This window comes from Pelobates fuscus, chromosome 3 (genome assembly GCF_036172605.1).
Source record: "Pelobates fuscus isolate aPelFus1 chromosome 3, aPelFus1.pri, whole genome shotgun sequence".
Lineage (NCBI taxonomy): Eukaryota > Metazoa > Chordata > Amphibia > Anura > Pelobatidae > Pelobates > Pelobates fuscus.
In genome coordinates this window covers 156714242-156786330 of record NC_086319.1, presented here as the reverse complement: position 1 = coordinate 156786330, position 72089 = coordinate 156714242, and the positions used below count along the sequence as shown (strand labels likewise).

The 72089-nt window shown below is 42.7% G+C and overlaps 1 protein-coding gene across 1 annotated transcript; it reads left to right on the top strand.

The window, feature by feature from the left end:
- The first annotated feature begins 18323 nt into the window (after positions 1-18323).
- Positions 18324-62316, top strand: MTPN (myotrophin). Its single transcript, XM_063445300.1, has 4 exons — positions 18324-18533; positions 38379-38492; positions 39669-39752; positions 61918-62316. The coding sequence occupies exons 1-4, from the start codon at positions 18462-18464 to the stop codon at positions 62002-62004; spliced, it is 357 nt and encodes a 118-aa protein (XP_063301370.1). The 5' UTR covers positions 18324-18461; the 3' UTR covers positions 62005-62316.
- Positions 62317-72089: the final 9773 nt, after the last annotated feature.

The window sequence follows — 72089 nt, the reverse complement described above, 5'->3', positions numbered from 1 at the left end:
TTAACATACAGGCAATGGAATTTACGTTCAGGATTTTGTGGGTTCTGGCAAAATGTGGGAAGAACAATTTCAGAACTACTTTATCCAAAAAAAAAACAGGAACGGTGGAGAAAAAGCCAAAGCCTGAAGTTCTCCCAGACGTTTTACAGACGTCACTGCAACTAAAAACACTGTTTTTAAAGTAATAACCTTCGGACTGACAGAATCCAAACAATATTTAAATCCCAAAATTGGAGGAACTAATTCCCGGATGCAGTCTAGAAACTGCTTTTAAAAACCTGGAGATAAGAGCATCTGAAGCCAAGTCTCAAATACTAGAAAAAACTAATAGCTGAGATATGGACTTTAACCTCCCTGGCGGTATGATTATGTCAGGAATTTTGTACCAAAAGCGGTACCATTTTTTTGCATGGAAATTTGGTGTTATGTATTGTAGGCCAGTAATTACTTTCTTAAACCTGACCAAAAGTACTCTCAGATGTGATAAAGTTCGAAACATAAAATCATGAATTATAATCTAATAAATAATATAATTTTATTCAATAATGTAATAAATAATGAAATTTGTAAAACAAAGAAAATTCAGTAAACATCCTGGGTGTGGTAAATTTTGAAACATGGGACTGCACATAGACCGACATCACAATCAGGGCAATGGAATCTGGTTTCCTTTCGGATTTTTTTTCCATTACTATCTCGCTTTGAGCAGCAAACTACGCACATCCTTGTAGGTGCTGCCTTTTTTGCGGTTGGCGGGATGTAATCCATAAAGTGAGGACCAGTCAGGCGTTCTGGGTTGACAACGTCAACAGCACGACGTCCAGATCTGTTCACGGCCACTGATGCCGTTTGGTAGTTCACAAAAATCCGCTCCGCCACCTTCCAGATAAAGTCAGAATGAACAAGAGGCTTGTCACTCTTTCCTCTGTGCAGTATATAGGCATTCCAGAGGCATTGTTCCAGTAGATGCCTGAAGATTTTTTTGTAATATTTTTTTTGTTGTTTCCGCATAGCCGGATAAAATGTCATCGCCTGATCAGCTCTATCGACTCCTCCCATGGTGTTGTTGTAGTCAATCACAAGTTTTGGCTTCATGACATCTTTCCCACCTCTTGTGTGGACCATGGCAGTGGAGGTGTTATGCACTGTACTCATTAGGCATACGTCTTTTTTGTCACGCCAACGCATTGCCATCATCTTTCCTTTCTGCCAGGCAACCATTTCTCCTGTTTTCAGTTTTTTCTTGGCAAACATAGATGGCAGGTCACGTCGGTTGGCCCTAACGGTTCGATATCCATCAGTCTTGTGTTTTATCAGAAACTCGTACAGCTCAGGCGATGTGTAAAAGTTGTCCGTTGTCACACAATACCCCTGATTCAGCAATGGCTCAAGCAGTGTAAGGACTGATGACGTTGCCATCCCATAGCCGCTGTACCTGGGGTTGAATTGTGTTCCTTTACTGGTGTATATGACGGAATTCCATATATAGCCAGTGGCAGACTCGCAGAGCATATAGGATTTTATTCCAAACCGTGCTCTCTTGGATGCGATGTATTGAATCCAGCTGAGGCGTCCCTTGTAAGCCATCAGACTTTCATCAATGCTGATGTCTCTATCTGGCACATAGGCCTGCTGGAAATTTTTTAGGATCATTTGGTATACTTCCCAGATCTTCTTGAGTTTTGCCGCTGGATGTGTGGCTTCGTCAAATTCCTCGTTGTTGGTGAAGTGCAAATTCTTCATTATGAGGGAAAATCGGTACTCGGACATGATGGTGCCAAAAAATGGGGTTGCCAGCCATTTATTGGTAGTCCAGTACCATTTCTGCTGGGGTTTCCCCACCACCCCCTGAAGAAGTATTAGCCCCAGAAACTTCCAGATGTTCTCTTTAGTCACCGGTTCCCATTTTCTGTTCCTGGAAAACTTGCTATGCAGAGTAGCTGATTGCGATTTGTCTCCGTGACAATCTTTTCAATGACGTCATCTGTGAGAAATAATTTTAGGTATGCCAAAGGATCATTGTGCTCAACGTCTACCTTCATCCCAGGTGATCCAGTAAACGGAAATCTTGGCGGCGGTACCTCATCCATACCGCAATCAATAAGGCACCAAGTGCGCACATCACTGAGCTCGGGTGCAGAATCGTCGCTGTCGCCACTTCTCTGGTCACTGTCAGAGTCGGATGACGAATGTCGCTGCCGCTGTCACTCATCTGATCCAAACCCGCTTTGGAGATGCTAAAGTGACGCTTTGATGCCATGGTAAAAAATTTATTTTATGGGCAGAAATTACAGCAAAAAGGACAGGCAGGGCAGTGTAGGATGATCAAATTTCAAATCTGAGGTGATACTGTGTCGAATCTGAGGTGATACAATGTAATCTGACAGGATTTCACTGTATCACCTAACTTTATGTGTGTGTGTCACTTTTATGGTTGAAACATTTGAATTACCCGCCCAGTTCCGCCCCCATGAGCCTCTGCGGCTCACAGAGACGGAACCAGGAAGTCAGATGGAGGCATCCGCCGGGGCTCTCACCGGCAATCACAGCGCGGGGACATCGCTGGATCGCAAGGAGAAGGTAAGGAGACTCTGCTGCCAGCTCTGTTATCTACCCCAAGCGTGACTCGGGGTTATCGCCTCTGGCAGCGAAAATTAACCCCGAGATCGCTTTTAAATTTTCTTACCGTTTGGGACCAGGGCTGTTTTTAAATTTCTGCGGTGTTTGTGTTTAGCTGTAATTTTCTTCTTACTCATTTACTGTACCCACACATATTATATACCGTTTTTCTAACCATTAAATGGTCTTTCTAAAGATATCATTATTCTCATCATATCATATAATTTACTATAAAAAAATATAAAATATGATGAAAAAATGTAAAAACACATTTTTTCTAACTTTGACGCCCAAAATCTGTTACCCATCTACAACCGCCATAAAACACCCATGATAAATAGATTCTAAATGTTGTGCTGAGTTTAGAAATACCCAATGTTAACATGTTCTTAGTTTTTTTTTTTGCAAGTTATAGGACAATAAGTACAAGTAACACTTTGCTATTTCCAAACCATTTTTTTCAAAATATTTTTTTTTAATATTTCTTTATTGAGAAAAATAAGTTATTAGCATACATATACAATAAGATAAGATATCAATAACATAAAGAAGTCAAACAACCTTTGACAGTATAATCATGTATACGTAAGTATAAATGGAAAAACATGCAAAAACAAACAGTTGAAAGAGACCCAGTTTACCCTACCCCTGGCCCCGCATCTCCAAGCCTCACAATCAAAATCCATAAGACACAACATTATTGTGTAAGGATTGCTACCCTGAATTGTTTATCTTGTCCACTGGTAGGAAGATCTTCATTCGAGCGGAGTGTAAAATGAGTCCCAAAAATTGGATAAACGTGATGGAGTTAGTTCCGATTTCTCTTTGTTTAGGATCCTACCATGCTCCCAGAGGGTAATAGAAGCACTTCTGACGTCTTTTAGAAGTTGTGTTTCAGAGGAAGCTATAAGTAGCCAGTCGTCTAAATTTAGGACTATGTAGAAACCCCTTTTTCGCAATTCTCCCGTGATGACCACTAACATCTTGGTAAAGTCGGAGACGAAGAAAGGCCAAAGCCCTGAATTGGAAATGCAGTAGATGTTCTGATCTTTTGTGGCAAATCTTAAAAACCTTCTGCTTTCTTCTGTCATAGGCATGTGTAGATAAGCGTCATGCAAATCGATTGAACATAGCCATGTTGAATTATGTGGGCAGCGTAAAAGATATTTTCCATGTGAAACTTTTTCTGAACCACGAACACGTTTACTAATTTTAAATCCAGAATCGAACGGAAAGAACCACCTGTTTTTTTTTTACCAAAAAGATTCTCGACTAAGAATCCTTGAATTCTTCTTCTTTTGGAAGAATTTCTACCACATTTTTCTGCAACAAGGCCAAAACCTATTGGAAAAGCACTGCAGCAACCTCTTTTGAGTGAACAAAGGAACTTGCTTGGAGGAGTTTCGAGAAATTCTATCTTGTAACCGCTTTGAATTACTGACAGGACCCATTTGTCTGTAGTAGTCTTCTGCCATACCAAAAGGAAATGCATAAGTCTGCCACCCACTGGAATTGTGTCAAGATCTACGCTCTCTCCTCTCAAGAAAATGTATTTTCCTTTTTTCTCCAATGGAAAATGGTCTTCTTTGATTTATACGAGAACCTACGAAAGGAATCTCTGTAAGAATGTTTGTTTCTGTAGAAAAAAAAGGTATGTTTCCTGAATATCTCTTCTTTTCTTGAGGCAAGGCTTTTTTACCTTCCGCCATATGCTTTAGTAGGTCGTCTAGTTGTGACCCAAACAGTCTACCCTGTTCAAAGGGTACAAAGAATTTTTTGAAGCAGCGTCAGCGGACCAGCTTCTTAACCACACTGCGCATCTGGTTACATTAGTAAGCCCCATCATTTTAGCCAAAAACTTTAGTGCCTCTGATGAAGAGTTGGACAGAATATCCACAGCCATCCTGATATTCCTCAAAAGTTTAACAGGATCTTTCTTAGATTCACACAGATAAACTTTCTATAAGGTGTCCAGCCAGCATCTTTGGGCTCTAGTACCTGAAATAAGCACCTTACTCTGATCCGCTGCAGAGAAAAAAAAAGCTTTTGTAAAGAAGACTCTGCTCTGTTATCCATTACATTCTGAAGACCACTAGAATCTTCAATAGGAAGTGTTTTATTTTCCCTAGTTGGGCAATAAGAACATCCACCTTAAAATCTCTAGCCATGTCCCTGGTTCTTCTTTAACCGAAAAAATGGTCTTGAAATGCTTGGATATGAAAGCTTTTCTTGCAGGAAATATCCATTCCGTTAGCATTAGCTGCTGAATAGATGGGTGAATGGGAAAGTATTTAAGTATCCTTTTTTCCTGATCTCCTGAAGATCCTTCCAGATCCAGGAGGTTCTTTAATGAGTTTAGGCAGATACTGCTCCTGAAAGCATTTTTCCTCGTCAGGAATCACTAGATTCTTCAGAAGAATAGGCCTCATAAGAGGATTCAGAGCTCATCTCTAGAACCTCAAAACATGTCCTCTTTTTAGAGGGGGAAGAAAAATCTGTTTCAGATCTTTGTTTAGTGTTTGGTTGAACAGAAAACTGAGCAGATAGCAGAGCAGGTGAGAAAAATAGAGGTAAGGGCTGTGCCAATTTCTATAACAAAATATAATGAGCAATGAAAATCACAACATAAAATACGTAAAAATCACAACACATAAAATAAGTAAAAAATCCAAATATCAGTAAAAGAAAAGTCCAACAAAAGGGATCTTATTCAGACCAAATATAGAATAAGGTGCTTAAACAGGAGTAATATCCTCAGTGTCTTTTTCCAGATGAATCCATTCATATGAAAGACAAAAACCAGATAAAAAAAAACCAATAGTGCAATATGAACGGTCCAACATGTATATAAATGAAATAAATGGGAATAAACTCACATTTTGTAGAGCTATAGCTAGCTCTAGTGTGAAGGGCGTATAGCGGTATAATCCTCGCTTATGGGATATGTTGTGGGTTTCTTTTTGATAAAGCCCTGAGGCGAAATGCGTTTGTGGATTTTTAATTATGAATTGTAATAAAGATTTTTTGGTCACTTCCCTGGTGCCAACTATCTTTTTTATACACTTGATTTTTACCTGCCATTTCTTAGTATCCTGCACTCCAAAAAATCTGAGGTGGGGATCATACCACCAGCGCTGTTACCAAGGAGCAGTTAGCCTGCTCTTTCCTTGTGAGTACTATTTTAGTTATTATATATACTGTTGTTTTTATTCACTGAACACTATTAGTTGTCTCTTTTTACCCTCTGTGGACCATACCCCAGAAGGAAGAAACACACAACATATCCCATAGCGGGGATTATACCGCTGTACGCCCTTCACACTAGAGCTAGCTATAGCTCTAATAAATGTGAGTTTATTCCCATTTATTTTATTTATATACATATTGGGCAGTTCATATTGCACTATTGCTTCTTTTTGTCTTTTATATGAGTGGATTCATCCGGAAAAAGACACTGAGGATATTACTCCTGTTTAAGTACCTTATTCTATATTTGGTCTGAGTAAGATCCTTTTTATTGGCTTTTTTTTTTTTTTTTTTTACGGATTTTTGGATTTCTACTTATTTTATGTGTTGTGATTTTTACTTATTTTATGTTGTGATTTTCACTGCTCATTATAATTTGTTATATAAATTGGTGCAGCCCCTACCTCTGTTTTTCTCACTATGTTTGTTTCCAAAGAGTTTGGAGGGATCTCTAGGGTTGCGGCCATCTGTTAATTAGCGCTTACTCTTTTTTTTCTGTTGTACATAGCAGAGCAGCCTCCTTTAAAGGACCACTCTAGGCACCCAGACGACTTCAGCTTAATGAAGTGGTCTGGGTGCCAGGTACCTCTAGGATTAACCCTTTTTTTTATAAACATAGCAGTTTCAGAGAAACTGCTATGTTTATAATGAGGGTTAATCCAGCCTCCAAATTCTCTAGTGGCTGTCTCATTGACAGCCGCTAGAGGCGCTTGCGTGCTTCTCACTGTGAAAATCACAGTGAGAGCACGCAAGCGTCCATAGGAAAGCATTGTAAATGCTTTCCTATGCGACCGGCTGAATGCGAGCGCGGCTCCTGCCGCGCATGCGCATTCAGCCGATGACGTCGCAAGGAAGAAGGAGAGGAGGAGGAAAGCTCCCCGCCCGGCGCTGGAAAAAGAGGTAAGTTTAACCCCTTCCTCTCTCCAGAGCCCGGCGGGAGGGGGTCCCTGAGGGTGGGGGCACCCTCAGGGTACTCTAGTGCCAGGAAAACGAGTATGTTTTCCTGGCACTAGAGTGGTCCTTTAAGTCAATAAAGGTTTGCTGTAAGCTATTTTAGAACCAAATCATAAAATATGAGACTTGCCTTTTTGCCTTTTTTTTTTTTTCCTTTTTGTGCCTTTTTTGCTTCCTCTGAAGCCTCTTTAGAACAAATGCCACAGTTTTCTGCTTATACACATCTGGTAAGGGTTGGGAAACAGAGGAATACATCAAATGCCTTGTTTTAGCCATGCATTTCCCTTTTTCTCCAGGCTTATCTGTCTGCACTAGGTTAGACACACTTGGGAAAAAAAGAAGAAAAAAAAATATATATATACATATTTGTTGGATAAGTAAAACTGAATCAGGTAAGAGAACATTAAGGAGTAAAACTTTAAAGTCTTACCTTAATGGCCTCTGAGTGCGCCTGAGGGCAGGTGGGAGCACACTGCAACAGAAACGGCAAGCTCCGGGCAAGCAGGAATTTGCTGCTGGGTTTCATAGTGTTCCCAGGTCCTAGTTTGCAAGTTTGTAAAAAAAAAAAAAAATTGCGCCTGATTCTAGGACATCGTTTTGTGCATGCGCAGAGTGTTCCGCGATCTACCGATGGAACACAACGCAACCTGTGCGATGCGTTTCATCCACAACGCAACCTGGGCAATGCGCACCCTCGCCATTTCCAGCATGTGGCTTGGATGTTAGACAGAAGAAAGCACAGTGGAAAGTAGGCGCCAGGCTTGCTTTCCATCTGAAAATTAAGAGCGAAGTCCTGTCTGAAGCAAGGACTCACCTTGTCCCGACGTAAAAGCGCCAACCTACGCTGCAGGGTAGGCAGAAAACTAAGGTTTCAGTGCAGTCTTATACCTATAGGAGGAGGAGTCGGGGGGGGGGGGAGTCTAAGGAGTGTTTAAGGTTTTTATTACAACGCCTGCCTACCTTTCAGATCCAGATTAGAGGAAATCCCAGTTGTTGTGCACTGTTTCTAATCTGGAGGGAAAATAGTCTATTTGTACTTCATACGGGTGATTTAACTATTGATGACCATTGGACTGGGCCCGTTAAAAGGAATGGAAGGTTTTTAATATTGGGGCCAGAGCAATTGGGCAAGAGCACTGGGTATGCCCTGGCCCTAATTGTATTGTTCCACCTGACTTGGCAGATGGTGGAGGAAGAGGAGGAAACTCATTGGGTCTGTTTCAATACAATATTTTTGGATGATCGTTTTAAATGACTTAATATTTTATTTAAAATGTTTTTTTTTTTTTTTTTTTTAAATTCTTTATTTTTGTTGTGCATATATATATCACAGGCAAGTCGGAGGTGCCCCAAGAGCAGTCCTCCAGCTGTTCCCACGCTCAACATGCGGGGCACAAGATGAATAAGCACATTTTATAATAACAGTAATAACTCGTAAAAACAGTCGCTTGTATAGATAGCTATATGTTAAATTTAGGCTAGTTCTATGCGTAGCTATGCTTCTAACTACTTAACAGTGTTGGCTTACAGTATATATTGTGAAAATAATCTAAAGCAGTGTGATTAGGCATTAACGATTCTGGTATACAACGTTAGGAGTAGGCAGTAATCATGCTTTGATTAGCAGTAGGTCAGAGTTAGTTACATCGCTTTAGTGCTGGTAATGCGTCGGCTATACACCATATGTCTAAACAGTTGACTCTTTAACTAATTCTTTGGTTCGTGGGTATGACTCCTCGCTATTCTTTGGGTGTGTGTTAGGTTAATAGTTGGCATAAGTTATGGTTACAAGTAACTTCAGAGTGGTGAGAGAGAAGTGAAAACATAACTGGTATAATTACTTTAGCAAGATTGTATAATAAGTACATGTTGAACTGAGTAGTGATGTGGCTATGGATACTTCTTGTCTGGCGAGGCATGCCTTTTGCAGTAGCATGAGTGTGTTAAGTGTCAAGGCTGGTGTCAGGGAGGCAAAGCTTGAAAACGCAACAGGACTTCGTGAGCGTTGTAGCAGTCCAGGCCGCTGCGCGAGTCAATGAGAGTCAGCCGACTCCTATGGTCGGAACCGGCCGGTCACGTACCGGAAAGTCCCGTGTCCCCACGAGTTGTGAAACTGAAGTCCCGGGGTACCTTTTCCGGCGGGTTGTGAGTGGAGTCCTTGTCGGCTTATTCCACCAGTTGGCCGCCTTGCTGCGTCCTGTGTGCTGTCACTGGAGGTTTGGAGTGTTCCCCTGTTCAAGCTCATGCCCTGACGGTTAGCTGCTGTTTGGGCCGTTGTGTTGTCGGCTGATCGGGTCTTGCTTGGCGTGCTTCGCGGCCTGGGAGCATGAATGACGCCTTTTGGAGGGCGCGGTGCTGTTTCCCGCTCTGCTGGTTCGCGGCTCCGGCGAGGGGCTGCTCTGCGTCCGCATGAGAAAGTGCCCCGCAGGTATCGCCGGGTGGTCGGACGGATCCACGCCTCCACTTCCCTCATGGCTTGCCTGAAGAGCTGCTTCTGGGCATTCAGCTTCTTCCAGAGATGAGCGCTGAGCCGTCTGTAGAACTCCTGGATGTGTTTTGGTGGTCTGTACGCATATCGGGTCTTAATCCGATGCTGGGCCGCCATCTTAGCTGAGCGTCCAGTGTGGACCGGGATATCCCCCGCCGGTCCAAAGGGGGGGGGGGTAGGTTGAAGAGAAGTCGCTTAGTGTTTGTGGCTTTTGTGCCGAGGAGAGCGGCCGCCTCTCCCCGGCTTCGGCCTCAGTAGGCCGCGGCCGTGTCTCCGTGTTTCCGGCCTCCACGGGCCCCGGGGTGGCATCGTTGGGTTCAGGAGGGCACCCGCAACGTGGGTGGTGCACCCCCGAGTGGCTTTGGGTGAAGTGGTCACTGTTTTTGCCCCGGGTCGTGCCCGCTCGGCAGGAGCCCATGTCAGATGCGTCTGCACGGCTCGGTGGTCAGCATTTAAAATGTTTTTAAATCATTTGAAAAGCTTATACTTGTGGTTTGGAAGAAAAAAATGTTAACCTTTAAATTGCAGCAAACAGCAATTAAGTTTCTCTCTTTGTGGCTTAAATTAACTTTGTCTGCCATGTTTTCAAGCACTGTAAATTACACTTGGAATTTAGCCCACAAGCAGCCCTCGTAGATATATAGAATGTTTTGTTCCAAGTAAACTTTTGTTCATAGTAACAAGTAAATTGGCATAATAACTAATAGTAATTTTGACCATCAGGCTCACAATTCCTGTTGCTGCTGTTGATCCAAAAAAAAAAACCCCTTCCCAACTGTGGATGGTTCAGGACCATCATTGGAAAAATGCCCTTGAGGACTGGTGACGGTCCTGAACCGTCATAACGGTAATTTGCACTTACCCGATCGGCGTTGCTCCCGGTGTGGGGTGACTGCCTGACAGCCTAGGCAGTCTCCCCGCAGTGGATTAGGACCCCGTGGCCATGTGATCGCTCAACAGAGCGGTCACATGGTCACAACAGGCAGTCTCCCTGCATGTGTAAAATAAAAAAAATAAAAAATGTTAATGTTAATAAAAATATATTTAGATTTGTGTGTATATATATGATCTATAGACATATATTATACTTATATAATATATGTCTATAGATCATATATATATATATATATATATATATATATATATATAATGTCATACTAAGTGTATTTTTATATTAATATATACATATTAATATAAAAATATGCTTATAATTAAATTACACACGTATATATAATATATATATTATATATATAATAAATAAATAAGTACATTAAAATAAATTAACCCCTTAAGGACACGACATGTGTGACATGTCATGATTCCCCTTTATTCCAGAAGCTTGGTCCTTAAGGACGTAAAAATACTAAAAATTTAAAAAAAAATTATATCTATATGAAATTTTATTCTAACTGTAGTTTGATATTTATATATATATCAAAATACACTTAGAATGAAATTATATATACATCTATGTATACATAAATAAATCAAACTAATATGAAATATATCTATCTATATATATATATATATATATATATATATATCCATCCATATACAAAATTAAATAAATAATTTCATAAATATACACCTAGACTTCAAATATATAAATATGCATATATATTTAAATTCTACGTGCGTATTTATGTAATATTTTTACATAATTAAGTAATTTTATTAATTGCAATTTGAGGGACCTGCCTGACAACGCAGGCCGAAAGTCCAGAGAATTTAATTTGCTAGCACTGTATTTAACCCTGTAACTTCCTATGACACCCTAAAACCTGTACATGGGGGGCGGGAGGGGGTACTGTTTTACTCGGGAGACTTCGCTGAACACAAATATTAGTATTTCAAAACAGTAAAACATATCACAGCGATGATATCGTCAGTGAAATTGACTTTTTTTGCCTTTTTCACACCCAAACCGCACTTTCACTGATGATATAATTGTTGTGATATGTTTTACTGTTTTGAAACACTAATATTTGAGTTCAGCAAAGTCTCCCGAGTATAATAGTACCCCCCCATGTACAGATTTTATAGCGTTTTTGAAAGCTACAGGGTCAAATATAAGGATCAAATATTTTTACATTGAAAATTGCCAGGTTGGTTATGTTGCATTTGAGAGCATATGGTAGCCCAGGAATGAGAATTACCCCCATGATTGCAAGAGAAAACAACCCAAGGTATTGCAAATGGGGTATGTCCAGTCTGTTTTTAGTAGCCACTTTTAGCGTTCCATTTGGTTTTTTACTTTTTTTCACACACAAACAAATATGAACGCTAACTTTGGCCAATGTTTGTGACTAAGTGGCTACTAAAAACGACTGGACATTCCCCATATTGAATACCCTGGGTTGTCTACTTTAAAAATAAAAAAATATGTACATGTGGGGTGTGATTCAAAGATTTATGACAGAGAACAGTGTTACAATGTCACTATTTTAAAAATAGATATTTTGAAACAGCAATTTCCTATTTGTACTTATAGCCCTTATAGTACTTATAAGTAAAAACACATTTCAATTTTTCACCATATTTTATTTTATTTTTTAAAGTAAATTATATGACATGATACAAATAATGGTATGTAAAGAAAGCCCCTTTTGTGCTGAAAAAAACCCAACATATAACTTGTATGGGAACAGTAAATGAGAGAGAAGAAAATTACAGCTAAACACAAACACCACAAAAGTGTTAAAAGAGCCCTGGGGTCCATAACATACAACATGGCCAAAACAGGCCAGTCCTAAAGGGAATATAAAAAAAAAAAAAATTAAAAGAAAAATATTTCTGCACTCCAAAATGACAATATGATGATCAATTTTTGGCAAATCTAGTCATTGATTTATAATGAAAGGGACACTATAGTCACCCAGACCACTTCAGCTCAACGAAGTGGTCTGGGTGCCAGGTCCCTCAGGTTTTAACCTTTCAGATGCAAACATAGCAGTTTCAGAGAAACTGTTATGTATACATTTGGGGATAATCCAGCCTCTAGTGGCTGTTTTCCAGACAGCCACTAGAGGCGCATCTGCGACTCTGGAGGCATATTATTATTGAGAAATGCTTTCCTATGGACACTTTGAATGCGCGTGCGTTTTTACCTTTTTTTTTTTTACATCGGCGGGGGAGGAGAGGTCCCCAGTGCCAAGGGAGTCCGGCGCTGCAATAATGTAAATGGCTGAATGGGGCTTTAACCCCTTCAGTGCCACGGGAGGGGGACCCTGAGGGTGGGGGCACCCTCAGGGCACTATAGTGTCAGGAAAACGGGTTTGTTTTCCTGACACTATAGTGATCCTTGAAATTAAAATGGATTTTAAAGAACCACTATAGGCACCCAGACCACTTCAGCTCAATTAAGTGGTCTGGGTGCCTGGTCCCCCTAGATGTAACCCTGCAGCTGAAAACATAGCAGTTTCAGAGAAACTGCTATGTTTACACTGCAGGGCTAATTCAGTCTCTAGTGGAGGTCTAACGCTACAGTGTTCCTTTAAACTTTTTATAGATGCAAAACTTAAAACATTCTGACTAAAGTGTCAGTATGTCATGGAGTATTAACCCTAATACGCAGAGTTTAGGATAGCAAGGAATGGACTAATGAAATATAAACGTCTTACCGGGCCTTAGAGTGGCCGGACTTGACGCAGACAGAATAAAGCGTAGTCGAAATATGAGCCGAGGTCAGAATAACGGAGAGGCAGCGAAAACGAGAACTAGCCAGTCAGGTACACGGTAAATATCACAAGGGTAAAAAAGACAGGCAAAGGTTAAAGAGAAACTCAGAGTCAGGAAACAAAGCCAAGGTCAATACCAGAATACAATACAAAACACTAGGAACGCACTAAAGGGTATAGAAACCACAATAGGGCACAGAATCAAGGGCCAGGTAAGTTTAAATACTTTTAGTTTGATTGATCCACGTCATGCTGGCGCCCCAAAATGTGCGTGGATGGGGGCGCCGGAACGATGTGGGCCAATGGGAGCCGACCGCAAGGCTAGGCTTCATTTCCCCTTTAAGAACATGCTCGCAATGCGAACAGTGTTCCCAATACTGTACGGGCTGCGTTCCAGATCAGACTGTCTGGCGCGCGTGGCCCACCAGGAGCAAGGAGTTTTCGAGCCGCACGCAGCTTGCCTGAAGACAGGAGTGATCGAGCCGCGTGCGGCTTGATCAGAGGACCCTGCTGGCACGCGGATCGGGTAAGTACTGTTACACAGTAGTAGTGATGTCAGTACAAGTAGCATTTTGATTATGTGACTTTGAGATTCCCTTACAGGGCGTATACCTCCCAACATTTAAAGTGGACAAAAATTTTAAGGGGTTGGGTGTGGCTGATTTAATAATTTGATATCACTTACTAATAACAACTAAAGGAACACTCCAGGCCCCAAAACAACTTTAACCCCTTAAGGACACATGACATGTGTGACATGTCATGATTCCCTTTTATTCCAGAAGTTTGGTCCTTAAAGGGACTCTATAGTCACCATATAAAAGCAAGAAAGACAGGTCCCCCAGCCTTCCTTCTTGCTTTTATATGAACTTTCATTAATTAAAAAAAAAAAATCGGTGTTTTTATATTAAAAACTTACCTCCGTTCCAGCGCCGAGCTCCCCGCTAGGCCGCGCCCCCTTTTTCGTCAAAATGACGAAATCGCGGGGCCCAATGGGACGGCTTCGCGCTGGACCAATCGCGTTCTTCATAGAGCGGCATTGAATGCCGCCCTATGAAGAACCTGAGCGCTTTACCGCGCATGTGCGCGGAATGCGCGTTCGCGAGCTGAGCTGTCTGACTGACAGCTCAGCTCGCTTTCTAAAATTATCAATAAGGGGGGGGACCTACTGTCCCCCCCCGGCCCCCACCCCTGAGCGGCGGGTGGGGGCCCTAAAATTATCAATAAGGGGGGGGACCTACTGTCCCCCCCCGGCCCCCACCCCTGAGCGGCGGGTGGGGGCCCTAAAATTATCAATAAGGGGGGGGACCTACTGTCCCCCCCCGGCCCCCACCCCTGAGCGGCGGGTGGGGGCCCTAAAATTATCAATGGGGGGGGGACCTACTGTCCCCCCCCGGCCCCCACCCCTGTGCGGCGGGTGGGGGCCCTAAAATGATCAATGAGGGGGGGGACCTACTGCCCCCCCCGGCCCCCACCCCTGAGCGGCGGGTGGGGGCCCTAAAATTATCAAAAAGGGGGGGGACCTACTGTCCCCCCCCGGCCCCCACCCCTGTGCGGCGGGTGGGGGCCCTAAAATTATCAATGAGGGGGGGGACCTACTGTCCCCCCCCCCGGCCCCCACCCCTGAGCGGCGGGTGGGGGCCCTAAAATTATCAATGAGGGGGGGGACCTACTGTCCCCCCCCGGCCCCCACCCCTGAGCGGCGGGTGGGGGCCCTAAAATGATCAATGAGGGGGGGGACCTACTGCCCCCCCCGGCCCCCACCCCTGAGCGGCGGGTGGGGGCCCTAAAATTATCAAAAAGGGGGGGGACCTACTGTCCCCCCCCGGCCCCCACCCCTGTGCGGCGGGTGGGGGCCCTAAAATTATCAATGAGGGGGGGGACCTACTGTCCCCCCCCCGGCCCCCACCCCTGAGCGGCGGGTGGGGGCCCTACAATTATCAATAAGGGGGGGACGTACTGTCCCCCCCCGGCCCCCACCCCTGTGCGGCGGGTGGGGGCCCTAAAATTATCAATAAGGGGGGGACCTACTGTCCCCCCCCGGCCCCCACCCCTGTGCGGCGGGTGGGGGCCCTAAAATTATCAATAAGGGGGGGACCTATTGTCCCCCCCCGGCCCCCACCCCTGAGCGGTGGGTGGGGGCCCTAAAATGATCAATAAGGGGGGGACCTACTGTCCCCCCCGGCCCCCACCCCTGAGCGGTGGGTGGGGGCCCTAAATACAAAGGGGGGGGGGACCCTAGTTAACCCTCCCCCCCCCCAAAAAAAAAAATATCTCCCTACCTACCCCCCTCACCCTAAAAATAATGAGGGGGGACCATTAACTAAAAACCTGTAAAAAAGAAAAAATGAGATAAAATCAACTTACCATTCGATGTTTTCTTTCTTCTAAAATCTTCTTTCTTCAGCCCCAAAAAAGGCCAAATAAAAATCCATAATAACCGACGCAATTAAAAAAAAAAAAAAAAAACCGAGCGCAAAAAAAAATAATCCATCTTCACCCATGGAGGGCTCCGCGCAGACTGAGCTCCGCAGGGTGGGGAAGGCTTATAAAGCCTTGCCCCGCCCTGCAATTAGGCTAAGAACACTCTGATTGGTGGGTTTGAGCCAATCAGAGTGCTCTTTGTCATTTTACAAGCGTGGGAAAGTTTTTTGGAATTTTCCCACGCTTGTAAAATGACACAGAGCACTGTGATTGGATGGATTTCAAGCCATCCAATCACAGTGCTCTGTGTCATTTTACAAGCGTGGGAAAGTTCTTTGGAATTTTCCCACGCTTGTAAAATGACACAGAGCACTGTGATTGGATGGATTTCAAGCCATCCAATCACAGTGCTCTTTGTCATTTTACAAGCGTGGGAAAGTTCTTTGGAATTTCCCCACGCTTGTAAAATGACACAGAGCACTGTGATTGGATGGGTTTCAAGCCATCCAATCACAGTGCTCTGTGTCATTTTACAAGCGTGGGAAAATTCCAAAGAACTTTCCCACGCTTGTAAAATGACACAGAGCACTGTGATTGGATGGCTTGAAATCCATCCAATCACAGTGCTCTGTGTCATTTTACAAGCGTGGGAAAATTCCAAAGAACTTTCCCACGCTTGTAAAATGACAAAGAGCACTCTGATTGGTTTAAACCCACCAATCAGAGTGTTCTTAGCCTAATTGCAGGGCGGGGCAAGGCTTTATAAGCCTTGCCCACCCTGCGGAGCTCAGTCTGCGCGGAGCCCTCCATGGGTGAAGATGGATTATTTTTTTTGCGCTCGGTTTTTTTTTTTTTTTTTTTTTAATTGCGTCGGTTATTATGGATTTTTATTTGGCCTTTTTTGGGCTGAAGAAAGAAGATTTTAGAAGAAAGAAAACATCGAATGGTAAGTTTTTTTTATCTCTTTTTATTTTTTTACAGGTTTTTAGTTAATGTTCCCCCCCTCATTATTTTTAGGGTGAGGGGGGTAGGTAGGGAGATAATTTTTTTTTGGGGGGGGGGGGGGGGAGGGTTAACTAGGGTCCCCCCCCCTTTGTATTTAGGGCCCCCACCCACCGCTCAGGGGTGGGGGCCGGGGGGGACAGTAGGTCCCCCCCTTATTGATAATTTTAGGGCCCCCACCCGCCGCACAGGGGTGGGGGCCGGGGGGGGACAGTAGGTCCCCCCCTTATTGATAATTTTAGGGCCCCCACCCGCCGCACAGGGGTGGGGGCCGGGGGGGGACAGTAGGCCCCCCCCCTTATCGATAATTTTAGGGCCCCCACCCACCGCTCAGGGGTGGGGGCCGGGGGGGGACAATAGGTCCCCCCCTTATTGATAATTTTAATTTTAGGGCCCCCACCCGCCGCACAGGGGTGGGGGCCGGGGGGGGGGGACAGTAGGTCCCCCTTATTGATAATTTTAGGGCCCCCACCCGCCGCACAGGGGTGGGGGCCGGGGGGGGACAGTAGGTCCCCCCCTTATTGGACCTACTGTCCGGGGGGGGACAGTAGGTCCCCCCCTTATTGATAATTTTAGGGCCCCCACCCGCCGCACAGGGGTGGGGGCCGGGGGGGGGACAGTAGGTCCCCCCCCTTATTGATAATTTTAGGGCCCCCACCCGCCGCACAGCGGTGGGGGCCGGGGGGGGGGGGAAGGAGAGTAGGTCTCCCCCCCCCCCCCCCCCCCCCCTTCAACCACTATTGTGGACAGTCAGCTCCCTGTGGGTTCGGGCTTCAGCTGTCAGCTGAAGCTGAAGCTGTCAGCTGAAGCCACGCCCGCAGCAGTGCTGACAGGCTATCAGCACACAAAGCGCGTTCACAGTGCTTTGTGTGCTGATAGCCCGTCTGATGCATTCACCCAGAATGCATCGGACGAGAGGCCTTTTTAGGGCCTCTGAACTCGGAAGTCCCTCTGGTGGCCGTCTGATTGACTGCAACAAGAGGTGTTCCAAGCTTCCAATGTAAACACTGCATTTTCTCAGAAAATACAGTGCTTACAAGAAAAAGGCTCCGGGTAGCTGTAGCACTCACCTGAACAACCTCATTAAGCTGAAGTTGTTCAGGTGACTATAGTGTCCCTTTAAGGGGTTAAAGTTGACTCCTGCGGCATCTGCTCTCAGCCAGTCAGTGGTGCCCCTCTGAAAATTCAGAAGCCGGATGCCGCCAGGTGGGGAGTGTACATCACCCTCTGGAGGCATCTTTGGGGTTAAACCACCCCTTGACTTAAGAGTGCCTCCTGGCACCATAACAACATCAGTTAAATCCCTTTAAGGCAACTAAAATCTAATTTAGAACAATGTATCTTTTACACACAGAATGATTTCTAAACAGCTATTGTAGTTTAACATATTACATTTGGTTTTATTGCTGTGGAGCGGTTATACACACAGACAAAACCAACCATCTAGAGCTCCTAGAAATTATGGACATTAGGGTAGAAAAGACATACAGAACGAATTAAGACCTAAATAGGGCACTTGGGCGGTATGCAGGAGCTGTCCGTGTCTTTGTATACAACTACTGTCCTTATAGTTATAGTAAGCTCCCATCACACAGCCTTAACCGGCTGACTCCCACTCCGTGTTATCATATCTAAACACGTTTTCTGGCCTCCATTTGTACTCCAGTTATTTTGGTCATAGTTTCGATTAGACTCAGCTCCTGCAGAGCCCAGCCATGGCAGTCTCTGTAAGCCATAGCTGGACTGCCAGTTTTTATGTTTGTTTCGGCCCAGGTAATAAACCTCTGCCATTTTGTCCCTGCATTCCACTGCTGAACCTTCCCAGCAGGCACTGCGCCCGCTCCGTGACTTACGTTGCCTCTTCGCGTGCTGACGTCACGTGCCGGTGTGTTTTGCGCGTTGATTGGTTGATTGCGGAAGAGTGGGCGGGGCCTGTTGGCTGCTGTGTGGGAAGTAGCTAGGTATAGTCTCCTGTCAGAGTCCCGGGCCCAGCAGCACCGAACCGGTTCCCCCCCAGTAACTCCAACTCGCCAGCCGGACCGCCTTTCAGCATGGGGGACAAAGAGTTCATGTGGGCTCTGAAAAACGGAGACATGGACGCCGTGAAGGAGCTAATCACAGCGGTGAGGGCCTGTGTAGGCGTGGGGGGTGGATAGCATAATGTGTGTTGTATGTATCTGTAATATGACATGCTGCATATAGGGAGCTACCTGGGGGCTGCTGGTACTCAGTGCTCGTAACATATTGATTTACCCCCCACCCTGCTATTTATGGGGTCAGTAGGAATACACCCAGCATTAGTTTGTACAGGTACGAGTGAGGATTCTTAATCATTCTAATTGAATTTCAGGACAAAATACCAGAACTGTAAATATTCTACAACCACGAACTCTGCAATTTCGTCCTTAAAGGGACAGTTTAGGCACCTTCATGCACCATAACAACCTAATCTAAATAAAGCTGTTATGGTACCAATGGGCCCACAGGCGCACCCTTGCCTTAACTAATGCTCAAGGCCAATCAGTGACTCCCCATTCACAATGCTGGCTTGAAAAAAAAGCGTAACTTTTCCAAGCCAGTTTTGTGAATGGAGAGTCACTTATTCGCAGAGAACATCAGCTGACCACTCTAAGCCAATAAGCAGCGTCCCTGCCTGACGTAACTCACCGTTTCCTGAAACTGAAATCTCCGAAACCAGATGCCACTTGAGGGCAGTGGAGATAAGTGCTGGAGGCAACTCTGGTGCACTCTTGCCTCGAGGTTAAACCGTTCTTGAGTGCCCGGAGTCCATGAAGTTGTTATGGTTCCATGAGTGTTCCTTTAAAGGGAAACTATAGTGCTAGAAAACCAAAGTTGTGTTCCTGGAACTATACCTTCCCTCACCCCTTCTGTCACTTACCTCCTGTCCAGAGCCGATGTCCCTTGGCAATGGCTCGGGTCCGGCTTCACTTCTTCTATGTTGACAGCAATGGCCGTATTTGAATTAGGATTTCCTGACAGGAAAGTATTGTACAATGCTTTTCTATGGGTTTTTGGGTGAAACTGGACATCCCTGCTCATAGCTTGAGGAAGTCCAGCATTAGAGTTCCAAAAGTCACCTAACAACCCGAATGTCCCTCTAGTACAGAGGTGTCCAACCCGCAGTCTGGGTGGAGTTAGACACGACTGGCTGACCCAGGCAGACCGTTATAAAAATTAAAAAACAGCCATTTAAATAATTTCCCCCTCAGATTGTGACAACCTGTCAGTCTGAGGGGATTAATAAATGGGGTGCTGGCGGCTGGAAGGAGCACTTTTGGGCTCCCTTAACAATTTTCGGCAATTCCTTGTCCACCCTTGCATGCAAGCTCCACCTGCTGCCCATACATCACACCCCCATATGCAAGCTCCGCCCGCACTCCAGCAGGAAGAGATCAAGAAATTGCTCCCACAGTCAGTAACTTTGTGTGTATGTGCTTGTATGTTTGTGTGTCAGCTTGTCTGTAGTGAGCATGTGTGTCAGTGAGCTGGTCTATTCTGAGCTTGTATGTAGTGTGTATGTATATTTTTATATACGGTATATATATATACACACTACATGACACAGTAATGCATGTCATTGTTGTGTATGATTTGTCTGTGATTGTGTGTGTGTGTGGTGGAAGGTCTGTGTGTATCTGTGATTGTGTTTGTGTATATCTCTGATTGTGTGTATGTCTTATGTGATTGTGCGGATAGGTCTGTGACTGTGTGGGTCTGATTGTGTGTGAATGCCTGTGATTGTGTGTGTGTGGATCTTTGTGTGTGTGTGTGTGTATATTTGTTATTGTGCGCATGGGTCTGTGAGTGTGTGTGTGTATAGCTTTGTGAGTGTGTGTACATCTGTGGTCATGTGTCCATATACATGTGTATGTATTTAATAGATTGTTCCCTAATTTGGCATCCTTAAATATGGCAATCCCACATAAGGATAACAAATAAGGGAATTATCTACTAAACAAAATTAATAAAATGGGTTTTTAAGTTTTAATATAAAAATTAATTATATTATAGATTTTATGTGTGGCCCAAGACAATTCCTCTGTGTTCAATGCGGCACAGGGAAGCCAAAAGGTTGGACACCCATGCTCTAGGGGCTGTCTGGTAGACACTAAAGGTGGCATTAACCAACCAAGGTAATTATTGCAGTTTCTTAAAAACTGCACTAATTAGCTTTGCAAGGTTAAGGGTGCTGGGACAGAGCACCCAGTCCACTTCAATGAGCTTAAGTGGTCTGGATGCCTATAGTGTCCCTTTAAAATTCACATGTAATTCTTCAAAATTCTTACTGTTGAATAACCCTGTAAGTGTTATTCAACTGGGACTTAAGCAACACTGTAATACATTTGAGGTCTCTGTGTTAATAAACCAGCTTGTAAATACTGAACTTGATATACACAACTAGACTGTGGAAATAAAACTACAAAAACTTTAAATTCTTTTTTTTTATTTCCCTTGATAGAAAGCCAATTAACAAGTGTAACACTTGACCAAAAGGTGGTGACTAACTGCTGTCATGTTATTACAGGTTTATTAAAATATGTGGGGTTAGTGTTTAAGCAAGTGCACTAGCTTGCTTCTAATATCTCATGGTATGAACGATCTAATAAGCATTGGGTTATGATCTCTGTAAAACACATACGGTATATTGCGTTTTACCAATAAAAATGTATCAGTCACCTGTTTTTGAACTGAATTTCTAGCCATAGTGCAAGTTATTAAGGTGTTCTCTATTTGTATGTTTTTGTAAGGTTACGGCTTTTACAAAATTACATTTTGTTGAAAATTATTGTTCCTTATAAATACAGTGACCAGTTGGCATTTGTATTACTCTAACATATCGAAATGCCAACGTTGATGAAGGGTATGTACATAAGCATAGTACAGTGTGTATAGATTTGCGTTGTTTTTTTTTTTAATCCAAACATATTTGCCCACTTGCGAATTCCAGTGCCAAAGAAAATCTAGAAATCTAAACATAAGTGCATTCTAAGTCTTTGTATAATCAGTAATTTGCACAAAGGTGTTTTAATGGTCTTTTTAAAGTCATATTACACTAGTTTTTAAATCACACATCTGCATTATATGGATTTTTTTTTTTTTTTCACCTTCATCAAATAAGTCTAGTCCATAAATTAAGCAAATAAGTTTAGTCCATGGTTTCAGTCAGTCGTTTAGCATTATGTCTTCCTGTGCTTTCTTTTCCTGCTTTATTGGCAGTTTGTAGACACCCTTATTGTCTGCATTTCACAAACACTGTTTAAAAACGAAGACATTGCTTCCTTAGTACTCCTGCTCATTTTGTACTTATGGCAGTAGGGTAGCTCTGACACTTACACAAACTGCATGGAACAAATAAGAATAGTGCAATCACTAATACCCCCTTTGAGGCGGGTCTGCCTCTACACAGAGGGTTTCTATTGACTGTTCTAAAGTAAACCTGGTGGGTGAATCAAAGCAAACTCTAGGCAGCACACAATGTGTATGTATTTTATACTTTTTGAAAGCAAGGGGAGGGGGGAAAGAACACTATGGGAGGAACACTATGGGAGGAACACTATGGGGAGGGGGGGAGGAACACTATGGGGAGGGGGGGAGGAACACTATGGGGAGGGGGGGAGGAACACTATGGGGAGGGGGGGGAGGAACACTATGGGGAGGGGGGGGACACTATGGGGAGGGGGGGGACACTATGGGGAGGGGGGGGACACTATGGGGAAGGGGGGGGAGGAACACTATGGGGAGGGGGTGAGGAACACTATGGGGAGGGGGTGAGGAACACTATGGGGAGGGGGTGAGGAACACTATGGGGAGGGGGTGAGGAACACTATGGGGAGGGGGTGAGGAACACTATGGGGAGGGGGGGAGGAACACTATGGGGAGGGGGGGAGGAACACTATGGGGAGGGGGGGGAGGAACACTATGGGGAGGGGGGGGAGGAACACTATGGGGAGGGGGGGAGGAACACTATGGGGAGGGGGGGAGGAACACTATGGGGAGGGGGGGAGGAACACTATGGGGAGGGGGGGGAGGAACACTATGGGGAGGGGGGGGAGGAACACTATGGGGAGGGGGGGGAGGAACACTATGGGGAGGGGGGGGAGGAACACTATGGGGAGGGGGGGGAGGAACACTATGGGGAGGGGGGGGAGGAACACTATGGGGAGGGGGGGGGAGGAACACTATGGGGAGGGGGGGGAGGAACACTATGGGGAGGGGGGGGGAGGAACACTATGGGGAGGGGGGGGGAGGAACACTATGGGGAGGGGGGGGGGAGGAACACTATGGGGAGGGGGGGGGGGGAACACTATGGGGAGGAACACTATGGGGAGGGGGGGGAGGAACACTATGGGGAGGGGGGGGAGGAACACTATGGGGAGGGGGGGGAGGAACACTATGGGGAGGGGGGGGGAGGAACACTATGGGGAGGGGGGGGGAGGAACACTATGGGGAGGGGGGGGAGGAACACTATGGGGAGGGGGGGGGAGGAACACTATGGGGAGGGGGGGGGAGGAACACTATGGGGAGGGGGGGAGGAACACTATGGGGAGGGGGGGAGGAACACTATGGGGAGGGGGGGGAGGAACACTATGGGGAGGGGGGGGAGGAACACTATGGGGAGGGGGGGAGGAACACTATGGGGAGGGGGGGGGAGGAACACTATGGGGAGGGGGGGGAGGAACACTATGGGGAGGGGGGGGGAGGAACACTATGGGGAGGGGGGGGAGGAACACTATGGGGAGGGGGGGGAGGAACACTATGGGGAGGGGGGGGAGGAACACTATGGGACACGGGGGGGGGGCACTATGGGACACGGGGGGGGCACTATGGGACGTTGGGGGGGGAGGAACACTATGGTACGTTGGGGGGGGGGCACTAAAAAAGGGGGAGGGAAGAGGAACATTAAGGGGGGGGACCACTAAAACAGATGGTAAGTTTTTCATATTAGATTAATAACATTTATTAAGTCTAATATTAATAAAACTATAGGGAAATAACTTTTTTGAAATCATCTGGGGGGAAAGTCATTTTCGGCCAAGGGCACCCTGAGTTTTCGGTTTCGACCAAGAGTTTTCATTTCGGTGCATCCCTAATATGTATTGGAGCTTTTGTGTGCATGCACGTATAGGTGTGCATGTACATATTTTTGTGCATTTGGCTGTACTCGTATGTATATGATTGTATGTACTTGTGTATACTTGTACATATAGACTACTTGTGTATATGTGTCTGTGTATGCGGTATATTGGCCTTCATGCATATTCTGGAACTCTTGGATGTGAATTCATGCATTCTTAAAAAAGTAATTTTTTTTTTTTTTTTTTTTTTTTTTTTTTACTCTCCCCTTCTATTCCTCATTCTCAGGTCCTCTACCAGAGGACTGGGTGTTTGAGGGTCCTGCACAGTATCTTAGCTGTTCCTAGAAGGGCACTCTTCTGGACAGCAATCTCAGATGTCCCACCTGGAATCTGTTGAAGCCACTTCCCTAACTTGGGAGTCACAGCCCTATTGCTCCTATCACAACCATAGCCACTACTGCTTTCACTTTCCACATGCTTTCTAGTTCTTTCAGTGCTTGGAATTTTTTTCCACCTTCTCATGTTCCTACTTCCTGATGTTATAGTCACTGAGTATTGCCAGATCCACCACTACTGCAGTCTTCTGTTCAATGTCTACCACCATGATGTTGGGTTGGTTGGCCAGCACTTGCTTGTCTGTCTGGATCTTGAAGTCCCACAGGTTATTGGCCCTGTCATTCTCAACTACCCCTTGCGGTATCTCCCTTCTGGACTTAGGCAGGTCCATTCCATATTCTGTCTACACCAACTCCAAGGGTGGGGACACTTATCTAACCAATCAGTGCCCTATCCTTAAGAATGCTGGAAACATGGTTTGGACATGCCTGACATATATACACATGTACAGCTGGACAATCTCTTGAGTTTGTAAGAGACTGATAGGGGAAGAAAGGAGTCTGATCTGAGGAGGCTCCAGTGTAAGATTTCTCACTCCTCCTCCTCCTGCTGCTGCTGCACAATAGTGCCCTGTTTCTGTCATTTGTGGATGGTGTGAAATAAGAACGGTGGGTAATAGGTGGGAGGAGGCTGAATAAACTCCCTTAGCTTGGAGATGTGTAATCTGACCCAGTGTATAGCAAGTTTATAAACATTTATTACCTTTTATTAAACTTTATTTTGTTTTGTATATTTGTTTAAAAGTGATTTGTGGTTTAAATAACTATAGCCAAGTGATGCATGTCCATTTAACTGTAAACCTTTAAAGGACCTCTTCACACCCATAAAGCACTTCATCTTGCTTCCTGACATGCTTTATGGGTAAGGCGTGTCCTATAATAATGACCGGTTATAAAAGATCTGATTTGTGTTCAAAATCAGCACTACTTTAAATAATTAATAAAACTCTTTGACAGCTAGGAGGTTTCTTCCTGCTTCCATTAGCTCCCCACAGCCAACAGAACTGACAGGCACACTCTAGTTGAGCGCACCTGCATCCCTCCTGCATACCTCAGACCAGTGTCCAGAACTTAGATCAGTATGCTGCTCACATGTGCGCACACAAGTAGGTGCGCTAGTGTGCATGTTGGAAGCCTTTAATTGGCTATTTCCCCTGTGAAGAGACTGAAAGTCTCTTCTGGAAAAAAAGCATGAGGACTTTCAAAGGCTTTTGCAGACTTCTTTAAGATATACCTCAAATTAATACATGCATGTATTCATTGGGGATTTATTTACTAAACAGTTATTTCAATTTTATCTCTTTTATGGTGAGTGGAGTGTTCTTTTAAGGTAAAAGGGTGCACACAACCTCTTCGCATCTTAACCACTTAATTGTCCAGAGTATGACCTTACAGCAGCTTGATCAGTGTTAGGGGCTTATCTGTGTATATATTTGCTGAAAAGGAATCTAACGTGAGTGTGTCTAAGGAAAAATTCTTCTGGTGCATTCTGCAAAGCACACGCCTCCCTTTTTTCACAAAATCTCATCCCAGTTAGAAGGAACTCTGTGCAGTTTCGCTATTGAGAGATCATTGTGACGTCGTCCTACAGCCCGTCTGTCTTGTTGTCTGTATAGTATTTGAACAATGTGCTAAGGTGGTGGGAGGCATACAACTTTGTCTTATGTATTTTTTCTACGCTTGACAACTTAAATGCGGAGGTAACTTTTGAAAGCCCTCCGCCAACACCATAGATGGCTGGAGGGGGAGCCTTTTCTGTACAGATTCTCACAGGATTCCTTCATTGCCATCCATGTTGTGCTATTGTGCATGAATGAGAGTACAGTGCTGATGTCGGCTTCTGGCAGGAGCTGTAGATGATCAGCTGGAAGATGTTTGGGGCACTAAACTTACCTCCCGAGCTCCCTATGTCAATCGAATACAAGTGGAGCAGTCAACTTCTGGGGTCTTTACAAAATATGCAGACAACAGAAGGTGACAAAGTCACTTTAACTGTGCACAAGTAGGTTCATTTAGACTTTCTTTAATGTTTAGTCTGAATTATCCATTGAGTGGGTGTGATTTGTCTGCAGAACTGGTCAAGTGTATGGTATTCAATTCAGTGTTTTGTTGTTTTTTTTGTTTTTTTTAAGGATAGAGGCCCCTAATGAAACTAACAGGTTAAAGGGGAGAAATATTTCTGCTTTTAAGCACATTTTATATATAGACATGCATATCCAACAGAAGTGGGAAAATAATTGTGTTGAATTTAATTTCCATTTGCAATTTTTATAGTCCTGGTTACAACTACATTTTCAGGCATAAACATTTATCTTCTACACACAGCCTCTGGCCCTTTCCTGGTCATGCATAAGCGCACTGTGTTTGTTTCCAAGAAGTGTGTGGAGCAGGGATGATAACTCTGGCACAGTGCAGTAATTTCGTATGCAATACAGTTCCACATTTCTGTAAATAATTAGTTTATCGAAGGAAGGGAGAGTGACTCTGAATCAAACCATAAATCCATTGTGTTGGTTGCAGCAACCTGCTAACCTTATTGAAATCATCCTTCATTGTGCAAGATTTTATCTTTAATATCGCTACCCCATCTCTAACCCTTATTATTTTTTTATTTATATAGCGCCAGCAGATTCCGTTGTGCTGTGCCTGCCCAATGAGCTTACATGCTAGAGGCAGTGGGGTGCTTAAGTTGTAATCAGTTGGAGCAATAAAAGAGATCTTTCTTGTAGTTTAGTGATGTTGCCAATCTTTCTACTGAAGTAGAATCACAATGTATATTAGTCATATATGTGTAACAACTTAATTAGCAGTCATTTGTTTCAAGAGAATAGGTTTGCTTAAAGGGACACTATAGTGTCAGGAAAACAAATCGGTTTTCCTGAGGGTGCCCCCACTCTCCGAGTCCCCCTCCCGTTAAAACCCCTTCAGTAGCTCACCTAATTCCAACGCCGGGCTCCCTTACCTCTCCTCCCCCGCCGACGTCAGCATCCTGGTCCGACGTCATAGGAGCCGAATGAGCAGGCGCGGCACTGCCGCGCACGCATTCAAAGTGTCCGTAGGAAAGCATTTTTCAATGCTTTCCTACGGATGTTCTGCGTGATTGAGGCACAATATGCCTCAATCATTGCAGATGCGCCTCTAGTGGCTGTCCGGAAGACAGCCGCTAGAGGCTGGCTAAACCCCAAATGTAAACATAGCAGTTTCTCTGAAACTGCTATGTTTACATCAGGAAGGGTTAACCCTAGAGGGACCTGACACCCAGACCACTTAATTGAGCTGAAGTGGTCTGGGTGATTATAGTGTCCCTTTAAGTGATCTCTCCGATAGCTATTTATTTTACTGGTCAGCTAAACCTTTGTTTCAGAGTTACAAATGTCTCAACTGGTAAATATTTTTACTCAATATAATGAAACTGTCAAAAATACAGTGACTTCTGGCTACAATCATTGCAGGTTAAAACTTGATTTTGTGACCTGATTTTTATCTTTTGTGTGAGAACAAATTCAATCTCAGTTTTGTAAAGAATGAAAGGATCTTTTATATTTTGTTTTTTAAATGTAGTTTATATTTAGTACAGTTCCTTTCTCTCTCTGGTAAAATTGGCTGTCCGGGTCTTGAACCTCTCCAGGACCACATGATGTGCTATGTCATCATACAGTGCAGGGCTTTAACACTTTAATCATGTGTTTAAGGTACTAGAATTGTTAGATTTCAGCTAGGATCAAAGAGCCCCAGGTATCATTCAATGACAGAGGGTCCGCTCTGTTAGCTGGGGGCACATTTAGTGTCCCCAGACTGATAGATGAACTGTGTACAGTGCACAAAGTAAGCACTGTACACAGTCCTTTAAGTCCACAGCCTGATTCTTTGTCTTGCCTGCCTTCAGTCTAAGGGAGACAATAAGGGTCTAAAAAGACCCGTGGTCTCTGTAGTCTGTGGCTTTGCCAGTTGCCCAGCTTCTATCACCTGCCAGCAGGAACAGCATGCATATTCTTCTCATGCTGCAATTGCACAGTAGAGGGCACCAACAGTACTTTTTACAGATTGACCAGGGAAATCTTTCTGCTTTTCAGTCAGTTGACAGTGTCACTTTACCAAACTGCATTCCTAATAAGTAAGCAAAGAGGCATGTCAAAGTTAGGGCATGTCTGTTATTTTACCCTACAGTCCCTCAAACTACTGACAAAGGTTGTACATGTGAGGTGTACTTGAGAACAGTAGAAAACATACAAATATGTTGTCTTCACAACGGTGGGAAAATTTTCATGAAAATCTAAATTTTAAATTTAACCATCATGTTTTACAGTTTGATGATAACATAGTTAAATTAAAAGAGTCAATGCTCTTAGTTACATAGCCCAAAGGGTTCTACTTTCTACGTAGCTTTTTTGGATTATGTAAAAGTCCAGAGAAATTGATTTGCACTCTCTATATTTCACCCAGCAACTTTCCAAACACCACAAAACCTGTTTCATCAGTGAAAGGGGCAGGGTTTTTTTTTTGCGTAAAAAAACCAAATATGAACACCGTGGCCAGGGTTTGTGACTAAAGGCACACTATAGGCACCCAGACGCCTTCAGCTCAGTAAAGTGGTAGGGGTGCAGTTTCCCAGCAAAGGTAATTATTGCAGTTTTTTGTAAAGTGCACTAATTACCTTTATGGGTTAACTCCCCTAATAGTGGCTGTCTACCAAACAGTCACTAGAGAAGGACTTCCAAGTCGTTAGGCAACTTCTGGTTGCCTAACTGATGCTGGGCGTCCTCACGTTATGCATGAGGACCAGCGTTACCGCAATTCCCATGGGAAAGCATTGTAAAATGCTTTTCTATGGGGATATTCTAATGCGAGCGCGGCCATTAATACACATTAGGTCTCTTGTTCTAATGTGTGGGTGAGCAGCAATCGGCGCTGGACACAGTTAAATGGCAGAAGGTTTTTTTTTTACCTTGCACTTAAGCTTTAGTGCACTTTGAATACACTGAGTACTGTCTAATTTTGCAAATGGTACGCCATGATTAGTGTCATTGTCATTCCTGGTCTACTATATTGTCTCAAAGGCAACATAGTCAGTCTGGCAAATTTCTTAATTTCTCACACTTTCCCAATTGTTATTTATACAACATTTTTTATACCTAAATATTTGATGTGAAATGAAAACCCTGTCATGAACAAAACAATAAATAATAAGTGTGGGTGCACATAATATGAAAGCGATTAATTATGGTTGTACAGACATATAGTTTAGGGTTTGTTTTGATTTTGTTCTGATCAGAACGTGTACAATTGCCTCTATCCTTTAGGGGTTTAAAAAAAAAAAAAAAAACATGGATGTGAGATAGACTTCATTTAAGTGTATGTATAGAATTGTCCTGAAAATAGTCAGTGGACATGGATGTACACAGCATTTCACAAGGCATGGTGCACAACTATTTGGTGGCTCTTTTTCTCTGTACCACAAAGCTCAAAAGTGAAATAGAATGTTACATTAATTAAAATAATAAAGTGTATATAACGTAATTGGTAGCTGTGATATTTGCCATGGCACTCAAATGGCAAATTAAATTTAATGTAGGAAAATGCCAAGTTATGGACTTCGGCGTGAAGAATGCACAAGCAACTTATACCCTTTAAAGGACCACTATAGTGCCAGGAAAACATACTCCTTTTCCTGGCACTATAGTGCCCTGAGGGTGCCCCCACCCTCAGGGACACCCTCCCGCCGGGCTCTGGGGAGAGGAAAGGGGTTAAAACTTACCTTTCTCCAGCGCCGGGCGGGGAGCTCTTCTCCTCTGATCCTCCTCCTCTCCTCCCATTCGGCTGAATGCGCACGCGCGGCAAGAGCTGCGCACGCGCGGCAAGAGCTGCGCACGCGCGGCAAGAGCTGCGCACGCGCGGCAAGAGCTGCGCACGCGCGGCAAGAGCTGCGCACGCGCGGCAAGAGCTGCGCACGCGCGGCAAGAGCTGCGCACGCGCGGCAAGAGCTGCGCACGCGCGGCAAGAGCTGCGCACGCGCGGCAAGAGCTGCGCACGCGCGGCAAGAGCTGCGCACGCGCGGCAAGAGCTGCGCACGCGCGGCAAGAGCTGCGCACGCGCGGCAAGAGCTGCGCACGCGCGGCAAGAGCTGCGCACGCGCGGCAAGAGCTGCGCACGCGCGGCAAGAGCTGCGCACGCGCGGCAAGAGCTGCGCACGCGCGGCAAGAGCTGCGCACGCGCGGCAAGAGCTGCGCACGCGCGGCAAGAGCTGCGCACGCGCGGCAAGAGCTGCGCACGCGCGGCAAGAGCTGCGCACGCGCGGCAAGAGCTGCGCACGCGCGGCAAGAGCTGCGCACGCGCGGCAAGAGCTGCGCGGCAAGAGCTGCGCGCACGCGCGGCAAGAGCTGCGCGCACGCGCGGCAAGAGCTGCGCGCGCATTCGGCCGGTCTCATAGGAAAGCATTATCAATGCTTTCCTATGGACGCTTGCGTGCTCACTGTGATTTTCACAGTGAGAATCACGCAAGCGCCTCTAGCGGCTGTCAGTGAGACAGCCACTAGAGGATTTGAGGGCTGGATTAACCCTTTTATAAACATAGCAGTTTCTCTGAAACTGCTATGTTTATAAAAAAAAAATGGGTTAACCCTAGCTGGACCTGGCACCCAGACCACTTCATTAAGCTGAAGTGGTCTGGGTGCCTAGAGTGGTCCTTTAATGGAAGCGAATTAGGGATAACAATTGTGACAAACTCCCCTTTTCAAGTGAGTATGTCACGAGTTCTTGGAGGGGACTACTTGCCAGCCTTTTACCCTGTGACTATGGCCGCTGCAACAGAACTGGTTAATATACTTTAAACAGGCTCTGTTTGTGCAGTCGGGGCTATATGATTTGTGTACCGAACATCCGGAAGAACAGAGACTACCCTGGAGCTTGTTAACACCTATTAACAACTTGGAACGTTTCTCACCACAGTATTCTAATTGTTTGTCTGGGTGGCCACGATTTCTATGAACAACCACGAGGTGGCGGCCATCTTGTTCGCATGAACGCAGGCAGTGATGTTCGGGCATGAATCTCATGAAACTGAAATCTGATACAGAAACACCCAAACACCGCTGGACTTTCATCGTTGCCTGCGTTTGTTTCTATTCAGCTTAGAGGGGCACTGTTCAGTGAGATCATTCGTCTGGATGAAGGGAACAAGCTCCATGGTAAGACTATTGACTCCGTTCGGTAGTTTGTTTGTTCGTTTGCAAACTACCAAACTAGACTGACCACAAGCCCTGATTTTCTGGAACTGTTTTGGGCATGAAATCATGCGTGCGGTCGGTCAAAAGAGACTTCCAGGAATTTCCTGAACCCTTGCTCTGATCTTTGGATATGTTGTTCACCCAGATCAGGGCTATCAGGGGATGTAATATTTATGGGGGTTATGTTATGTTTTGGGGTGTTTTTGGTACTTTGTGGAAATTGTGTGTTTTTCTGCCTGTGGATAATTGGGTAATTGTATTGTCTACTTTAATTGTATCACAGAGGGGAGGGATTGTGTATTGTATGTGGAAGTGTCGTTTATTTTTATTGGCTTGTATGTTTTGTGTCCAGTGCCCAACAAGGTACACCTGGGCATCAACCTTGTTGGGAAACTTGCAAAAAAGGCCAAAGTGCTCCATTAAACTGAGATTCCTGCTTACACTCCAAAACTGTGTGTCGTTCAGTTATTGGGGGGAAAGAAGATTTGCTCCAGTGCCTGCTGTTTCAGCTTGCAAGAGATTAAACGGGGAAAGTCCTTGTAAAGACTAGAGCTAATTTCCCATTCGGTTCCAGAACTCCCAGGACGGAGTGTCGTCCAGTGCCTGGGGTTGTCAGAGCCAATTTCCCCTTCGGCTCCAGGAAGGAGGTTGTGGTTCCAGGGCCCCAGTCAAGCTAAGACAACTGAGGGCAAGAAGTGCTGCGGTTTTTCCCCTGTTCCAGCTAGGAAGCGGTCCTTTGGCTGAGGTACTCAGTCGGGGTGCCAGGTGATCCGTTACATCAACAAACGAGAAAGACTTGGGAATTGTTATAGACAACAAACTAGGGATGCACCTAAATGAAAATTCTGGGCTGAAACAGAAAATTCAGGATGCCCTAGGCCGAAAACCGAAAATGACTTTTTTCCCCCAATTGATTTGAAAAGTTTTCTTTCTATAATTTTATTAATATTAGGCTTCTTAATGATTTTAATGAATCTAATATGAAAAACTTCCCTTCTCTTTTAGTACGCCCCCCCCCCCCCCTTAATGTTTCTCTCCGCTCCCTCTTTCCTCCCCAGTCCTACGGTGTTCTCACCCCCCCTCTCCTGTCCCATAGTGTTCTTTTCTCCCCACGTCCCCTGTCCCATAGTGTTCTTTTCTCCCCCTGTCCCATAGTGTTCTTTTCTCCCCCTGTCCCATAGTGTTCTTTTCTCCCCCTGTCCCATAGTGTTCTTTTCTCCCCCCCCTCCCCTGTCCCATAGTGTTCTTCTTTCCCCCCTCCCCTGTCCCATAGTGTTCTTCTTTCCCCCCTCCCCTGTCCCATAGTGTTCTTCTTTCCCCCCTCCCCTGTCCCATAGTGTTCTTCTTTCCCCCCTCCCCTGTCCCATAGTGTTCTTCTTTCCCCCCTCCCCTGTCCCATAGTGTTCTTCTTTCCCCCCTCCCCTGTCCCATAGTGTTCTTTTCTCCCCACGTCCCCTGTCCCATAGTGTTCTTTTCTCCCCCTGTCCCATAGTGTTCTTTTCTCCCCCTGTCCCATAGTGTTCTTTTCTCCCCCTGTCCCATAGTGTTCTTTTCTCCCCCTGTCCCATAGTGTTCTTTTCTCCCCCCCCTCCCCTGTCCCATAGTGTTCTTCTTTCCCCCCTCCCCTGTCCCATAGTGTTCTTCTTTCCCCCCTCCCCTGTCCCATAGTGTTCTTCTTTCCCCCTCCCCTGTCCCATAGTGTTCTTCTTTCCCCCCTCCCCTGTCCCATAGTGTTCTTCTTTCCCCCCTCCCCTGTCCCATAGTGTTCTTCTTTCCCCCCTCCCCTGTCCCATAGTGTTCTTTTCTTCCCCTGTCCCATAGTGTTCTTTTCTTCCCCTGTCCCATAGTGTTCTTTTCTTCCCCTGTCCCATAGTGTTCTTTACCCCCCTCCCCTGCCCTTCCTTCCCCTGCCACTATATACTTTGTCATTCATGTTTTTATTCTTATGTACATTGTTTTTTTCCCCCTCCTAATATGGCCACCACAAAATGACCTTATTCCTTCTCAAGATGGCCACCGCCTTTATTTTATTCCCTATCACCGCTTCCCCTACCAAGATGGCTGCAGCGGCTATTTTTCACACTATTTATTACCATTACCATCATGTTTAACGTATAAACACCTTACACCTTTCCCCCTCCATCCATCTATTACATTAAATAAGGCCATTAAGCTTTCCCCTGATGTCTGCAAACGTGAGAATTTCTTGCTGCCATCATATACACTATGCAGATAACTACAATCCCCATAATGCCGAGCAGCCAATACTAAAAAAGCCGATATTACAGTCAATACACTTTGCTTTTTCAATGTAAATTTATATTTATACTCTCCATTATATGATCTACAATACTGTATATATGATCTGTACATATTTTATAGACTGTCACTGTTTCCCATTGGTTGACAATTTAAAGCTGATATTTTAGCGCCATTTTAAATTACCATATCCCTATTTAAACTCTATGTAGCCAGGTTGTATATTTGTATCCCATTTTGAAAAAGCCATATCGGCGAAAAAATTTTTGGGATGTTTTATATTTACTTTTACTACTGAATAAAGGAACTCTTTTGGACAAATAGACCTGGTTTGTGCCAATTTCCTTTACATTTTATTTACCATTTTAAAATATATTTGCTAGTATATTTCCTTTGCTACTTGGCTTTTTACTACTAATCAAAAGAAATCCGAGGTAGGGATTATACCACCAGAGCTGATACCATCGAGCAGTAACCCTGCCCTACGCTGTTACTCAAAGTAAATCTGAGGTGGGTATCATGCCACCAACGCTATATCAATTCTGCTTTGCACTTGTGAGTATTACTCTTATCACTCTTTTATACTCTTTTATCACAATTGAGAGCATTATTGTTGCCTTTTATCTTCCCTTTGGAGCTTTGGATTACCAGACGGTGCTGACGGATACATCTTCCCACATCCCATAAACTGGGAATTATACCACTGTATGCTCTTCACACCAGAGCTGGCCATAGCTCTTTTAAATGTTCTTTTCCTCTTGTTACATATTGCACTTTTGAACTCTAGACGTACTACACTATTGGTTGGTTTCTGCCTCTTCTCCATTTCATATATACGAATCAACACTTGAGACGTATCCACTCCCATTGAAGAGAATGTCTTATCAAGTTTCCTTGATTATCTACTGTTACTCTAGTGATACCTCCTACCATTTCTAAGACCTACTCCATCTTTTTTTTGTGTTGTATTTGATCCATTGAAGGACTTGAGGGGTTTCCTTCGCTTGGGCTGCTGCCCATTCTGCATATATTGTGTGTTGATTAGCGCTGAATTCCTGAATTTTGTGTGTGTATGTAAAATGTAATGTGCTATATTTGACCCTGTAACTTTCCAAAACAGCATAAAACCTGTACATTGGGAGTACTGTTTTCCTCATGAGACATTGCTGAATACAAATGTGTACCCTATTGCAGTAACAGCTAACCGTATTATGACATTCACAGTTAAAACGCCATGCAGAACTAAAAAAAAAACATTTCTTAATTTAAAAAAATAATTATTATTATTTTATTCATATTAAATTATGTTTAATAAGTAAATATTTTATGTGACATGAAATCCCTGTTTCTCCTGAATAAAATGATATAAGTGTGAGTGCACGTAACATGAAAGATGAATTACGGTTGAACAGATATATAACGCAAATTCAAGATTTTGATCTATTTATTTATTACTGGAATTTATAAAGCGCCAACAGATTCCGCAGTGCTGTACATTTACTAGAGAACGTACAATATACACAGACAAATACAAGAGGTAAAGAGAGCCCTGCCCATAAGCTGATAACTAGCCATTGAAGCTCTTTTATACAAATTGAATTTGTACGACTGCCTCAGTCCTTAAGGGATTAAACAGCAACTAGATGCATACTTGCAAAAACACAATATTCAGTGATATAATTTTTCAACTGTAGGGTAATAGCTTCTTGATCCAAGGATGAATCTGACTGCCATTCGGGGGTCAAGAGGGAATTTTTTCCCTAGTTTGTTGCAAAATTGGAAGTGCTTCAAACAGGGTTTTTTTTTTTTTTGCCTTCACCTCATGCAAAATTATATCTGTAATTCTGTATAATTTTTTTTTCCCCCTGAAAAATAAAAATAGTGTAATGGGAGGTCTATCCTCATTATGTAGCAGACAGCACTGTCTCCACATCAGTGTTTGTTAGTACCCATGCCTCTAGAAAGTTATTTCTGTTGAAATTCTCACTGGTGGGACACTGACAAACACGTGTGGGTGCACGTAATATGTCTGTGTCTGAGACACAGACAAACACACACTCGTGCTCACCGGTGGGACACTGGGACACTGGGACACACTCACACAGACTGGTGGGACACACTCACACAGACTGGTGGGACACACTCACACAGACTGGTGGGACACACACACACACACACACACACACACACACACACACACACACACACACACACACTGGTGGGACACACACACACACACACAGACTGGTGGGACACACACACACACACACACACACACAGACTGGTGGGACACACACACACACACACAGACTGGTGGGACACACACACACACACACACAGACTGGTGGGGCACACACACACAGACTGGTGGGGCACACACACACACACACAGACTGGTGGGGCACACACACACACAGACTGGTGGAGCACACACACACACACACAGACTGGTGGAGCACACACACACACACACACAGACTGGTGGAGCACACACACACACACACACACACACTCTGGTGGAACACACACACACACACACACACTCTGGTGGAACACACACACACTCACTCTGGTGGAACACACACACACACACACACACTGGTGGAACACACACTGGTGGAACACACACACACACACACACACTGGTGGAACACACACACACACACACACTGGTGGAACACACACACATACACACACACACACTGGTGGAACACACACACACTGGTGGAACACACACACACACACACACACACACACACTGGTGGAACACACACACACACACACACACACTGGTGGAACACACACACACACACACTGGTGGAACACACACACACACACACACTGGTGGAACACACGAACACACACACACTGGTGGAACACACACACACACACACTGGTGGAACACACACACACACACACACTGGTGGAACACACACACACACACACACTGGTGGAACACACACACACACACACACACACACTGGTGGAACACACACACACACACACACTGGTGGAACACACACACACACACACACACACTGGTGGAACACACACACACACACTGGTGGAACACACACACACACACACACACTGGTGGAACACACACACACACACACACACACTGGTGGAACACACACACACACACACACACTGGTGGAACACACACACACACACACACACACTGGTGGAACACACACACACACACACACACTGGTGGAACACACACACACACACTGGTGGAACACACACACACACACTGGTGGAACACACACACACACACTGGTGGAACACACACACACTGGTGGAACACACACACACACACTGGTGGAACACACACACACACACTGGTGGAACACACACACACACTGGTGGAACACACACACACACACACACACACACACACACACACACACTGGTGGAACACACACACACACACACACACACTGGTGGAACACACACACACACACACTGGTGGAACACACACACACACACACACACACACTGGTGGAACACACACACACACACACACTGGTGGAACACACACACACACACACACTGGTGGAACACACACACACTGGTGGAACACACACACACACACACACTGGTGGAACACACACACACACACACACACACTGGTGGAACACACACACACACACACACACTGGTGGAACACACACACACACACTGGAACACACACACACACTGGTGGAACACACACACACACTGGTGGAACACACACACACACTGGTGGAACACACACACACACTGGTGGAACACACACACACACTGGTGGAACACACACACACACACACTCTGGTGGAACACACACACACACACACACTGGTGGAACACACACACACACACACACTCTGGTGGAACACACACACACACACTGGTGGAACACACACACACACACACTGGTGGAACACACACACACACACTGGTGGAACACACACACACACACTGGTGGAACACACACACACACACTGGTGGAACACACACACACACACACACACACACACTGGTGGAACACACACACACACACACACACACTGGTGGAACACACACACACACACACACACACTGGTGGAACACACACACACACACACACACACTGGTGGAACACACACACACACACACACACACTGGTGGAACACACACACACACACACACACACACACTGGTGGAACACACACACACACACACACACACACACTGGTGGAACACGCACACACACTCACTGGTGGAACGCACACACACTCACTGGTGGAACGCACACACACACACTCACTGGTGGAACGCACACACACACACTCACTGGTGGAACGCACGCACACACACTCACTGGTGGAACGCACGCACACACACTCACTGGTGGAACGCACGCACACACACTCACTGGTGGAACGCACGCACACACACTCACTGGTGGAACGCACGCACACACACTCACTGGTGGAACGCACGCACACACACTCACTGGTGGAACGCACGCACACACACTCACTGGTGGAACGCACGCACACACACTCACTGGTGGAACGCACGCACACACACTCACTGGTGGAACGCACGCACACACACTCACTGGTGGAACGCACGCACACACACTCACTGGTGGAACGCACGCACACACACTCACTGGTGGAACGCACGCACACACACTCACTGGTGGAACGCACGCACACACACTCACTGGTGGAACGCACGCACACACACTCACTGGTGGAACGCACGCACACACACTCACTGGTGGAACGCACACTCCCTCACTGGTGGGGGGACACTCCCTCACTGGTGGGGGGACACTCCCTCACTGGTGGGGGGACACTCCCTCACTGGTGGGGGGACACTCCCACACTCACTGACTGACTGACCTGGTGGGGGGACACTTACTCACTGGTGGGACGGACACACTCAAGCACATTCTTTAAACAGCAGATCATTTCTGTTTGTTTGCATGGAAATAAATCTGTTCTATTTTTTTCTGATAGGGTGCAGATGTAAACCGCATGCTCGAAGGTGGTCGCAAGCCTCTACACTATGCAGCTGACTGTGGACAGGATGAGATTGTTGAGTTTCTTCTAGCAAAAGGAGCCGATATCAATGTATGTAACTTGTATTTGGTAATTTCATTCAAGTTCTGTTTGCTGAGAGTCAGGGCTCAAAATATAGTAAATATAGTAGCCCAGCTAACTAGAGAAACGGTTTGAAAATGAACTGTGATAATTTATTCTGGATAATAAGTTTGCAATAGTTTTTGTTTGCATAAAATCATGCACAGAATTCACATTAGCCAGGTCTAACTTTTATTCCGGGCCCGACAAAGACGCTGCCAGTGGTTGAGTTACACCTCTGGCGGCAAAAGGTTAATCTCCATATGTACAGACTCTATACACCATGACCATTTCAAATAACTGAAGTCATGGTGCTTGGAGGAACCCTACAAGGAAACAAGGCATAATTTATCCCTGAGAGGTTACCTTCATAACTAGAAAGTACTTCCACTATAGTCACCAAAACAACTCTAGCTTTTTTTTTAGTTGAAGCACTTTTGGTGTATAGATCATGCACCTTCAGTCTTGCTGCTCAATTTTCTGCCGTTTAGGAGAGAAATCACTTTGATTACGCAGCCCTAGGCATGTGACTTACACAACCTTCCTAAACACTTCCTGTAAAGAGTCGTCTAGTGTTTGTTGCAAATTCTGTTTAATTTCAAATTTCTTATCTTCTCTTTTAATACCTTTAAAACCTTGCTAGATCCTGCAGGAGACTCGTGTATGTATTTAAATATCAATTTACAGAGCAGGACAAAAATCGTTTAAACTAAGCTACATTAAAAATAAAACCATTTTGTTTTCACACAGGCAATGTCAGTTATGGGCCAGGGGACGTACAGCTAGGGCTGCATAAATGGAAACAAAAGGGAGTAGCACTGCCCCAGGAAGCACCTCTAGTGGCCACTAGAAGTGTTCATAGGCACAAATGTAAACTTTCTCTGAAAGGGCAGTGTTTATAACAAAAGGCCTGCAATGACTGACTGTAGACACCAGAACAACTACATTATACTGTACTTGCTCTGGTGACCATAGTGTCCCTTTAATCTGGGATGAGGCCAGTTGACGTCTTGCACGATAAACACTACAGTGGGTTGTAGTGGTTATGGTGCCTAGATTGTCCCTTTGAAGCCGTGAAGTACAAATATACCGTGTCTGTTAACAACTTTTATTTTTTTGTCCTATTGGGTGTTAATCTCAGCATTCCCGCTTCATTTTATTTAATAGGCTCCAGATAAACATGGGATTACCCCACTTCTGTCTGCCTGCTATGAGGGCCACCTCAGATGTGTCAAGCTTCTTCTCTCAAAGGTAAGAATATAGAATAAAGGGCTATAATTAACTGATATATTTTATATCTTAGCTAGGCAGCTACTTAACTCAAGTACTGCAAAATACAAGGACACACATTCTTGATCACAGGGACATTTTAAAATGTTAGCGCATAGACATGTCTATTCTTGACCAAGTAGCCAAGACATGTACCTGTTCAACACCTATCACTGTAGGTTTTAGAACAGCAGGACACCCCCTAGAATGACTAGGCTTCTGAATCCATTTTGAGTTGTTAGTGAGGAATCAGCTAGTGAACTAAATATATTTTGAGGATTAATAAAAATCTGATTAAAGTCCATGTTTTTTACAGTCTTTATTTTAATTGTGGCCACACAGAAAACAGAACAAGCACATTTTAAGTCTTTAGCTCAGAGCATGTGTTTTTTTGACCAAGTCACCAAAGCATATTCCTGTCCAAAACATGCTTGGCACATAGGTTAATACTCGTACCCACAAGCTCAATCCAATACCAATGTAGCCTGCTGAAATGTTCCTGTGGCCACCTGCAGAATTGCAAGTAAATATTTTCTGAATCTGTACAATTTTTTTTTTTTTTTTTTAGAGGCACTTTAGGCACCATAACCACGACAGCTCAATAATGATTATGGTGCTTGGAATACTCTTTACTTAGAGAAAAAATGTTTATACAGATGCAGCTTTTTTTTCTTTTTTTTTTTTTAACCCTGAGACCAGATTGTTGAAAACCTGTGTACCTTGCTGTACAATTGGGTTATTGTCTATATGATTTGCAATATTACTAGCTGTTGTGTTTGTTTGTTTTTTCTTATAAGTAGTAATTTGTTTTTGAGATTTATTGCAATATTATCAAAGAAACATATGGAGTGGATGCATGTATTTTAGAGAGATCATTCTGACAGCATTATGAATTGTCTGTAAACTTACAAACATTTCAATGGATAATCAAAGGTAGGTTGACATCTGTAAAAAGGCAGTCATTTTAGTAAAATAGCTACAGATGCTTGGCATAGACTTCCACAAAGATGGTTGGGACTGTAAAATATTGTGATTTATACAATACTGCTGTCAGCATGAAACATACGAAATATAAATATAATTTACATGAGAATTTTAAGGGAATAGCTAACTGGCGTTATAAGTTGTCTGTTGATGTCACTTTTAAAATAACACACACTTATTATTTATTAAAAGGAAACTTTTACTTTCCAGGACTTGATCTCAATGAAGTGTTGTGGGTGCCATGTGCACCACCATGACTCTGCTGTTGAAAATGTTTCCGTTTTGCATGAAAAATTATGGAAACAGAGTTTGTTTTCCTGGCACTATAGTGGTCCTTTAAAGTGTCACTCATGAAAAAATACGCATTTTGTAAACAGCATAATTTTATCTTAAGCAACATACTGGAGAGACTGAAAGCAGCCAATTTGGCCTTAATTCCAGCTATACCAGCTAACCCTGGCCCTGTAGGCCCTCCAACTCTAGAGCAGGACAGCTTTTTTTTTTTCTCTAATACCCCTACCACACCTATGATTTACCCCTGCACATTTGGTTCCCCCTAACATGTGAAAGGATATCAATATACATTAACATCTTCCTTCTGATAGCTTCTCAGAACATAAACCGTGGATAATAAAACGTAATCATGAAAGCAAGGGACCTGAGGCTGGAAAATAAAAAATGTATCCATACCTGAATTTGTGTTTGCTTTTGGTATTTATAGATGTCATATGTTCTAGTTTCCCAAATTGTAGAGACAAATTTAACCTATAATTGCTCAAGTTGGTGGATCTTGGTTACAAATACGGGGGTTCTGTATTTTATGACTACCACCGATCCTTTTCAGCCTAGACGGTAGCAGCCTTGGTGCAATTCAGTATCAAAGTAGACTGGAGCCAGTTGGATACAGAGATATTTTGAAAGCCTATGACCTACCGAAACCAACACACCTAATACTAGCCATCCACATCCTAATCTCACAGCAAGACCTGAACACAGAGAGCTAAAAGACAAACTGGGAAGACTTTTTTTGTTTTCCTTGGAAAATCCCAAATCTGTAATCATTTTGACACCTGCACATGAGGTATCAGTGTTTGTAGGCTGACATGTTTGCTCAGTATGTTTCAGGGCACACACAGTCTGTGCCCAAATAAAATGGACCCTAAACAATATTTATAATATCTATGTCAAAGTTGATGTTCTGAACCAGCATTTCAATTGGCATTTGTCTATTTAATGCACCATATGCTTCTAAATCAAATCAATTTTATTTTTGTGTGCCAGTTTTGTGTTTTACAAGTTGCTTTATGGCATGCATGCACCAGATACCTTTAATAAAATCCATTTCTAACGAAGTGAATGAAGCTCAACATGAATTTATTAAACACCTCTGTTCTTTTGTAACCTACAATTGATGAATCGTTGCAAGGACTTGTATACTTTGCCAAGTTTTTTTTTTATGTAGAAAAGAAACCAAGAAGCAGTGGCTTTTAATTTCCAAATACCGTAGCTTTGTTGGAATTTCTCTGTTACTTGGCGTTTGACAAACCTGCTTCCTCTTTGTTAAGATTATATTGTGAATATTGTGTTCTTTCTTTAACTTGCTTAAACTCAATTTTGCTTTCAGCAATGTGAAACAAAATGCTTTTTGTAGAAGTCCATTCTTATTTTGGGTTTTATTCCGTGTTTTTGAGCACAATGTGTGTGCAATAGCAATACCTAAATTAATATGATGGATGCTACTGAAAACAAATACATGCCTGTGCAGGATGAATTGTTGTGTGTGCTAGGCCTCTTTTCAGTTCTGGCAGTTGATTATGTAGTATCTGAATCTCTGCTCTCAAATCTCTGACTGCATTTTGCAGGCTGTCCAACGGTTTTCTAGTGAAACCAGTGCTGCATTAATTGTATGTTATGTAGCTTAGTTTAACATTTTACTTCAGTGCAGAAAAACATCTATACATTTCCTCTATTCCCACTGTATAGCGTGATTCTATTTATTTAAGTGTGTGTGTGTGTGTGTGTGTGTGTGTATATATATATATATATATATATATATATATATATATATATATATATAATTGTATACACAAACACTGAAAGCAACACACACCATCTAAATCACATTTTAACTCTGTCACAAATAGCTCCAATATAGCATGCATAATATACAACTTATGCCCTAAATGGTAGTGAATTAGGGATAACACATTTGGAAATTGTTATAGACCACAAACTAGGCAACAATGAGCAATATCAATCAGCAGTGACTAAGGCCAGTAATGTATTGTCATGTATAAAAAGGGGCATTAATTCTCGGGATGAGAATATAAGTTTACCTCTTTATAAATGGTAATACCACATCTTAAATATGCTGTGCAGTTTTGGGCAATCTAAAGAAGGATAATATGGCACTAGAAAAAGTGCAGAGGCAGGTTACAAAATTATTAACATTTTAACAAATTTAAACGTCTTTAGTTTAGAAAAACAGCGACTCAGAGGGGATGTGATGTTATACAAATATATCCGGGGCAAATACAAATCTTTGTCTGGAAATCTACCGTATATACTCGAGTATAAGCCGACCCGAATATAAGCAGAGGCCCCTAATTTTATCCCAAAAAACTGGGAAAACTTATTGACTCGAGTATAAGACTAGGGTGGGAAATGCAGCAGCTACTGGTAAATTTCTAAATAAAATTAGATCCTAAAAAAAATATATTAATTGAATATTTATTTACAGTGTGTGTGAATAATGAATGCAGTGTGTGCGTATGTGTGTGTGTATGAGTGCAGCGTGTGTGTATGAGTGCAGCGTGTGTGTGCATGAATGCAGCGTGTGTGTGCATGAATGCAGTGTGTGAATGCAGTGTGTGCAGGGCCGGTGCAAGGATATTTGCCGCCGTAGGCAAAAAAAAATTTGCCGCCCCTCCCCCCCCATATGTCCTGACTTCCCCTCCTCCTCCCTCAGTGGTCCTTACCTCCCCACCCCCGTGTTCCTTCACCCCCCCCCCCCCCCCAGTGGTCCTGACTCACCCCTCCCCTAGTGGTCCTTACCCTTCCCTCCCCTAGTGGTCCTTACTTCCCCCTCCCCTCCCATAGTGGTCCTTATCCCACCCCCTCCCTCTCATAGCGGTCCTTATCCCCCTTCTCCCTCCCATAGTGTTCCTTATCCCCCCCATCCCTCCCATAGTGGTCCTTATACCCCCCATCCCTCCCATAGTGGTCCTTATACCCCCCATCCCTCCCATAGTGGTCCTTATCCCCCCCTCCCTCCCATAGTGGTCCTTATACCCCCTCCCTCCCATAGTGGTCCTTATACCCCCTCCCTCCCATAGTGGTCCTTATCCCCCCCCTCCCTCCCATAGTGGTCCTTATCCCCCCCTCCCTCCCATAGTGGTCCTTATCCCCCCCTCCCTCCCATAGTGGTCCTTATACCCCCCTCCCTCCAATAGTGGTCCTTATCCCCCCCCTCCCTCCCATAGTGGTCCTTATCCCCCCCCCTCCCTCCCATAGTGGTCCTTATACCCCCCTCCCTCCCATAGTGGTCCTTATACCCCCCTCCCTCCAATAGTGGTCCTTATACCCCCCTCCCTCCAATAGTGGTCCTTATACCCCCCTCCCTCCAATAGTGGTCCTTATCCCCCCCCTCCCTCCCATAGTGGTCCTTATCCCCCCCTCCCTCCCATAGTGGTCCTTATCCCCCCCCCTCCCTCCCATAGTGGTCCTTATCCCCCCCCTCCCTCCCATAGTGGTCCTTATCCCCCCCTCCCTCCCATAGTGGTCCTTATCCCCCCCCTCCCTCCCATAGTGGTCCTTATCCCCCCCTCCCTCCCATAGTGGTCCTTATCCCCCCCTCCCTCCCATAGTGGTCCTTATCCCCCCCTCCCTCCCATAGTGGTCCTTATACCCCCCTCCCTCCCATAGTGGTCCTTATCCCCCCCCTCCCTCCCATAGTGGTCCTTATACCCCCCCCCTCCCATAGTGGTCCTTATACCCCCCCCCTCCCATAGTGGTCCTTATACCCCCCTCCCTCCCATAGTGGTCCTTATCCCCCCCCCCCTCCCTCCCATAGTGGTCCTTATACCCCCCTCCCTCCCATAGTGGTCCTTAACCCACCCCATCCCTCCCATAGTGGTCCTTATACCCCCCCCCTCCCTCCCATAGTGGTCCTTATCCCCCCCTCCCTCCCATAGTGGTCCTTATACCCCCCTCCCTCCCATAGTGGTCCTTATCCCCCCCCCCTCCCTCCCATAGTGGTCCTTATCCCCCCCCCCTCCCTCCCATAGTGGTCCTTATCCCCCCCCCTCCCTCCCATAGTGGTCCTTATCCCCCCCCCTCCCTCCCATAGTGGTCCTTATCCCCCCCTCCCTCCCATAGTGGTCCTTATCCCCCCCTCCCTCCCATAGTGGTCCTTATCCCCCCCTCCCTCCCATAGTGGTCCTTATCCCCCCCTCCCTCCCATAGTGGTCCTTATCCCCCCCTCCCTCCCATAGTGGTCCTTATCCCCCCCTCCCTCCCATAGTGGTCCTTATCCCCCCCCCCTCCCATAGTGGTCCTTATCCCCCCCCCCTCCCTCCCATAGTGGTCCTTATACCCCCCCCTCCCTCCCATAGTGGTCCTTATACCCCCCTCCCTCCCATAGTGGTCCTTAACCCACCCCATCCCTCCCATAGTGGTCCTTATACCCCCCCCCCTCCCCTCCCATAGTGGTCCTTATACCCCTTTTTTTTTGTTATTAATTTTTTTTTATTATTTATTATTTTTTTATTATTATTTATTATTTTATTTTATTTATTTTTTTTTTCGTCCCCCCTCCCTGCTTGATATATGGCAGGGAGGGGGGCTCTCCTTCCCTGGTGGTCCAGTGGCAGTTCAGTGGGGGGGAGAGGGGGGCTGGCAGAGCTGTAACTTACCTTTCCTGCAGCTCCTGTCAGCTCTCTCCTCCTCTGCGCCGTCCGGTCAGCACCTCGGTCAGCTCCCAGTGTAAATCTCGCGAGAGCCGCGGCTCTCGCGAGACTTACAGTGTAAGCTGACAGAAGAGCTGACCGGACGGCGCAGAGGAGGAGAGAGCTGACAGGAGCTGCAGGAAAGGTAAGTTACAGCTCTGCCAGCCCCCCTCTCCCCCGGTCTGTATTATGGCAATGCAAATTGCCATAATACAGACTATGACTCGAGTATAAGCCGAGTTGGGGTTTTTCAGCCCAAAAAATGGGCTGAAAAACTCGGCTTATACTCGAGTATATACGGTATTCACAAACAGGACTATACATACAACACTAGCTCACACATTGAGACTGGAAGAAAGGAGATTTATTCTAAGGCAAAGGAAAGGGTTTTTATAGTATGAACAATAAGGATGTGGAATTTCCTGCCTAAAGTGGTTTGCCTGAAGTCCTTACAGATGTTTAAACGGCAACTAGATGCTGTTTAAACAAAAACACTGCCTCTGGCTGCCAGACAACACCGGGTGAGTTTAGGAGCTGCCAGCAGGGGGACTGTCTGAGCTGTCAGACAGTCCCCCAGGCTGCTAAAAAGTAAAAAATAAATAAAAACTTATATTATACATACATATGTATAATATATTATAAAATAATTAAAGCATTTTATAATATATTATACATATATATATGATTTCATTATAAGTGTACTTTGAGATATAAACAGATATATCTGAAAATACTCATGTTGAAATCATATATATGTAATATATTATAAAATGTTTTAATTATAATATAGTATACATGTATGGGAAAGTGTGTGTGTATATATAATAGTGTGTGTGTGTATGTACCCAAACGTTTGATACCCTAGGGCAGGCATAGGTAACCTTCGGCACTCCAGATGTTTTGGACTACACCTTCCATGATGCTTTGCCAGCATTATAGGTGTAAGAGCATTGTGGAGGATGTAGTCCACAACAACTGGAGTGCCGAAGGTTGCCTATCCCTGCCCTTGGGTGTCTACTTTTCAAATAGGACATGGGTGCATAATGACCAGCTGAGAAAATTCCAAGTTGGAAAACTGGAATGCGCACTTTCCAAATAAGGTCTTTTAGCCCCTAGAGAATATGACACTGTACTCAAAAGATGTTGCTGAACACATGTTTGAGTGTTCTTTGGCAGTAACCCGTAAAGTTCTCCGTACATTGTGTGTGTCAAAAAAATCTATTATTTTATTTATTTTTTAATTTGACATAGATTGGTGGTAAAATGGTTGCATGAAAAGAGTCAAAATACCCCAAGTTTAAAGGATCACTATAGGGTCAGGAACACAAACATGTATTCCTGACCCTATAGTGTTTAAAACCACCATCTAGCCCCTCTGGGCCCCTCATGCCTCCATAAATATAGCAAAATCTTACTGTATTCAAGCCTGAAGCTGTAGATTTGCATGCTGTTTGCCTCAGAAAAACAAGCTGTCTGCTGACATCATCAGAAGTGGTAGCCTAAACCAATCACAATGCTTCCACATAGGATTGGCTGAGACTGACAAGGAGGCAGATCAGGGGCAGAGCCAGCATGATTCAAACACAGCCCTGACCAATCAGCATCTTCTCATAGCGATGAATTGAATACATTTAATCTCTATGAGGAAAGTTCAGTGTCTGCATGCAGAGGGAGGCGACACTGAATGTTTCGATGCATTTGGATGCAGCCATGACCCAGGATGGATCTCTAACAGCCATCTAAGGAGTGGCCAGTGAAGTTATCACTAGGCTGTAATGTAAACACTGGATTTTTTCTGAAAAGACAGTGTTTACAGCAAAAGGCCTGAGGGTAATGATTCTACTCACCAGAACAAATTCAATAAGCTGTAGCTGAAGCTGTTGTTCTGGTGACTATAGTGTCCCTTTAATACTTTGTTGTCTTCTTTAAAAAAATATATACATGTGAAGGGTTATTTAGGGATTCCTGGCATATATCGGTGTTAAAAAGTGTTAATTTTGAAAAAAAAAAAATGGTTTGGAAATAGCTAATTGCTACTTGCACTTATAGTCCTATAACTTTCCAAAATAAGCTAAGAACATGTTAACATTGGGTATTTCTAAACTCAGGACAAAATCTAGAAACCATTTAGCATGGGTGTTTTTTAGCGGTTGTAGATCATATTTTTTATAGTAAATTATGATATGATGAAAATGTTATCTTTAGAAAGACCATGTAATGGCAAGAAAAACGGTATATAATATATGTGGGTACAGTAAATGAGTAAGAGGAAAATTACAGCTAAACACAAACAATGCAGAAATGTAAAAAGAGCCCTGGTCCTTAATGGTAAGAAAATTGAAAAACGGTCTGGTCACTAAGGGGATAAGGGCGGAAGCGAGGGTAAGAACAGTGTTAGATAAGCAGAATCAATAATTCAATAAATATATATTAAAAGAACACACAAACAGGGCATACACACTCATTTGTATATAAGGCCAAGGAAAAGACAAATTCAAAGGGACACTCCACTGACCAAATATGTAAAATCACTATGGAGCAGATGTACTTCCAATGAAAAACAGGCATGCATTTAATTATGCATTTTTTCATTGCAATATATAAAAAAAAAAATAGCTTACAAAAGCTGCAAGCCTCTTGCTTGCGGCTAATGCAAGTCTTTCTTTCTGATTTAAAATGTAATATGTTGGTAAAAGTTTATCCAAAAAGGTGGGCATAATTGGTAAAATGGTTAGATTTTTGGTTAAATGGAAGACTATTGCGTATCACACAAATAAAAAAAAATATATATATATATAAAAAATGTGAAGTGTAAAGAACCAAACGGATGAAAAGAATCTGTCCAATACTAGACTATTGCATACAAATGGTAAAATAAAATAATCCGTAACTCCTTCGTGCAGTCGTGTGTTTTGGTCTCCTACAAAGACCTTTAATCAGACCAAGGAATACTGCATGAAGGAGGGCTTGGACTATCTTTTTTTTTTTTTTTTTTTTTTTTACTATTATACCTGGTTTTGGCTGAACTGTGATCCAGGTCATCCTTAGAGAAAGTACGTGCATAGTGTTTGGAGCGTTGGCTAGGAGCAGATGAATTGGGTTTATTATTACAAGAGGCTGTTTACATGGGGGGAAAAAATGGATCTATAGCAATTGCTTAAAAGCTGCACATATCTTGAAACATTTAATATTCAGGGACACTGCATAATTTCTTAAAGTCTTTATAAACACCACAAACACTGCAAGGTATGCATTACTTGGAGCACCCTGAGCCCACTCCTATTGCTAAGAGTGGTGAGATAAAGTGGTCTGTGTGACTTGAGTGGTCCTTTCAATGGGTATATGTGTGAGCCACTCTCATCAGGATCCTTTACTTATTGGGTAAGGGAGGGTTTATAAACTCTATTATTGAATTTAAAACCTAAATTTATATATTGTTAATACTTACTTGCTGTTTTTGATGACGTTTTTTTTTGTTTTTTGTTTTTTAATCATCATTTAGACTGTAGTTCAAAAACTAGCTACTGTTTTGGTTTTATTTCCCACCTGACTGCATTAATGGCCTTTTTGTTGTCTTTATATGTTAAGTATCTTGAATTTTTTTTTCCATTGCCAGTAGGTTTTTACGAAATACACTTTTGTTTGTAAAAATATGTGCTAAGGTATAATCATAATTTTATGTGAATGCCATTTTCATCCCCTAGAAGTCATACACAAAGGAGAAGTGACATTGAAAAGTAATTTTGCTCATATTAAAAGCTTATCACCTGTCCTGCCTTTCATTATACTATCTGGTTCCGGTTGGCTAAGGTTCCTTTATCACCAGCTATATGCAGGTCGTTACAGGAGCCCCCATTAGTTTTGGCGAAGTGTAATAAATGATCTGTCTAGCAGCAGAGACACAGGGAAGAAAGATAACATCACATTCTAGAAAGCCGTTCATCTTTCTAGGAAAAGATCAGTGTTCAGCAAGAAGTCTGAATGCATGCCAAGCATCCCACGTTATGTACCTGGCAATTTCATGGGAAGGGTTTGCATGTCAGATTTAACTTTGCACTTTTGCAGTGAAAGGAAATGATCAGAAGATTGCTGCAGTGAGACAGATAGGTCTTCAAGCATTCATTATAAGACATGTTAACACCAGACAATGAGCTCTACACAGAGTTTAGAAAAAGTAGTTATAAAATGATAGAATAAACAGGATATACACCCTATTTAACCCTATGCATGTCAAATGGATTAAAATAAACTAAAGTATGTAATATGAAATAATTCAGTGAGGTACGAACTCTGATAAACATGCTGTCATTTTCACCAGACTCAAACTCCACATACTACACACTCTTTTTTACAAAATGTCTTTGAAGGTACACGGTCAAGCTCGGCCAATGAGAGATCCATATGACCTGAGCTGCTTACTTGAATCTGCCTCTCAGCTAGCCAGTCTTGTTAAATGTTTAACTCATTTCCTTCAGTTAGTGCCTACTAAATATGTTAAATGAAAATCAATGAAATTACAAATTATTATATATATATTTTTTTTTTTTTGTATGTGCTAATAGAATTCCAAATGTACAGTTTGGTTATGCATGTCCTATAACACTATTTTTCTTTTTTATTTATTTTTTCTTCTTTTCATTGAGCCTTTTTCCATTAGCACTTTTGAAAAGTATGTTATGTTTGTGCCTAAAGTGACACTATATTCACCAGAACAACTACAACTTAACCCCTTAAGGACGGTGGGCGAGCTATGGCGTCTTTTGGGACCCGGCTCTAAACGCCAGCGGGCAGCATAGCACATCCACGCCGTCCAGGGTACTTACCTGCTTGACTGCGATCGCAACAAGGGGACTTACCTGACATCCCAGGGAGTCCCCCTCCTGCCGATCGGACCTCACGATCACATGGACGGAATAGCCGTCAATAGCAGTGCCAGCAGGGGAAGTGCCTGGAATGACCGGTAGTACCCCTGCTGCCTGTAATAAAGTTTAATAAAGTTAAAAAAACTGTGTAAAATTAAATAATATATACTTAGATTATATATATATATATATATATATATATATATATCTTTTAATTCTACGTATATATTTATGGAATATTTTTACATAAGTAATTTTATTAATCACAATTTGTGGGACCTTCCTGATAACCCAGGCAGAAAGTTCAGAGAATTTAATATGCTAGCAATATATTTAACCCTGTAACCTTCCAAGACTCTATAAAACCAGTACATAGGGGGGTACTGTTTTACTCGGGCGACTTCGCTGTAAACCAGTAAAATGTATTATAACGATGATATCATCAGTGAAAGTGATGGTTTTTGCATTTTTCACACACAAATGGCACTCACACTGACAATATAATTGTTGTGATACGTTTTACATTTTTGAAACACTAATATTTGTGTTCAGCGAAGTCTCCGGAGTATAATAGTATCCCTCATGTATAGGTTTTATGGTGTTTTCAAAAGTTAGTCAAATAAAAGGCTTGTGTTTCATTTTTTTCACATTGAAATTCACCAGATTGGTTACATTGCCTTTGAGACCATATGGTAGCCCAGGAATGAGAATTACCCCATGGTGGCATACCATTTGCAAAAGTAGACAACCCAAGGTATTGCAAATGGGGTATGTCCAGTCTTTTTTAGTAGCCATTTAGTGACAAACACTGGCCAAAATTGGTGTTAAATTCGTTTTTTTGCATTTTTCACCCACAAATATGAACGTTAACTTTGGCCAGTGTTTGTGAATTATATATAACAAGTGTGGGTACACTTAATATAAGAGGTGAATTACGGTTGAACAGACATATAGTCAAATTCCAAGTTTTGTTTAGGTTTTATTTTGATCAAAACGTGTACATTTGTGTCAGTCCTTAAGAGGTTAATGTAGTTGTTCTGGTGTGTAAAGTCTGTCACTTTGTTTTAATGAAAGCACTGCATTTTCAGAGAAAAGGCAGTGTTTATATTACCTCCTAGAAACACCTCCAATGGCCGTCATTTAGACACACTAGAAGTGCTTCCTGGGCCCTGCTTGTAGGCGCTGAATGTTCCTTGTAGAGATGCATACATGTAATGCATCTATATGAAGACATGGCGCAGAGTGGTGTTTTGCACATTAGCCTCCCAGTACTTTCCTATGGGAAAGCATGTAATTGGCTGGGATAATCAAAATTGAGAATCCCAACCAAGAAGGTGGAGCATGGGTGGTGCCAGCCATGATGAGACCAGCACAGCATTGAAAAAGGTGAGTAAAATATTTTTTTAGGCCCGACACCTAAATGGTGTTTTCATACTTTGTGTTGGGAATACACATTTAAAGGAACACTATATTGTCATGTAATTTTGTGTGTGTTAATGGGCACACTGTTTTTTAGGGTTCAAATCCGGCTGAGCAGGAATGGCATTTCAATTGGTTGCAAGATGGCAGAACTCAAGTTAAACATATTCGCTAGATGACATTTTCTTACAAATTACTCTCCTCCAGTGAATGTTTTATATTTACATAAATGGTGACTGAAAAACACTGACATGTTAGCACTTAATACAATTCATATTAATTGCTGCAGAAACGGATATACAGTTGCAAGAAAAAGTATGTGAACCCTTTGGAATAATATGGATTTCTGCACAGATTGGTCATAACATGTGATCTGGGGGGGCGTGGCCAACCGAGCAACAGAGAAGACGTGTTAACACAGAGCTCTGTCCCAGATAGCAGAAAAAGGCGCTTTAAACGCCGAAAATCAAACCCTCAACACGCTGAAAGCCACCCGTCCTCACACGGAAGGTAACATGGGGCGAAAAAACAAAAAAACTCGCCAGGCAGAGGCTCCAAAAATGCAAGATATTAGATTATCCTTTGAGAGGCCTACACCGCGGGCCCAAGCCAAAATGGCGCCCGACCCACCTAGCGAAGATGAGGCCCTGGAGAATTACCAAGAGGAGGAAGATGCCCAGACCACACAGTCGGAGGAGACCCCCTCTAATGAGTCGGAGTCAGAGGAAGACTCCTCACCGGCAACGAAGAGAGACATTAAAAATCTCCTGCTGGATATGCGACGTGTGTGGAAGGCTGACCTACTAGGAACACGCACGGAAATAGGGACCCTCAAAAAACGGGTCGCAGTGCTCGAAACTAAAGAAGCAACTAGGGCTCAGAGCACGCAAGAGACTCACAACAATCTGCAAGCACTAACGGACCAAGTACAGAAACTTACCAAGTCAATGTTGGTGATGGAGTCCAGACACAGAAGGAGGAACATCCGCCTCCGCGGCATTCCGGAGCATATTGAAGGGGACGCTGTACTGCCCTTCCTTCGACGCTTCATGGCCTCGCTAGGCATAGGAGGCAACACGAGCGCAGAAACACTAACATCAGCGTTCCGGGTCCGCAAATCGGCAGCTGCCCCTGCGGATGCCCCAAGAGATGTGATTGCCGCGACTAGAGACATTATAACCCGATCCGCAATCATGGCCAAATCGAGAGAGTTGGGCACCATCCACTTTGAAGGCTGCGAAATAGCCATATACGGAGACCTCCCTTTTGTCGTCCTTGCAGTCAAGCGTCAGCTGATACCGGTGGCCAAGCAACTAAGAGAGGCAAGGATCAGATACCGATGGGGAGTGGACGGTTCTCTGCTAGTAGCACAGGGTAATGACATAATTACCCTCTCATCTCCTGAGAACCAAGAGACTTTCCTCCAAAAACTGACAGCGACCTCAATAATTCCAGCGACAGTCCAGAAGCCAGGGATCGGCACACAGGGACTCACCAGAATTCAACCATTAAACCCACAAGCTCGCCCCCTGGCTAAACCACGTCTCCTGTAGCTACACCTTACTCATAGCGGTCCGCTAAGACCACTAACTACCTGGCAACGAGACATAATAGCTGCCCAACATTCCACAGTACATGAATATGAACCCATTATAAAGTTAACAGCAAATGCAGCCACACAATCATATTGACTACCTCTTAGCCCCCAACCAGAGAAAATCTATTTATCTTTAAGTTAGTTGATACCTTTCAGTTAAGTGTTTAAGTTACATGCGAGTACGAGGAGTAATACACACACCACCCTACGAGACAGTCTTTTGAAGAGACCACACGTACTGGGAGCAAGTCTCCATATGGGCTCTTAAGCATATAGTTCACTAGTTTATATTCCTTGGTGCACGGGACTAAAGAGTTAATGGTTTTCTCTACACTTATATGCCTGCTACTGAGCAGAGTCCTAGAAGCTAACATGTATAGTCCACATTGCACGCGGATATGTTGCTACCTACCTACGTATTGATATATGTTTTGATATACGAGTTGTCTATATTATATGTTGTCTATGATACATATATAATCCTGTCACCTTATACCTTGACACATAATTTATCATATTTTACCACATACCGCACCCAACGAGACTGTCTTTTGCAGAGACCACACATAAGAGTAGCAGGTCTCCTTCCTTCTTAATTCTCCCTCTTAGCTCTTAGCTCTTAAACATTTAGCCCACACGTGCCCAATTTGTATGCCTTGATGTGTATACCATACAGTGTTACCGACGGTCTCTACTGGGATATACGAACCACAGAGCAAGGACCAAGAGACCACCACACATAGCCCACAATGCACACCGATATATCGATACCTTAATATGCTTTGATATATATGCTATATGTTATATATGCGTTATACATATGTTTTATACCTACCTTGTGTAACCTTATACCTTGGTGCAGATATTTTGTTTTTTGGAATTGGAAACTCCAATAAAATACAAATTTAAATAAATAACATGTGATCTGATCATCATCTAAGTCACAATAATAGACAATCACAGTCTGCTTAAACTAATAACACACAAAGAATGAAATGTTGCCATGTTGTTATTGAACACACCATGTAAACATTCACAGTGCAGGTGGAAAAAGTATGTGAACCCCTAGACTTATGACATCTCTTAAGAGCTAATTGGAGTGAGATGTCAGCCTACTGGAGTCCAATCGATGAGATTGGAGGTGTTGGTTACAGCTGCCCTGCCCTATAAAAAACACACACCAGTTTTGGGTTTGCTTTTCACAAGAAGCATTGCCTGATGTGAATGATTCCTCGCACAAAAGAGCTCTCAGAAGACCTATGATTAAGAATTGTTGACTTGCATAAAGCTGGAAAGGGTTATAAAAGTATCTCCAAAAGCCTTTCTGTTCATCAGTCCACGGTAAGACAAATTGTCTATAAATGGAGAAAGTTCAGCACTACTGCTACTCTCCCTAGGAATGGCCGTCCTGTAAAGAGCACAGCGCAGACTGCTCAATGAGGTGAAGAAGAATCCTAGAGTGTCAGTTAAAGACTTACAAAAGTCACTGTCAAATGCTAACATCCCTGTTGGCGAATCTACAATACGTAAAACACTAAACAAGAATGGATTTCATGGGAGGATACCACAAAGGAAGCCACTGCTGTCCAAACAAAACATTGCTGCACGTTTACAGTTTGCACAAGAGCACCTGGATGTTCCACAGCAGTACTGGCAAAATATTCTGTGGACAGATGAAACCAAAGTTGAGTTGTTTGGAAGAAACACACAACACTATGTGTGGCAAAAAAGAGGCACAGCACACCAACATCAAAACCTCATCCCAACTGTGAAGTATAGTGGTGGGGGCATCATGGTTTGGGGCTGCTTTGCTGCGTCAGGGCCTGGACGGATTGCTATCATCAAAGGAAAAATGAATTCCCAGGTTTATCAAGACATTTTGCAGGAGAACTTAAGGCCATCTGTCTACCAGCTGAAGCTCAACAGAAGATGGGTGTTGCAACAGAACAATGATCCAAAGCATAGAACTAAATAAACAACAGAATGGCTTAAACAGAAGAAAATACGCCTTCTGAAGTGGCCCAGTCAGAGTCCTGACCTCAACCCGATTGAAATGCTGTGGCATGACCTCAAGAAAGCGATTCACACCAGAAATCCCAAGAATATTGCTGAACTGAAACAGTTCTGTAAAGAGGAATGGTCAAGAATTACTTCTGACCGTTGTGCACGTCTGATCTGCAACTACAGGAAACGTTTGGTTGAAGTTATTGCTGCGAAAGGAGGTTCAACCAGTTATTAAATCCAAGGGTTCACATACTTTTTCCACCTGCACTGTGAATGTTTACATGGTGTGTTCAATAAAAACATGGCAACATTTCATTCTTTGTGTGTTATTAGTTTACGCAGACTGTGATTGTCTATTGTTGTGTCTTAGATGAGGATCAGATCACATTTTATGACCAATTTGTGCAGAAATCCATATCATTCCAAAGGGTTCACATACTTTTTCTTGCAACTGTATCTGAGTGACATCTCTGGTACAGCTAGAAGACACTATCATAAAAAATGCAGAATTTAATTAAGATTATTCTTCATTGAGTTTCATTTTGAGATTAATATCCAAGTTACCAGAATGTGTTCCTGTTACCATAACTAGTTTTATCAGCTGTGTCCTTCAAATGTATAGAAATCCAGTCATGGCTGCTTTTTTCGTCTTTTGAAAGTTGCGTTTGTTTAGTTTTGTGGTTTTGTTTTTGGACACAGTATAGAATAATTTTGCCTGTCATTAATAATCAATAATCACTTAATGAAGTGGTCTGGGTGCCAGGTCCATCTAGGGTTAACCCTGCAGCTGTAAACATAGATGTTTCAGAGAAACTGCTATGTTTAAAATAGGGTTAATCCAGCCTCTAGTGACTGTCTCATTGACAGCCGCTAGAGGCGCTTCTCACTGTGAAAATCATATTGAGAAGACGCTGACGTCCATAGGAAAGCATTTCTCATTCATCGCTGATGTCTGAAGAGGGGGGAGAGTTCCCCAGCGCAGAGGGAGCCCGGCGCTGGAGAAAGGTAAGACTTTACACCCTTCCTCCCTTTTAGCCTGGCGAGAGTGGGACCCTGAGGGTGGGGGGGACCCAAAGACCCCACAGTGCCAGGAAAACTATTGTTTTCCTGGCACTATAGTGGTCCTTTAAATAATCCTTTTTATAGTGCTCAAATTCTTGTACAAAGAAAGCTTTTAATTTTTCACACAACATTTCTGCCTTAATCTGCATTTTCTAAAGTTATTAGACTCCACCACAATCTATTCTCGATCCCAGTATGAACCCACAGGACAAAAGGAATATTGCCATTTGATAGTAATTCAGAGAACTGTTATTGACTATTAAAAGCAAACCTTTCTATCTATTTAAGCCGCTGGCTATGTGAGCAACAATTTAATTCTGCATGAGCTCTAGGGCATTTACTCTCTAAACCATCAGTTATGACAAGTTGACAACCTAATTGTTGGCCAAAATAGAAATGTTGGTGGAAAAAAAGTTTAATTCTTACTCTACAATAGTCTAAATATTTCAAGTCTGTTGTCGACTCTCCACAAATTTCTGTTTAAAACGTAAAAAAAATAAACTTTCAGAAATGACAAACGCAACAAAAACAAGAGTTTTTTGTGTGCCTGTAATGTTTTCCCCCCAATACTTTTATACCAACGGTTCCCAAACTGTGTGCACACAGGGGAATTACTACTGAACAGGGGCCCGGTCGGGTGCCACGGTCCTTTAAAGGGATCCTATAGTGCAAGGAAAACAAACCCGTTTTCCTGGCACTATAAGCTCTTGGAGAGCCCCCGTCCCTCGGTGCTGAAGGAGTTAAAACCCCTTTAGCCACTTACCTTAAACCATCACCGTGCTCTCTTGGCGCTGGTGACCTCTCCTCCCCGCCGACGTCTGCTCCCGAGAGGAGCCGAATGCGCATGTGGGTGTGCGCGTGCGCATTCAAACCCACCCATAGTAAAAAGCATTACTCAATGTTTTCCTATGGGGATCTTATTTGACGTTGGACTCCGGGAGGACATCCAGTGTCAGATAAGTGCAATTTACTCAGTGTACATTGCGGAAGCGGCCACCGCAGAAAACGTCTGAAACAAATTATTTTTTTTATTGTTTATAAAAAGCAATATAACCCTTAAACTCTATGGCACAGTACCAGAAAATAGATATGTGAAGTTACTTTTTTTTTTTTGTTGTTTAAGATTGGAGATATTTTTTTAACATTAAACGATCTACATAGCGGGGACTGAACAAAACATTTTACTTCTTTGTTCGAGATACTGTAGAGTTGTTATTTTCTAGTGAGCATGGTTATTTTATTGGTTACAAAGTCAAGCAAGATCTACAACTCATGCTATTATAATTATGGAGTGCTGTTCTCAGCCAACTGTTTCAGATACTTGGCAACAACTTGGTCATCAAGTACCTTAGAATTGTTACTGTAGCCAGCATATATCCACATCGTAGGAAAGGTTCATCCTACTTTGGGAGATATTTACCAGCAGGGCCAATGGTGTAGATAAGAAACAGGTGAGATTTTTGGAACAGCAGTAATGAAGCAGTAAGTATTAACCACTTAAAGGGACACTCCAGACCCCTAAAGCACTATAGCTTGCTGAAAAGCTTTGTAAAAAGTGCAGCTTTCAAGCTGACAACAGGTAATGTTACTTTCTGGTTTGGTTAGCTCAGTAGAGCTAAACTCAAGAGGAAGCAATTGCACAGAGCTCCTACTTTGCAAAGACTTCTTATTGAGATGGATTGGGAAGTTTGTGATTGGACAGCTAGAGGGGGGTGAGGGGAGGGGTTGCAAAGGCTTCAGACAGGAGAACTTCAGGTTTTGTAAGCTGCTCTTATATCTTATATTTATATATATATATATATATATATATATATATATATATATATATATCCCCAATAATACAATGCATAGTTAAACCATGCACGTTTTCATTTGGGGTATGTCTATATGTCTTTTTTATACATTTTTGTTTCATCTCACCAAGCCAATATCCATAGACTTATCATTCACAAAGTGGTATAAACCATTTAGGCAATTTATACACACCTTATAGATAATGAACATTATCACATACAATTCTACAAAAAAAAAATCAAATATCTGGGAAAGAAAACACTTGTATACAGTCTATAATGTTTTTCCAAAATGTGCAAATTTCAGAGCATCAGAAATTCAGATTTGTATTTATTTTGTATTTGGGCAATGGAGTGTCCCTTTAACAATATTAGAACATGTATTACATTCTAACTATCCTGGGACTTAATGCTGTAAGTTGTGATGTGAGTAAGGTTAAATTCCTGCTCATACCAGAGACCCATTTATGAATCATTTATGCCCAGGCTGACTGATAAGCTGTATGTAGCCCTGAAAGTATATTTGGTTTATTTTTTATTGAGGACAGTAGTTTGGAGCAGCATTAGTAAGGGCTTTGTAGGTCACAGTGAGAAACTTGAATTTAGTTCTTCTGCTAATGAAGAGCCTTGAGGGGACTCACTGAGAGGTGTGACAGATTCTGAGTGATTGGTAAGGTGGATTAGCCTGGTAAAGGCATTTATGATGGTTGAAGAAAGTAGAGTCAGGAGAGAGGAAGGGCAGATAGCCTGTTATTGCAGTAGTCGAGATAAGAAGGGAGTAGTAGATGGTTGAGGCAGAATGGGGAAACCAATTTGTGGAGATAAAAGAAAGATTGGAGTTAAATGTACCTTGAAGTAATGGAGCGATAGTGATGCCTTTAACAGAGACAAAAAAGAAAAAAAATGCAAAAATGGTGCTAGAGGGAGGAATTAGGAGTTCAGTCTTGGTGCAAATATATATATATATATATAATATGCAAATGATTGCTTGCCCCTTACTGTAAAAATATATAGATCTCGATGTGGAGTAATCTGAAAAGAGAAAAAAACTGAACAAATCTAGTGCAGATGGTACTTTAAAGGTGATGAATGCAAAGTAAATATAAGTTGACACACTCACAATCTTCAGAGCCGGAGGATGAGGCTCTATAGTAGTGCAGATGTGCTTTTACAGGCAGCACCCCACCTTCTTGGATAGATGAGGATCTCAAGGCAAACAAAACAGGAGATTATAATGCAGTATGTCTGTATATACCAAAAACGTAAAAAAACAACAAAAAAAGGGAGCCCATGTGTGCCTTGGCTCTCAGGTGTAAATGGCTAGTGTCCGGAACAGGACTGACTGCCAAATGTTGGTAAAATCCACTATTTATTTGGAATCTATATTTAAAATCAAAAAATGTATAAACATGTATAGAAGGGAACTCATCAGTCTGTGGTAGTTCAGTCCTTTTGTGCCAAAACGCATTTCGCTGTGAAAGCTTCAGTTGGCTGTGATGTATTCCAGGTCCAAGAATCTATTTAAGTATCCACTCTTTTTCTTCGTCCCGCCGGAAGTGAGGTCACTTGCTGGCAGTCTTTGATAATGTGTATCTTCAGCTGAGTCTACTTGTGTTGCGTCACTTCCTGTAGATTTAGATGAAGATACACATATTTAAAGACTGCTAGGAAGTGACCTCACTTCCGGCGGGATGAAAAAAACCCACTACATACATCATAGTAAGTGCAATTTGCCTATAAAGCTTAACGATTGGAGGATATGCATCATGTGACCGCAACAGATGAATAGAGCGTGGATATTTAAATGGATTCTTGGACCTGGAATACATCACAGCCAACTGAAGCTTTAACAGCGAAATGCGTTTTGGCACAAAAGGGACTGAACTACCACATACTGATAAGTTCCCTTTTATTTGTTTTTATACATGTTTATACAATTTTTGATTTTTAAATATAGATTTCAAATAAATATTGGATTGGAATGTTGGATTTTACCAACATTTGGCAGTCAGTCCTGTTCCAGATTGGGTACTGTCACCCCACAAATTGACACTAGGCATTTACACCTGAGGGCCAAGGCGCACATATGGGCTCTTATTAAGGGGAGAGCAGTGGCATACATACCACGGTCGCAGGTGTCGCCGATGCGACCGGACCCCTCACTCCAGGGGGCCCAGCAGCTGCCGCGACCGTGGGCCGCCTGCACAGCCTCTGGGCCAGTGCACAGATGCACGGGCCCAGGGACCGCGCTTGTCGGCAGGAGGGGAGAGCTCTGTGTGTAGCGTAGTCGAGTGGTCTGACAGGAAGTACCCACTGCGAGAGCACTTCCTGTATGACCGGGAACCACGGCGAGCAGTGAGCAAGTACAGGTGGGGGGTGGGTTGGGGATGACACCCATGGAGGGGCTGGGGAGGGGTTGGGTGACACACATGGAGGGGCTGGGGAGGAATTCTATATTCTACACATCCCAGAAAGATAATTATTAATGTTTGGCTCCTGCATTTTAATTTTTGGGGTCCAATGTTCTATATTCTTCTTATTCAGTGTTTAAGGCAATATATTGTTATATTAAGGCAATGTATGTTAAATATAACCTTGATTTCCATAGGGATGACTTTACTCATTACCTTACCTGAGCCAAATAGACATACAGACCCATAAAATTAATATACCTGCAAGTTAAAATTTCCTTTTGCATGAAAAATAAGATGTAGTTGGAAGAATCCCAATCTAAGTGTGACCATCCATTCCAATGAGATTCCTGACAGTGATATGATAATTGCATTATAGTGCCCTCTGGTGCTTACAGTCCTGCTTCCCTCATACCTTTAAAAGTTAATGAAAGTGTTTAAAGCAGCTGTCTCTGCTTCAATGATTTAATGTTATTCTTGGGAAAAGGAAGCCAGGGAGGACATCAATGCCGAATTATATTAATGTCAGTTTGTAGGACGCCCTCTGCATCTTCCTTGTGACAGAATTTTTATCTACATAGTAATTGAGGTTGGAAATAAGGCATAAGTCCATCATGTTCAAATGTCCCAGATGTCTTTTGCTGCTGTTGATTCAGAGGAAGGCAAACAATCCCACAATGCAATGTTTTCCCACAAGGCAATACAATCTACTTCAGAATCAAAAGCTTGTTATATTCTTAGAACTCTATACAACACTGCTATTTGTTTGCAAAACACACACAGAATCTGCATTCCAGCACAAATTCCGATAACCTGCCCAACTGTGACTTCTTCAGACTTCTCACCCTGATTTTTCTGAACATATACTTAGAAAAACATTTTCACATTTCCACATTTCCTAATTTCCTTAATTAACAACCGTTTTTAGTTATGGAGGAATGCTAGGAAAGGTTATTTACTTTCCTTTAAGGGGATAGTTTTAATAACCATATTTTGAATTTCTCTAGCTGTAAGTAGTTCAAATCTGTATAGAGTGTCTTTTATATTAACCCATTTCCTTTCTCCTTAGGGAGCTGACAAGACTGTGAAAGGGCCAGATGGACTCAATGCCCTGGAATCTACAGACAACCAGGCTATTAAGGAGCTTCTTCATTGATGGACTGGATTCTCTGCCTGCACAGTTTGCCTCTTGTGTGGCCTCTCACTGCTGCCTGTCTTTCCTTTTTCTATCTGCCAATTTCTTCATCTCCTCACCTTAAGTTGGAGGATGTATGGTAAAACAGAGAGCATCAACCTCAATTAGATTGAATCAAAGCAAGATTGTAGACTGATGAACTGGGATTTTACTGGTGTCTTAAACAGCATGGGATGTTTAAAAAAAAAAAAAAAAAAGGAATGTAACTCACTCAATTCCAGCCCTTAAAATGTATCATGGAGTGATTTTCTTTTACAGTTTATGAAATAAAAATGTAATGTATAGGATATTTTAATCCTCTTTATTAACACCCACACATTGTTCCCTAATTATAATCTGATTGCAGAAAATGCGCGCGCCCAGTTTACCTTTGCATCCAGCTCTGTATTGTATATATTAACATGTAATGCATTTAAAGACAACTAAGGCTATGATAGAAAATTATCTTCTATTTTAGAGCATTGTGTAACATAATTTCATGAAAAAAAGTTTATTCTAATTGATGCAATTTGCATTACTTTTTAGTAAGATTTTTTTTTTTTTTTAAAACTCCTTTTACTCATAAATGGCTCTTTGAATCAGAGCAAAATACATTTTCTTTACCCATTCTCTCAGTTGGGGGGAGTGAGGGGTTGTTTTGCTTTTTTTTGGCAGAACTTCTTTTTTCTAAATGTTACAAAATGCCCTTTCACATGGAAGACCGTTTTGTTTCACTTGTCTTTTTCTTGCTTAAGGTGTTTTTTGCTTCAGACCATCTGCAAATAGCACCAGCCACCCAGTGCAAATGGCCTATTTAAGAGTCATTTTCAGCAACACTGTTATCTTGGGAGATTTGATGTACAAGGTACCTCTCCTCTTGCTTTAAAGTGACTTTTTAACAAATTAAATTTTCTTGGGATTTCATTTTAATCCTCTCAAACTTCTCGATCAATGGTATCCCTCGACCCCATGCAATGATGGCAACCTTATGTTCCATTCATATAACCATATTTACATGCATTTGTCTGTTCTATTTGATTACACAGATATTAAAATATGCAGTTTTTCTTGTACTTCTACTATCTACATCAAAAAAAGTTAAAGTATATTTTATGCTTGGGCAGCTTGCATGGAAATCACCACTTTTGGTTAACAGGAGACAGAAATCTGTAGAATATAAAATATTACATGCCAGTGGTTTTGTCAGGGGTCTTTAATATTTTTTTTTTTTTTTTAGGCACCCAAATATTTACATGGCATTAGCTATGTAAAGTTATTCATCAGTTATCCATTTTTCGTTTGTAACAACATGGACTATAGAACAAATAAGGTTTGCAAGTCTGCCTTGTTAAGATCTGCCCAGTGTCACAAGGTCTTACTTGTTTACTGCCTTCCCCAGGGCAATGTATTGTGGTCCATTGCCTGAGGTCTCATCTGTTCTTATTTATGAGGGTACACTAATAGCATAGTGACCCACCTGTGCTTCTCAGCTTAAGGAGTTAAGAACCTCTGATTTCACCATGACTCTTTTTTTTGCAGTTTTCGTTCTGTTTAAAGTTTATTGTAAAATATCCATAGTAAACTAGTTAATATTGTCTGCATTGCATGACCATTTTTGCTTTGCTGAAGCCTATATTTTATATTCTACAGTATGTTGGCAGACCTTTATTCTTTATTACATCATTCATTTAAGTAACATGACAATTATATAATTGCAGTGATTTTTGAAATGTTTACCTTTTGGGGGGTGGGGAATTATGATGTAAGGTAGAAAATTATTTGGGAGCAATGCAACTTCAAGAAAGGGGAACCCAGCTGAACACAGTAGCTTGTGCAATCCACCGATGGTCAAATAATTATTGTTCCAACCATCATATAATGACATCCTGGATATATGCATTAACAATAACCCTCATACATTAACCGAAACCTCTATGTTGTTAAGCACATGATCGATTACCTGGTTTCAGTAATCACGTATAAAACATGCAAGCAAAGGAATTGAGCCCATTTGTTACTTCTGTGGCTTTATATCTCCTTATTCTCTCTACACGGAAATTGCTTTAAACTAGATTCCTTTATTTGACATAACTTTTTATATTTAGATCATGAATGTATGACTCACACTAGGGCTTCTATTAATTTCTTTGACTGTTTCATCATCAAAAGGAAACGCAGAGGCCTTCAAATTGAGACAAAAGATTTTTTTGTTTTGTTATTTTTAATCACTTAATGAAGTTATTCTGCTGTTAGTATGTTGCAGACCAACTCCCATATTTGCAATTTATTTTTTTATTCTGCCTGAACTAAGCTGCTACTCATTGTCACAGTAGTAAGAGGCTAAATTAAATTTTGACTTGATCTAACTTTCACCCATTTGTGATGGTATTATTTCATTTCTGTATCTTGTATTTTAAATGTTTCATGCCATGCACTATTGTCTGATTAATGGATATTTATATTTTGTCTGATCTACACTAAGCACATGTAACCAATTGGTAATTGTAGTGTCAACTACATTAAACTGCATAAAACTAAAGGTATCTGCTACTTTTAAAGCAGCAGGTCAATATATGTTAACCTGTATACTCACTGGACTTTAGCACCACCACCGATTATCTAAAAGTTCACCAGAGGCTAAATTAAATTACTGTATATTTCCTGGAGGTGATGGTGGGTGTTGGTGGAATGCTATCCTACTCTTTGCTGTTCCTGCCCACTCTCAGCAAACTTTAATCATTGCTGATCATAAGAACACACACTTTCAAAATGAAAGGAAAGCCAATCCAATGATTGTGTTAGGAACATTAGAAATAACTGCAGATTGGTTATGTTCTGTTTAGCTTACAGCCAAATTGTTAGTAGACACACACGTTATACCTCTCACAAAGTGTATGGAAACAATTAAAGGAGCACTATATGGTCAGGAACACAAATGTATTCCTGACCCTATAGGGTTTAAACCACCATCTAGCCCCCCCTTGCCTCCCTTAAAATATAGTAAATCTTACTTGTATTCAAGCCTGAAGCTGCTGGCTTTTTCACGGTTTCCTTTTGACCTGCCCACTGCCTGCTGACATCAGCAGAAGTGGTAGCTTGATCCAATCACGATGCTTCCCCATAGGATTGGCTGAGACTGACAGAGGCAGAGCCAGCATGATTCAAACACAGCCCTGGCCTATCAGCATCTCCTCACAGAAATGAATTGAATCAATGAACCTCTATGAGGAAAGTTCAGTGTCTGCATGCAGAGGGTGGATACACTGAATGTTTGGATGCATTTTAGGCAGCTGTGACCCAGGAAGGATCTCTAACAGCTATCTGAGGAGTAGTCAGTGAAGTTATCACTAGGCTGTGATGTAAACACAGCATTTTCTCTGAAAAGACAGTGTTTACAGCAAAAATCCTGAAGGTAATGATTCTACTCACCAGAACAAATTCAAAAAGCTGTAGTTGTTCTGGTGATTATAGTATCCCTTTAACTCGTTTTAACCCTATTTTATCTAATTGTTTATTGTGGCGCTGAACACTGGCCTTAAGTTTGTGTTTATTCATATTATCATCACATTTGGATTTGTTGAGAAGAACAATGCAGTCTAACCGGGGTCGAATCAGCCCATCCATTGTTTCTTCCATAAGGTGGTACAAAAAAAAGATTTATGTGTATAATAGATATGTGTATAAGAGATGATTCTCTCTGAACCATTTCTTTTACACGTTAAACTATACATTCCTAGTGATTACCAATGTTTTTTTGGGGGGTTTTTTTTTTTTAATCAAAAATGAATACATTAGAAAATATGAGCAAAGTATACCTTGCATAAGAAACATATGTCAGTACATTTGCAGTTGGGAAAGAGCAAAGGATTTTTCAGTTATGCTGATCGCCTGAAACCTTTCACATATTCTATGTTTATTAACCCCTGCCCGACCGCTGACGTATCAGGTATGTCCAACAAAAAACGGTCCTTAAGGACCGCGTACATACCTGATACGTCCGCGGCTAATTAGAGCGCTGGAAGCGATCATGATTGCTTCCAGCCGCTATAATGGTATTAAAGTGAGGCATCGTGGAATACCTCTCCTTACTGCCGGTGCCGGGTGATCGTGGCAGGCTTCCGATGCTCTGCCTGTGCTGAGTGCCTCGAGGGGTTGAGGCACTCCGTGAAGTTAATACAAATAACGAAATGTACGCTATAACCTCCTTCCGCCTCCCACCGCCATTTGACTCCCATGATGGTGCTGCCTTTCTAAAGGCAGTGCATCATGGGGCTTCTGGGGGTGTCCCTAGCCTGCCTCATCATAGAAGCAGGCTAGGGACATTCAATCAGAGCTTGCCCCTATAACAATGTTTATTCTAACTATGATCATCATTTGTCTGATAAGGTCAATATTAGTAAATATTGACTCTGATCATTGTTGATCTCCCTCCCTCTCTTCACTTGTGTTTTATTGAGAGAGGGAGAAAGATCTGTGTTTTAGTGATTGTGATCATGTCACAGAGGTCGTATAGTGCTGAGGAGGCGTATGCCATCCTTGCGTTAGTCTGACACGCCTATGTCTGATTTTGACCCTTCCAGGTGCTCAGATACATCACTAGATACAGTGTCTGCTGCTAGTGGTGTATCTAGTTATGATGTATCTGTGGCTGCTAGTCCCCCTGCCAGAAGGAGATGTGCTGCTCCAGCTGGCAGTACTGCTGAGGAGTGGGTAATGCCTCATTGCCAGAGGCCAGATATCCCACCCTTCACTGCAAATCCTGGCATCAATGTGGATGTCGCAGGATTTAGCCCTCAGCTGTTTATGGAGGTGTTTCTGGGCGATGATGTATTGGGGAACATTATTGCCCAAACTAATTATATGCTTATCAGTTCCGTGCTGCAAAGCCTGACCCTTTTTTTGGCAAAGCAGCAATGGGCCCACATCGATGTGCCATAATTAAACAAATTTTGGGCATTGACTATGCTGATAGTCATCCTCCATCCGCTCCTACTGGAGCAGTACCCCAATTTACTACCAGTGTATGTCGATGAAGAGGTATGAAATTATTCTACAATTCATGCACTTCAGCGACAACAGCCTTTGCTCCCTGAGGAAGCATCCCCATTTTGACAGCCTGTATAAAATCTGCCCCCTGATTACCCATTTCGCTGCCAGGTTTGCAGAGGCTTATACACTTGGAAGGAATATATGCGTGGATGAAACCCTGAAGAAGTTTAAGGGAAGGCTGGGATTCTAGCAGTATATTCCTTCCATGCGCTCCAGGTATGGTGTAAAGGTGTGATAGCGAGATTGGGTATACTCAGGCCTTCTGGGTGTACGAGGGAAAGGATAGCCACCTTGACCCTCCAGGGTGCCCATAACATATGGTAACCAGTGGCAAGATTGTCTGGGACCTGATATTCCCCCTGATGAACAAAGGATGCCACTTGTATACAGACCATTTTTAAACAAGTGTCTCTTTGTCCCTATTGTTTTGATACAGTAGCTTGTGGTACAATAAAGAACCGTGCAGGTTTCCCAGGACAACTTGCACGCACCTGGCTATGAAGGGGGGGGGGGGGGGACTCCGCTCTGCGCCAAGAGGAGTTGTTGGCAGTTAAGTACAGAGACAAGAAGGATGTGTACATTCTTACCACCATCTACACAGAGAGGACTGTGCAGGTCTCTGTACGTGGCAGAGCTGAGAGCACAAGGAAGCCAGTGTGCATCAAGGCCTATAACGGCATATGGGTGGGGTTGATCTGGCAGATCAGCTGTTGCAGCCCTACCTAAATAAACGGAAGACAGGGGTCTGGTACAAAAAGGTTGCAATCTTCTTAATGCAGATTGCAACCCACAACGCCTTTTTTGTTGTTCAAAAAAGCAAACCACGGAATGCAACTTTTTTTTAAATTTTACTGCAGCAAAGAAAAATTCCCCAAAAAGTCTGTTTTAAGACGTGGCAAAGAAAATATACCATATATTACTGTCATGGACAGCCTGGACTCTGCATTGGGGACTGCTTCAAACGATACCACACACTGGTCCATTTTTTTATTTTATTTTTTAACATTTGCCGTTTAGTTTTCTATTGGTTACGTTTACCCTGTGTATGGAGGGCATGGGTGTACTCAGGAGGCTTTGCAAAAAGCAACCTGGAGTATTTTCTTGCAATAACTAACAGGCTCCCCTAAATCACAGTCAAAAAGCAACGTGAGTGTAAAAAATTAACATTGAAAAATTACAACCGCACACTTTCTCATATATAATGGGCTAGAACGGTTGCATCAAAGGCTTTAAGGCACTCCATATACAATACCTCGGGGTGTCTACGTTTCAAATATATACACTTTCATGGCAATAAATAAAACTGAGGTACGTGATAAGCCCCAAACTAAAGGTAGGCCTAAATTGCAAATATGTCAATTTCAACTCAAATTACAAGTCATACAATTTAAACTGAACTTTCCCAAAATCCTGGCAACCCTATGCATTGGGGGCATGGGTGTGTAAAAATAACCAAAATATTTTTACTAAAATGATTGCATCAAAGGCATCAAAACACTCCATATACAATATCCTTGGGCTGTCAACTTTTCAAATATATGCACGCTCATGGCAAGAAAATAAATTAGGATATCTAAAAAGGCCCCCAAAAAGAAGATATGTCAGAAGTTTGGTATTGCACCCCGCAAACAACCCAACAAACCTATGCATAGGTGGTATCACAGTACTCAGGAGATGTTGCTGAACACATATTGGGTTGTTCTTTGGCAGTAACACTTAACAGGAGCTGAGAATCCATGCCTAAAGTAGAATGTGTGTGGAAAACTAACTAAAAAAAAAAAAAATGACTACCCAAAAGTTTGACAAAGCCTGGTGGTAGAATTAGTGCATGTAATGTGTTGAAATACCCTAGGGCTGTGATGGCAAACCATTTTGAGCCTGAGTGCCCAAATCGCAATACATGGCAACTTTTTTTCCCTCAACGTGCCAACACAGCAATTAAACCTGAATACTGAGGTTTAAGTTTATGAAAACAACTCATACAGTTGTCCAAACTAATTAACATCTTTTGTTTTAAAGCTGACACACCTGTACATGGGTGGTATGACTGTACTCAGGAGATTTTGCTAAACACATAATGGGGTGTTCTTTGGCAGTAACACTTAACAGGAGCTGAGAATCCATGCCTAAAGTAGAATGTGTGTAAAAAATAACAAAGCCTGGTGGTAGAATTAGTGCATGGAAAGTGTTAAAATACCACCATTTGAAATTCCCTAGGGTGTCTACTTTTCAAAAATATATGGATTGATGGGGGTAAATTATATTGTCCGGCTTAAAAAAATGTCTCACATGGGTGCATGAAGACCAGCTGCGAAAATTCCAAGTTGGAAAACAGGTCTTTTAGTACCCAGAGAACCTGACACACCTGTACATGGGTGGTATCACTACTCAGGAGATGTTGCTGAACACATATTGGGGTGTTCTTTGGCAGTAACCCTTAAAGTTCTCAGTCCAAGTATTCTTAAATTGCTATGTGTGTCAAAAAAAAATCACCAATTTTTTTTTTTTTTAAGTTTTGCCTTGATTGGTGGTAAAATGGTTGCATAAAAAGTGCACGAAAAGAGTCAATATACCCCACGTTTAATACACGTTAGGTTGTCTTCTTTTAAAATATATATAAATGTGACGGGTTATTCTTGTACTACTTCTACTTATTGCCTTATAACTTGCAAAAAAAGCTAAGAACATGTTAACATTGGGTATTTCTAAAATCAAATCAAAATGTAGAAACTATGTAGCACAGGTGGGTTTTTTTTTTGGCCATTGTAGATTGTCATCATATTTTATAATTTTTTTATAGTAAATTATATGATATGATGAAAATAATGCTATCTTTTGAAATACCATTTAATGGCCAGAAAAACAGTATATAATATGTGTGGGTACCATAAATGAGTAAGAGGAAAATTATAGCTAAACGCAAACAGAGCAGAAATGTAATAAGAGTATTGATCGTTAATGGTAAGAAAATTGGAAAATGGTCTGGTCACTAAGGGGTTAAAGACCTTTTAGATAGTCCTGATATGAGATTACACTTGAGGTACCTTCACAAGTATACTAAAAAAAAAGACCCAAACATCAGTTACTAAAGATTGTGCTTGCAAGGTAATGTGTGTAAATTATATATTTTTTTTATCATTTTAAATCCTTTATCTACTAGGCCTCTAAATTGTTCTTTAATATAGTATATACATAATACTCCTACATGTGTTGGTTAATGCAATTTTGCATTACAGGATTGTGGATGAGGGAAAAATAAGAAAGGTAAGAAAAGCTATACATCTGAAGTGGAGCATTAACACATAATACAACCCTTTGCCACAGAGCAGCACATAGTAAAAATGATTTACACCTTAATAATGTTTTTAATTCTACACTTTAATTCAGTCTTTTAGAGTCAAATTAGACCTTTATGTTCCAAATGTGTGCAGAGAGAGCGTCACAGAAGGTGTGGCATGCCCAAATACAGTTATGACATCTTGCTGAGCTACCATTGCAGCTCAAAATGGCAGAGGATTTCTACGGAGAACTTTAACATTCATACTTTTTTAAGGTATATTTTAAATAACTGCTCATTGACCCTCTAAGTATTTTTTAATACATTGACAATAGACATTTGTTACAGAAACAGTTCTTTGCATATATCCTACACTGACACTATAACAGATGCACAAAAATAGTTACTGATTTCATATTGGGGGAATAAATTTAGGGCTCAATCAATTTTCACTTATCTTTTATGATGTCAAGTGAGATAACAATAAGATTTTGTTTTTGTATAAATGAAACCGAATTGAAGTTATGTTGGTTTTACAGTGACAGAATGACAGGTAGGGTGAAAACATGTCGCATCTAAGCAGGAAACAAAGAAAAGTGTGAGCGTCTCTTGACATTCCAATACAAGGGGTAGGAAGAGTGAATCGCAAGTACTATGATTCATTGTAACGGATGAACAGATATTCCCCTTAGAATGAAATGTAATCTTATATGTCCTTGTTCTTTGGAATATTATGTAGATGGGTTAGCAAGATTGCTGTGCAATATTTTCTCTTTCTCTAATGTTATCAATTTCAAATTAACAAGCAAAAACAAACTTTATAGGCACTTAAAGTTAAAGAGGAGGAAAGATCAATATTTTCTTTAATTTGACATATTTTTTCTTTGTATACATTAGTCAGCATTTGGGAGTTGCAGGGAGTTTACTTGGCTAACGAAACCATTTTTGGCAATTGTTACTGTCCAGTGTAGGTTTTTTTTTGATGGACTAACTCCATCCAAATAACTCCATCCATAACTCCATCCAAATAACTCCATCCAGTTTGGCCCCCTTGGCAAGTGCTGTTGGTCCTTATGAATAGGTGAAACTCTGATGTGCTTGGAGAATATATTTGAAGCCCAAAGGGGAAGACTTAACACATATGGCCAGTTATTCAAAGTAAAACATTTCCATTATCTGTTTACTGGAATTCAAGTAATTAGTGACATTTGTTAGAACAATTAGAAATTGATTTGCATATCAATGAGTGAAATAAGTATTTGACCCCTTCGACTTAGCAGTTGGTGGCAAAACCCTTCTTGGTAATCACAGAGGTCAGACATTTCTTGTAGGTGGCCACCAGGTTTGCACACATCTCAGGAAAAAAATTTGTCCCAATCCTCTTTGCAGATCCTCACCACGTCGTTAAGGTTTCCTGCCTGACTGTTGGCAACTCGAACCTTCAGCTCCCTCCACAGATTTTCTATGGGATTAAGGTCTGGAGACTGTCTAGACTACTCCAGGACCTTAATGTGCTTCTTCTTGAGCCACTCCTTAATGTGCTTCTTCTTGAGCCACTTCTTTGTTGCCTTGGCTGTCTGTTTTAGGTCATTGTCATGCTTGAATACCCATCCACGACCCATGTTCAATGCCCTGACTGAGGGAAAGAGGTTCTCACCCAAAATTGATGGTACATGGCCCCGTCCATCTAGCCTTTGATGCGGTGCATTTGTCCTGTCCCCTTAGCAGAAAAACACCCTCA

What these genes read in the sequence shown, in the direction of transcription:
- MTPN (XM_063445300.1), top strand. Translation starts at nt 18,462, where the DNA reads ATGGGGGACAAAGAGTTCATGTGGGCTCTGAAAAACGGAGACATGGAC. An exon ending in TGAAGGAGCTAATCACAGCG is followed by an intron (nt 18,534 to 38,378) that starts GTGAGGGCCTGT and finishes TTTTTCTGATAG; the next exon opens with GGTGCAGATGTAAACCGCAT. An exon ending in CAAAAGGAGCCGATATCAAT is followed by an intron (nt 38,493 to 39,668) that starts GTATGTAACTTG and finishes TTTATTTAATAG; the next exon opens with GCTCCAGATAAACATGGGAT.